The 61,164-nt window shown below is 31.8% G+C and overlaps 4 protein-coding genes across 5 annotated transcripts; 3 read left to right on the top strand and 1 right to left on the bottom strand.

The window, feature by feature from the left end:
* Positions 1-1,685: 1,685 nt before the first annotated feature.
* On the bottom strand, positions 1,686-2,901 carry LOC125839550 (probable membrane-associated kinase regulator 1). Its single transcript, XM_049518538.1, has one exon. The coding sequence runs from the start codon at positions 2,763-2,765 to the stop codon at positions 1,743-1,745; it is 1,023 nt and encodes a 340-aa protein (XP_049374495.1). The 5' UTR covers positions 2,766-2,901; the 3' UTR covers positions 1,686-1,742.
* Positions 2,902-13,551: 10,650 nt separating this feature from the next.
* LOC125839493 (cyclin-T1-3-like) lies at positions 13,552-20,611 on the top strand. 2 transcript variants are annotated; one of them, XM_049518466.1, is made up of 7 exons: positions 13,552-13,759; positions 14,609-15,245; positions 15,434-15,515; positions 15,626-15,760; positions 15,876-16,051; positions 19,341-19,486; positions 20,462-20,611. In XM_049518466.1, exons 2-7 carry the CDS (start codon positions 14,614-14,616, stop codon positions 20,491-20,493), a joined length of 1,203 nt encoding a protein of 400 aa, XP_049374423.1. In that variant the 5' UTR covers positions 13,552-13,759; positions 14,609-14,613; the 3' UTR covers positions 20,494-20,611. The 2 variants fall into 2 exon arrangements, with proteins under 2 accessions (XP_049374423.1, XP_049374424.1); XM_049518467.1 differs by lacking the exons at positions 19,341-19,486; positions 20,462-20,611 and adding an exon at positions 16,357-16,536.
* A 3,607-nt stretch (positions 20,612-24,218) lies between these two features.
* Positions 24,219-31,997, top strand: LOC125839499 (long chain acyl-CoA synthetase 6, peroxisomal-like). The gene is made up of 23 exons (XM_049518474.1): positions 24,219-24,344; positions 25,608-25,668; positions 25,740-25,817; positions 25,934-26,005; positions 26,087-26,168; positions 26,312-26,417; positions 26,501-26,577; positions 27,024-27,068; positions 27,157-27,243; positions 27,508-27,597; positions 27,685-27,764; positions 27,907-28,000; positions 28,443-28,531; positions 28,621-28,709; positions 29,612-29,741; positions 29,853-29,971; positions 30,051-30,174; positions 30,274-30,360; positions 30,575-30,678; positions 30,779-30,864; positions 31,400-31,486; positions 31,553-31,639; positions 31,720-31,997. Exons 1-23 carry the CDS (start codon positions 24,221-24,223, stop codon positions 31,816-31,818), a joined length of 2,097 nt encoding a protein of 698 aa, XP_049374431.1. The 5' UTR covers positions 24,219-24,220; the 3' UTR covers positions 31,819-31,997.
* A 4,933-nt stretch (positions 31,998-36,930) lies between these two features.
* LOC125839500 (long chain acyl-CoA synthetase 6, peroxisomal-like) lies at positions 36,931-47,681 on the top strand. The gene is made up of 23 exons (XM_049518475.1): positions 36,931-37,138; positions 38,506-38,566; positions 38,636-38,713; positions 38,828-38,899; positions 38,981-39,062; positions 39,212-39,317; positions 39,402-39,478; positions 39,907-39,951; positions 40,052-40,138; positions 40,419-40,508; positions 40,595-40,674; positions 40,823-40,916; positions 42,253-42,341; positions 42,420-42,508; positions 44,347-44,476; positions 44,594-44,712; positions 44,792-44,915; positions 45,015-45,101; positions 45,337-45,440; positions 45,533-45,618; positions 47,229-47,315; positions 47,391-47,477; positions 47,563-47,681. The coding sequence occupies exons 1-23, from the start codon at positions 37,009-37,011 to the stop codon at positions 47,659-47,661; spliced, it is 2,103 nt and encodes a 700-aa protein (XP_049374432.1). The 5' UTR covers positions 36,931-37,008; the 3' UTR covers positions 47,662-47,681.
* Positions 47,682-61,164: the final 13,483 nt, after the last annotated feature.

The following is a 61,164-nucleotide window of genomic DNA, read 5'->3' as shown; positions in this document are numbered from 1 at the left end:
GGTTGGTGTGGAAATACACAATTAGTTCCAAATTTTACAAAAATATAGGATTATGTCAAGAAAATTCATGTGTGACATGTTTTCAAAAAATCAAATTTTTATTTAGAAGTAAAGACTTTATAGTAAACATATTGAATCCACCAATTGGACTTGATAAGTAAGTTCATGCGTAAAATTCCGTACTAAATATATATTTGAAGAAATTCCATATACAACCGAAATTTAATATTGTCATGACTCGATCGTGTGATCCCTAAAGTCAAAATTATGATGACAAAAAAGAGAGCATTTATTTAAAGGTGACAATGCTAGTTTTGTCGGTGTTGACTATGAAATTAATTGGATATTTGAGAAAATTGTAAGATCAAATTCAAGAAGATCATCATAGGAACATAAATTGAGTTACATAGTTATTAATCGAACGAGTAAATTTTGAATACTAAATTATTATTTGGAAAATAATTTTTACTAATATCAATCATTGGGAGTATAATTTTTTATGTTATCAAGTTATTTTTATATGTTATAACCATAATCTATCAAGATTACAAATTTACTTTTTTAAGGAGAGTTATTGTTACTTATTTTTTTAACGATGCAATATTATAAAATTGTATGTATATCATCAGCTTATTTTTTAAAATTTCTTTTTTTGTGTGCAAATTTGGGTGCAAAGATGAGGGAAATGAGAATAGAAAAATACTACATAGAGAATCAAACTCTAACCAATAAGATAAAAACTTAGATAATCAACCAACTAAACTATTAAAATTTTCTATATTATCAACGTATATAGTAAATTATCAAGAAGAGAAAAACCATTCTATTTTTATAGAAGATGGAAAACATGAGTAATTTAATTCTAAGGTTCCGTAGTTTGAATGAATTTGAAATTCAAACTAAAGAAATTTCATAAGTTGTTTCCTATAATAAATGTCACACCGGCCTTATGTCCAACTAGAGAATTTTAAAACTATACTCAATCTTTCCATGGGGCACATGGAATTAGAATCTCACATATATTTATACAAAACTCATTAATGCCTGTACGACCCTCTTATAATTAATTTCAACTCAAAACTTACTAGTTACTACGTACCGCCTTTCATTTTACTTGGTCTTGATTTGAAACTGTTCTCGATTAATTATTTTATTTATCTCAAAATAAGTATGTTATTGCAAAATATAGTATTTGTTCCTTACTATATCGAATTTGAGCCTCATTTAGGGAGAAATATTTGATACGAACTATCAAAACTTTTAAATAAAAAAAAAAAGTAATTTTATCCACTGCACGATATTCTTTGACGAAGTACTACTCAGATTACACATACAATATAGAGTCGTAGAAGACAAATTACGGAGTACAAATTCCAAGAAGCTCCAAATTTCGATGGAACAAAACAGAAGGGAAAAATCCAAATGAATGATCCATTAATAACATCACATGCAACTCATTAAAACTACTTAGATCAAGACACAACGGCTAGGTTAAAATTATATAATAAAAAAAAATAAGGAAAAAAAACCAACAAAAGGTTAAATTCCTCATCTTCCATCAGTCAAATAACCCACTAAATAAAAACAAAAAACCCTTTAGATCCCCAATAGCTAATTAATTAAACTAGAAATTAAACACAAATACTCTTTATCTTTTTTTTTTCCTTCCTTATTTACCCTTGCAAAAAAACAACAACATTAATTAAACATTCGTTAAATTTCAGTACTAACCCAAATTATTATTAAGTAACGTTGTGATTTTGAAGCATGGAATTTTTGCAATGTGCAATTGCACCTTGAATTGCATTTTGTAGCTCCTCCATAGTAGAAGAATCTGATGAATTTCCACCTGTCATCGTCTTATTGGTCGGCGGCGGCGTGTTGTACCCGCTTCTACTAAGGATCCCTGAATGGCTAGGCGATGATCTCATCGACGAAGGACAGCTTGACACGTAGCTTCTTCTCCTTGGATACCTCAAATTCCCAGAAAAAGAATGTGAAATTGTTGCATTTTGAGTACTTTCTTTGATCATAGAACAAATATTCTCCCTATTTTTGCACAACGTTACGGTACGTGACGAAGCAATAATTTTCTCCGAAGGCTTTTGTGATAATTTCTCGTATAATGGTTTGACTTTCTTCAAGTACTTACGTATGACTTCTCTAGCCGACGTACTCATCCGTCTCACAGACGATGTCTGAGCAGACAGAGTTCCTGAGATCCCATCAGAATCATTGATAACATTACGGTTACTCTTATTAGATTCCTTGCGGAACACGGAAGAGAATCTCGCTAGCGAAAAATTCAAGTACTTATTAGTACTACTACTACCCGCCTTCTTGACCGACCCCGTATTAAGGCGCTTGAACTCGTCCTCCTCCATGACAGAGCTAGGACGTGATGAATCACATCCGTCAGGGAGGAGGACGAGGTCACCAGTACTCGAGTACGAGTACTGGGAGTCGTTGGAGCTACCACTGCTTCCCGTGGAGTCACGGGAAGCAGTGGTTGTGGTATCAGAGGAGGAAGAGGTCGAGGATGAGGCTAGAAGGAGAGTACGAACCATAGACAAACGAGGGGATTGATGGAGTGGAAGGAGTTGTCCTTTGTAGAAAAGTTCGTCAGCGGGGCATATGTTAGGGGAGATTTTTCGACTACGTGGAGAAAGGGGAATGGTGAATTCGAAATCAGAAGATGAAGATGAATGAGTTGGAGAAGAAGGAAGAGTGTAAGATTTAGGTTTTCTATCTGTTCTTCTTCCCATTTTTTTTTTATGTAAAGAAACTACATTATGGATATTACAAAGGCTATGGAGGTGAAAGCAAAGAGAAGGGCAGGCAGGGAGAGAAGTGGAAGAAAAATGGCTTCTTATATGGAGCACATGTTGAGACTTTAATTTGTGGAGGAAAGTGTAATTAAAAAGGGTCTAAGCTTTTTTTCTAAGAAATGGAGTGTTGGTACTTTCTAAATAAAATAATTGATGGAACAATAATTATTGTAGATCTAATTAAAGATTGAACTTTGGGTTAATGTTTTAGCAACTTATGTCCTCCCATCTACATTAATAATGAATTTTTTGGGGGTGTGACTTACCCTTTTAAAAATCACTTCCAGCGTTTATTTTTACTTATCATATCTAAACTTGTACTCATATAATTATTTTATCACATTATTCCAATTAATTGATGCTTATTTAGGAGTATTAGGTTTTGAAAATTAATTTTAAATAATAAATAAAATATGAGGAAAAATAATTATTTCCTTTGTTTCAATTTATGTGGCATTTTTTATTTTTCGAGAGTCAAATTATTTAAGTTTGACCGATGATTTACGTATTGAATCTTCAAATTTTTTGAAATGAAATTTATATATTTATAAACTACTTAAACAGTACTATAAGTCACAATAATTGACAACTAAAGCTATTTAAAAGATGTTTGAAAAATTTACGATTAAAAATAGTTTTGTTTGAATCTTAAAATCCAAAAAATATTGCATAAATTAGAATGAAAGGAGTATTTATTTTTGATACGTTTAAAAAAAAATCTACTTTGAAATAACGGAAGTAAAAGTATACAGAGGGCAGAGTAGTTAATGACATTAATTAATGATGGTCAATATTTATTTTATTTTCTTCCAAACTTTTCTTAAAATTAGAGATAGTTGAAAAAGTTATTGAAGAGATCAATGCATTTTAAATTCGATAAAAAGTTAGACCAGATACTCCTTCTGTTCAATAATAGTTGTCTAATAATATTTGTCCAATTTATAAAATTAATAGATAATTTCAAACTTAGTTTCTAATTCAATTTTATCATTAATTATAGTTATTCTTATTCTCCTATTTCATTTTTCAAGACAGTGTGTTTATTACTCCATCTGCTAACAATAGTTGTTCACTATTGACTTGACACACCTCTTAAGAAACAATAACAAATAGGGGTAATATTACTATATTATCCTGTGATTTTATTAAATTTTTAATGCTATGAAAAATATGTTAGATGATAAATAATATTTGATAACAAGTGTTAAATAGACACAAAAGGTAAATTATCTTTTGATTTTCTAAATTGGACAAGTATTGTTGGACAATTATTATTAGTATAGTAGACAATTATTGTTGTAGGAATTATATTCAAAGAGTGATATAATAAAATTATCCTTCTATTTATAAGTGTGCAAAATCAATAGTGAACAAGTATTAGTGGACAGAATGAGTATTATAGTGTACTAATTTCTCATTAAAAAATATTGTTGACTATCCAAGTGAAGGGAATACTTTTGTTAAATTACTAATTTTAATAATAATAATATTTCAAGAAATAAAGTTGTTTAAATTTTCAATTATCGAAATTGGGTAATATTTTATAAATAACAAAGTTATTTTTTATTAAATTTTATTTTTGAGTACAATACTTGATAAATACTTATTTCTATCAGATATTTATATCTATCTAAATAATTAACCTCAAATATCAACAAATCAACGAGAAAATACAAATCAATTAATCAATGATTAATTATTAAAAAGTGTATACGCAATCTTATATTCATATTCTGAATGTAGTTTCAAAATGTTGCAAGTAATTTAGGTATATATAATTATCATCAGTGTTCTCTTTTTCTTTTTCTTTGAAAAAATGAAAGGAACTGAACACATTTAATTCCAAAAAGAGATTAGAATTAACATTTGATTTGACTCGATGCAAACCGAACCGACAAATCGGACTTATTAACCATTAAAAAAAATGTCATAATACAACTGTTAAGTTGGCATTAACTTAATCACAATTAAGAAGATAATAGCCATACACCTGTATACACAACTGTTAATTTGGCTTTTAACTTAATTACCATTTAGAACACGACAAAATCCAACTAATTATCTCATCCTATATAGGGACAATCTAACTTTTCTTTATAACCATTTATTATTTGGAGTCCACTATCTAACTAATTCAGATTTATCTAATGTGCGGTGCTCTCAATCAAAAGTTTCTTCATTTTTAAAGTTCAAATTCAAAAATTTTAATTACAAAATAGAAAATCACATTCATTCTTCATGTTTTTTTTGGTGGTGAGCGAGACGACAATTAAAGTTTTTTTTTTTTGTATAACTATATGGTATGTTTGGAACGTGCTTTAATTTTTCGATTAATTCAGATATTTTCTATATATATAGAACTTACACAAAAAAAGTTAATCGTTATGTTTCCTATAAGAAATTTCTTCATTCCTAGCTAGGATTTGAACCTGATATGTATTATTAAAAGTAAAAAAGTTTCGTTTATTTCATTGCACCCCTTGATAGTGATCAGACAATAATACTTATTCTAGATAGATATTTCTCCAAAAGGTGATAGTTAAATTAAATCCAGAAAACAGGAGATAGGGTTGGAGGATTCATAAATGTGGTGAGAATTAGAGTATACATAAATGAAAGAGGGGATGGTGGGGAATTGATTTGAATTTTTCTGAAGAAAAATCACATGGGAGATGTACATATAATATATTGAGAAGTCCTTCTCACTTCTCAGCTATAGTATATAAGTGCATCTGTCTTATAGTCCATGCATGTGCAGGGGCGGATTCCAGGGACGATGGTGTTCACTCAAATTTATTTAGTAAGAATTATATTTTTGCATATATAAAGATATAATGTATATATTGAGGGAGATTTTGAATATTTGAAATTAAGACTTGATATTGACTAGTGAATTTTGAGATTCGAAATTATCTTGAGGTTTCAAGTTCAAAATTCAAGGCTCCACACACCTTTTTACGAGGGCTCTTGTTGCATTTACTCAAAGGTGTCACGTGACTTGGACGTTAAAAGTGGAGGGCCTAAATAAATTACTGTTGGATTTATGTCTTAGCACTAGTGAGTACATGAGGGGACCATTCTAAGGATTAATTTATCTTCAAATTTTTAGACTATGATAGATCAATATATTTTAACATGTCATAATTAAAAAATTCATTATTACAATTTACGTGACATAGTTTTAATTTTAATCGATTTCAAAAGAATGTCAGCTTTTTATAACTAAAGACAATTTACTCATAAGAAAATAAACTTATAACCACACAAATCTTTAAATTTTTCATCATTTAATTTTCATATTTTGAATCTAGTCAATTGTTATCATATAAATTGAGACGGTGAAAGTGCTACATTGCCTTAATTCACTTGTTATAGACAGATATACTTGTAATATAGCCTCTAACTTTATTTTTAATGTGAGCCAGATACATACATATAATATTAATTACTATACATGTACATAATTGAACTACTTACTTTATAGGTGTAAAGAGAAAATAACAACCATAATTATATGTGTTTTGTAGTGCATGCTACATATAATTTATATTGCATGACGACAATCTGGTAGGCAAGATATATATGTGACAATTATTTCCTCATTAATTTAATTTCACGTGACTACAAAAGAATTTAGATAAAATGATTTTATCAATCTATAACAAATATCTTTAAGATTATCCTAGCTAGCTATATACTATATACAATAAAATTTTCTACAATAATTTGTATACTTTTCTAATTACCATACAATAACACATCTTCTTCTCCTCCTCTCTCTTTTTTTAAGGAGAAATATTGGAGGGGATTATAAAGTGAGAACTGAACTCTCATTGACGAAGTAAAAGTTGAAATAGTCAATTAACTAAGCTACATACTAAGATTTACCCGCTCATGTGCTAACTTCGATTGTCATACATATAGCTCAATGAGTTGATTCAGATGTTCACTCAATTAACAATTATTATCTCATGATAAAATCACTTTTTTTTTTAATTTTAATTTTCTTCGATAAAGAAAGTGATTATTGATTAGCACCTTATTATGAAACTAATTACTAAAAAAAAAACCATTACTATATTTAGTAATTAATTAATTAGTGACAGTAGGATTATGATGGGATCAAGTTAAGTAATATATGCATGCATAATAAAGGCAAAGCTTGTAGGCTGTGGCAATCAAGTGTAACACTTTGTGACATAATTTTATATAATTAAGTATTTGCATTGTATCAAATCTAATTAATGATTATTATCAATCTTCAATGGGATTTGGACCTGCTTAACACAGCTAACTTTAGCTTAAAATCAATTACAATTTGATGGTAAAAAAATCCATAAACCAACTATGTTTTAGCTGTTTATAGTTCAGCTGCATCATAGCTGCCACTGAGCTTTGGTTAATATCACATGCATGAAAGTTTAAATATAGAATTGAAGAATTAATATTTAGCATGCTAAAAAAGTACTACAACAACATTATTTTAATTAGATGGGAATTTTAAACTTCTGTTCCCCTATGAATATCAAGTTTAACTTAATTTATTAGATGTCACAATTGATAGTTGGCAATGAACATATCTATATTTTGTACTCCCTCGATATTAATTTGTTTGTCTTATTCTAATTCGACATTATTAGAAAATAAAATTTACTTTTTATCTTGTAGTCTTAATACGTGCGGAAGGATACTATTTAATTTTCACTTGTATGTCATCTGTTGTGTAAGGATATTTCAAAGAGTGTAAACAAATTATTGTATTCTTTGCTTTGAAAAAAATTGATTGGATGATCAAATTTTTTCACAAAAGCTACTTGCAACCCATTATGAAAATGTTCATATGTTCCATATATAACATTAATAACTAAGATACACAGTAGCGTATGTAGAATTTTTTTAAAATGATATCGATATTTATAGAAGGAAAAATATATCATCGTACATATAAATAGGTTATATCCTTGACTCATTGATTTAAACTAGTTTTAAGTTAGAAGAGATCTACTTCAAACAACAAAATCAGCCACTGAACCAACACGTCAATATATAGCTTTTGTCAAATAATGACATTTCGTTTAATATATATATCTTTATGCATAGTATTAAAATATATACTTAGTAAAATTTTCGAGGAAGGAGGGTTGCTTGACACCCCTAAAAAAAATATTTTTTTAAAAAAATTTATGTTATGGGTTGTTCTCTAGTTGTTTTTCAGTTTATTTTCTTTTTTCTGATCAATTGCTGATTTAGATTTAGATTATTGGTATCCGATGAAGACCAGTTCCGAATTAAGCATATAAAGACGAAAACAAGTTCTGAAAACTAATTAATTTAATCTCATTAATTAATCCTTAATTTTGTGATTAAGAAAGTAGTACTATAAATCTAGTCTTGATTGAAGGGGAAAACTCAACAGTGTCACATGCTTAATGAAGCAATCTCATTAATAAAATGATTAATTGCAACTTCCAAAACACTGTTAATTATATGCATTGATACATATTTTTCCCTCCGTTCCATTTGATTCTTACGTTAAAATAGATTTTTCATTTTACCTTTAACATTAAATAATTATATAAAATAATGATAGTCAAACTTCAATCGAGCATAAATAATAAAAATAATTTAGTAAAACAAACCTAAAAATCTTGCTACATACTCCACTACAACTTTTGAGCATATATACCCCCTTCGTCCATCTTTACTTAGCCATATTTGATTTAACATCATCCTTGAGAAATAATGATAATTTTACTATGTCACCATTATTGAATATAGTTCATTTAAATGTGGGCGAGTGAATAGTACTCCATTCGTTCCTTTTTATATGTCATATTTTTACTTTGCACTTGCATTAAGGAGTGATGTAACTTTACCTTTCTACTCTTATTTTATTTATTGGAACTCAAGTTTTCAATCAATGAATATAAATAAATTTATCTTGATTAATTAATTAATTTAACCAATGAACATGAATCATTTACTTAGTTTTTCTAAGTTGGTCAAATTTATATTTTCAAGGCTAATAACTCACAAGGGTAAAAAATGAACAATATGGTAATTTATGCATTAATTTTATGAAATGAGAGTATTATGGACCAACTATTTATAGAAAGGGATGACATATAAAAAAGAACGAAGAGAGTAGTATTTAATAACAAAAATAAAATAGACACAAAATGATAAAATAAAATAACTATTTTTAATATACGTAACAAATAAAGATGGATGGTGGAAATATCTCTTTTGTTCCATATTTGAAAACTTAGAAGTCAAAGCATATACTCTAATAGCAAACATTAATTATTGAGACATGCATTTTCTGCCTATCACTATGAGTAGTCATTCGTAATCACGAAGAGTTGTTATAAACTTGAAGCACTAATTAGAGGGAGAAATGCTAATTAATCGGTGATTAATCTCAATTAATTACCTTAAATACATCGAAATTAATAAAAAATAATTAATGAGTATTGGTTTCGTGGTACGGAAAAGCCAAGAAGGTTTAATTAGATCTGAGAGTAGTGTACAAGTTTTTGAAAATTAAAGTTTATTGGCTCCAAATTTCATGCTCTTAATTATGCTTATTTGGGACCACAAAGAGTAAATACTCCATCCGTTTACTCTGGCCATATATCACTTCTCTTTTATTATATATATATATATATATATATATATTACCCTTTGAATATATAATACTTCATCCATTTCATATTAACTGAATTTTCAAGGTATTTCACATCCTTTAAGATAAGTAGATTAAGATATAAATTAAATATAATTTTCCATTTTTACCCTTATTAATTATTGTCAAATTTATTGAAGTCATCACATTGAAAATTCAAATGAAGGGTAAAATTGGAATAACACTCTAAGGGTGTGTTTGGTATGAAGGAAAACATTTTCCGGAAAATGTTTTCCAATTTTCTCATGTTTGGTTGGGCTAAATATTTTGGAAAATGTTTTCCAAATCAACTCATTTTCCTCAAATTTAAGGAAAATGACTTCCCTTCTAAACTTAAGGAAAACATTTTCCAAAACTCTCTTCCAACTTCAAATTACAATTATTTTTTTGTTGAAAAAATCAATTTATTTTGTCCCTACCCCCAACCAACTCCTCCCCCCCCCCCCCCCCGAAAATAAATAAATTTTAAAGCTTGTTTTTATATTCAATTTTTTTACCCCACCCTCACCCCTACCCCCACCCCCTCCCAAAAAAATATTAAAAATTGTTTTTAAAAGATATTTCTAATTTCAATTTTTTATTTTTTTACCCCCATCCACTACCTTCGCCCCCCCCCCCCTCCCCCATCAACCCCCCTATCAGCCCCCAACCCCCTTCAAAAAGAAAAAAATTAAAGTTTATTTTTAAAAAATATTTTCAACTTCAAATTTTTATTTTTTCATCCCAATCCTCGATCACCCCCCCCCCCCCTCTCAGGTCACCCCCCACCCCCAAAAAAAAATTGAGTTTGTTTTTAAAAAATATTTACAAATTCAGAATTTCATTTTTTCACCCTACCCTCGACCCCCCATCCACCCTACCCTAACCCCCCCCCCCCCAAAAAAAAAAAAATTAGTTTGTTTTTAAAAAATATTCTCAACTTCAACCCCCCCCCCCCCCCCGCACCCACCCCCACCCCACAAAAAATTTAAGTTTGTTTTTAAAAAATATTTTTAATTTCAAAATTTCATTTTTTCATCCCTAGAACCCCCACCCACCCCCTACCAGCCCCTCACCCCCCCTCCCCAAAAAAAATAAAAAATTTCAAGTTTGTTTTTAAGAAATATTTTCAATTTCAAAATTTCATTTTTTCACCCCCATCCACGCCCTACCAGCCCCCCCCCCCAAAAAAAAAAAAAAAATTTTAAGTTTGTTTTTCAAAAATATTTTCAACTTCAAAAATTCAATTTTTCACCCCTACCCTCGACCCCCCCACCCCCCCAAAAAAAATTAAGTTTGTTTTTAAAAACTATTTTCAATTTCAAAAATTATTTTCTACTCTAGTAAAAATAAAAGATATTTCTCAAAAATATTTTTCATTCATAAATCAAACACTAAAAATATTTTCTACTCACCAACCAAACATGAGAAAATAAGTCAAAAATCAACTTGTTTTCCAGGAAAACATTTTCCTTCATACCAAACACACCCTAAAAGTAGTCTTTAGAGCTGAACAATTAAGTTAATTTGAAAAATGAAAAATGCTTCAAAAATTCAATTAATATGAAATGGAGGGAGTAATAAATATAATGTCTTGAAAGATGTAATAGAGATATGACTATAATTAATGATGAGGGTAAATTAGGAATTAAGTGTAAAATTGTCAATTGATTTCACAACGTGAACAAGTATTGTTGGACATCCCAAAATAATATAGTGGACAACTATTGTTGGACGGAGGAGTATCTCCTACTAAATGTTAGAAAATGGTTTGGAAAATAAATTATTTATTGTTGATAGTAAAATATGGAAAAAAATTATTGTTTTTTTTATATGTCAAAAGTGACAAGTAAAAATGAAAATCTATTTTAGGAATAAGTGATAAGTATAAGTGAACGGATGGAATAATAAGCATTCCACACTGATTGCAATATTTACTCCAATTTTCCCTTTTCTGTACTTTTGCCCCCTCTATTTACAACTTATCTATAGTACTGTTCCTTCCTTCAATTCAATTAAATTTCTCAACTAAATCTCTCTTTTTGTCTCTCCAATTTATTCACTTAGCTTCTTCCTTATATTCTTCTCCCTATATCAACTTCACCACAACTTAATTAACCAGCTTTAATGCAGTTCCATCCCCCTCCCCTCCCTCCCCCCCCCCCCCCTCTATGTACAGTTAATCTTAATACACAATCAGCCTCTTAAACTTATCAAAGATATTTCATTTTGACATTCAAACTAACTCATTTTTAATTAAACATCTCAACTCCCAATAAAGTGTTTCAATCAGACACTTTGATAATGTTCCTACTAAGTTAACCATATAAACAATGTCATATCATTCAATTATACGCATCAATCTTAGGTAGTGTATACTCTACTCTACTCCTTTCATGTACATTCTATAATCAAACACAACTTGAGCTCCATTTCGACTTGAGAATTGTTGTGGATACTTCAGCGATATTTGATAAACTAGATGGACGAATAGTATATATTGGCAACTTCCCCTTAGCTTTTGCCTTTCAGCCCATGTTTGTTTGCTCACCCTTGTTATACAAGTACTCAACTAGGCCCAATCAATAATTATCCAAACTAATGGGCCAAACTTATATGAGTGTATCTTATTGGGCTGCTTTCTTTTTTTTGTCCCTTCGACCAAACTTAATTACCATAATAGCTCAAATATACAAAATTTATACATTTGTTGGCTATTTTGTAAACAAGATCACTCAGATATATTGGACTTTAATTATCCCAAAAAAATGTAAATGGAAATTAGATTATAGAACATATATCTATAATGTAAAAGATTCATATCTTTACTAGTTAATTGTAATCTTATTGATATTATTATACACAAACAAGGTAGAAAATCATATTAAAAGACCTGTATTTAATCACTTGTCATTTTCAATGTAAAAAAAAGGTTGAGTGAAGACCAATTAGATTAGGTATATCTTTAAAGATTAGGAGAGAATCAGAGTGGGATCGGAGGATTAGAAAAAAAAATAATAATTAAATTTTTTATTTGTTCATAGTCTTATCATTTTCAGTAAAGAAAAAAAAATGTTGACTGAAGGCCAATTAGATTAGGTATTCTTTTAAATATTAGGAAAGAGTCAAACTATGAGTGCTAGAGAGAATTTATCAAAAAAATAATAATTAAATTTTTTAACAGAAATCTATAATATGAATTAAAGATTCATATGTTTGCTAATAACAAATAGGAATAATTTTGTTGATATTATCATAATTATTTGTATCCGAATAAGATAGTGTTTAAATCTTATAATTTGTATTTGTTTCTTTTAATTTATTCATAATTTTATCATTCAAATGAAGAATAAAGAAAAGACAAGTCTTCTCATTAGGTTAGGTATACCTTTACTTAAAGATTAAAGCATAATTAAACTATCAAAGTAGGGGTGCTAGAGAAGATTTTACCTAACTATATTATAAATTTTTTTCCTAAATAGAAATATAGAATGACAAATTTGTATAGAATTAAAAAAAAAAAAAATTTAAATAAAAAGATACTTGTAGTTCGTTCATTTCAATTTTGTAGGCTAATAATAGCTAAACTCACCTAATATAATTAACAGTTACCAAGATGAATTGTGGTGAGATGATTCAGATTCTTCACTTTTAATTAGATATATTTTTATTATTAAATTTATGAAAATGAATAAAAATCTTATTAAAAGCATTATTTTCAGAAAATAGGTATTACAATACACAAATTTATGTCGAATCTCGAGTGAGAGATAAATAAACAAAGTTAACAAGGAAATATTTCAAAGGTCATCAAGATATATACATTGACTATCAAAAGATATCATGCGGAACTGCGGGAATATGATTGTTTCATCCTTAATTTAAGATTTTAAATTTTAGTGTTGAATATTAAAATATCTTTGATAGAAAATAATTCTTGCTAATAACCCGTATGATTTATGTAATACGAATTTGAATTAATCGGATAGACGTATGGATCGAAAAAATGATTAAAGAAAAACCGAGTAGTTCGAGTCTTCGAGATAGCACAATAACCGCTTTCCTTCCCAAATTCCAAATAAATTACCCAATTATTCTCTCTTCTCTCTCATTCTCTTTGTTTTCCATCTTCACCAATTCTCCAAACCCTAATCTCAAGCAATCACCGGTAACTTTTTTCCATCATCTCATAATTACTTTGTGAAATTCGCCGATTCTTCCGATCCAAAACGGAGTTTTTCGATCTCTTTTTTCTTGCGATATTCAGGTATTACCCTTTTTTCCACTTAGATCTTTATCTACTTTAGTTTATCGTTTGATTGATAATCATACCTTTAAATTTTGTGATTCTTGAGGATCTATGTGATACGTAGCTTTGACGAGGCTTTTTTTTTTCTTGCAAGATTGGTACTTCCTTTGATAGTTTTGGTATTTCTAATATATGTAAATGAGCTAATCCGACTTTTCTTTTGGATGATGATAATATCCTTAAGTTTATGAATTTGAGTAATTTTTGCGGCTTGGTGAGTTATTTTGGGAAAATTGGAACTTGAAGTTTTTTGGGATTTTTTTCGGAGTATTCAGGGGTACTTGTTTGGATAGATTGGTGGGGTTTTTTTTTTTTCTTGTGAATTATAAACTAAATTTGATGTGGAATGAGGTGTTTTTTTTCATGCAAATAAATTAAGATGATTGATTGTTGTCTCATGAGATTATAGATAAAAAACCATTGGTGTCAGTTTCATGGTATTTATGAAAATTAATTTGAGTTTACCTCGTATTGTAGTTCTATGTGAGTCTAGTTTTAGTTAGGATACGAAGATTCAGCGATCATGTCTGCGGGCTGATGAACTTGGCTTTGTGTCAGTTAATGGATTGTAGATGGAATTGGCTTTGCAGTAAGGACTTAATTTGTTTTGCTCTACTATATTTTGGTTTTGTTTGAAAAAAACTGTAATTTTAGTATGGAAGTTTCAGTCTTTCTTGTATCTTTTATGCTTTAAGAGAGTAGGACTTCATGTTAGGGCACTGAGAATACCAGATTGAAGTCTGTTTCTTTGTTTGGAGAAATTGATGCAATTTAGTTTGTACTGATATTTATTTTTGAACTGAACAGGAATCATGGCTCTCGCCCAGACTTACTATTCACAAGGTGGCCCTTTTCGTGGAGACTCCAGGTCTTTTTATGGCAGAAACCAGAGTAGAGGAATGGTCCATTCCTCTGCTTACAACAATTATAACACTGTTGATACCCATCTTTTCAACTCTAATAGTTCCCATGACGTGGGTAGAAATTTTAGCGAGTATAGCTACAGTTATGATAATCTCATAAAGCCTGAGGCTGAACCTTCTTCGAAGAGGAGGAAGTGCTCAACTTCTGGTTGGGAAAGCACTGGCAGGTACTCTCAAGCACCCAATGCATGTAAAGATGTTCCTTCAAAGCAACAACGCACATGCTATAATGTTCCTTTAAGGAATTCCAGAGCGTATGATGACGCCTATCCAACCCGTAACAATAATTCTGCCACTACTACCACTACTTCTAGACCTCGTTCTGATGCAAGCGCACCCACTTGTTCTAAGCGCGACCGCTCATGGCTTGAAGATACCGAAACTGATAATATCTTTATGTCCAAAGAGGAAATTGAGAAATGCTCTCCATCCAGGAAAGATGGTATTGATGCAATGCATGAAGCACATTTGCGATACTCATATTGTGCTTTCCTTCAGAACCTTGGAATTCGCTTGGACCTGTAAGTTTCCGTTTGGGGCTTAAATCCATTGTATCTTACACAAGTTCTAAAACTTTACTTCAAACAGGCTCTTAAGCTTTTGGGACTTGTCTTTTCCTAGTTTTCTCTGGAGGATTGCTAGCATAAGTTACTTGTTCCTATGAATTTATTATCCGATGGAACTAATGTTTGTTTGTACCTGCTTGCAGGCCACAAACCACTATAGGAACTGCCATGGTTCTGTGTCACCGCTTCTTTGTGAGGCGATCACATGCATGTCATGACAGATTTGTAAGTGGATTGTTTTATGCGCTAAAATCTGCTATATTTTTGGTCCTCTAACTTTCTGCTTCATTATGTTCAATGCTTGGCTAATTGTTAGTATTTTTTTATGTATGCAGTTGATTGCTACTGCTGCTCTCTTTCTTGCGGCGAAGTCAGAAGAGACTGCAAGGCCTCTCAACAATATTCTGAAGGTCTCATGTGAAATTTTCCACAAGCAGGATCTTGCAGTTCTATCATATTTTCTACCCGTGGTTAGGATTTATCCTTTGTCTTTGTGCATTATTGATCATCCAAATATTCTTTATTTGGCAAGATTGTGAAGCTCTGAGCATACTTCTAATCCATTTAAATGGTGTTTTTCTGCAGGACTGGTTTGAGCAGTACCGTGAACGCATTACTGAGGCTGAACAGATGTTATTGACCACTCTAAATTTTGAACTGACTGTGCAACATCCATATGAATCTCTTACATCCACCCTTGAAAAATTAGGGCTCTCTGAAACAGTGTTGGTGAATCTGGCACTACATCTTGTCAGTGAAGGGTAAGTTAGTTAACCTCTATATGTCTGATAATGTGCCTCGGGAATCAAAGTTGATTTCTGTTGGAGCCTTGCATTTTATTTTGGTATTATAGCTTCTTTTCCAGAGGTCGTAGATTCGCAACCAAAATGATCTAAAGGGATTCAATATTTCGTGGTATCTGGATGACAAGTTCTCATCCAAATTACTACTCATTTTAGGTCTACAACTGCTTGTAACTCGTGTAAATATGGTTTTTTCTCTCCCTTGACTGCTCTAGCTACTCTGGCCTGTGATATTGATCTTTTGGATTGCCATATAATTGCAGGGTCTATAGAAGGATTAGCTTGCTCTCCTGTATGATATTTGCTGGCGGTTGATATGCTGTACATCAAATGTTTTGTTTTACAGTCTGAAGTTAAAACTAGCCATTTCTTGTGGATGCTTTTCCATGCTGACATCTTAGTAATATGGCCATTGACCTAGAAGAATGTCAAAGATGCTCCAGAAGTTTGCTATATGATACTTTATGTTTTTCATGTTCAAATGATGTGGAGTCCTCATGCACTTTTTCTCTTCATGTAGCCTATTCCACAGGTTGTCCGCGTAGGATGCTAGTGATTTGGACCGGGAACTCTTTAAGGGTTGGTGGTGTTTTCTCGACACCTCAATGGTGGGGTATGGGTAGTCCAGGTTTTGGAACTGGTCAATACAGGCTTTAGAAGTACTCTTCTTGTTGGAGCAAAGAAACTATTCCTTAAGCATGGTATAATAAAGAGTAACATCCTGAAGGTATAGTAACCTTTGTTGCTGAGCAGGTCTGAGTAGACTATTGTTTTCTGGGTTGATAATTTGGAAAGATTATCGTGCTTCTGTAATTAGTAGTTCTGGTACCATTTCTTCTTTCCCTACCTCTATTAATGAAGTGTGCCATGGTCTGGGGCTTGCTGTTTTGGTTCCCAGACTCCATTCGGTGCTCCCAATCTCTCCTTTTTGAAAAAGAAGAAGAAGAAATTACCAGAACTTTTTCCTACTTCTCTTCTTGATCATCTTGATCTTCTCTCCTTCAGCTACTAGTCACATGCTGAATCCAGCTTATCGAGTTTGTCTGGTAGGATAATTCATCGTCCAACTGACAGATGTATTAACATTTACACCTGCATCTGAGTAGGCGCTGCTCTATTCCCTTACAATAAGCGTCAATTGAATAATGAGGCTTGATTTCTGTCCTTCCCCTGGTTCTGTTCTTCTTGATCTCTGAAAAGACATTAGCCTATTCATTATTTTCCATTTGGACATGTTAAAGAATGACAAAAGTCCCACATCGGTGGTTAATGAGATGGGTGGACTCCTTATAAGGCTTGGGCAATCCTCCTCCCTTTGAGCTAGCTTTTGGGGTGTGAGTTAGGCCTAAGACCTAATTTAACATGGTATCAGAGCAGACCTAATTTAACAGGACACGTGACCAACTCCAATGGACAAGCTTGGTTCGTTTCGACGGAGCACATATTGGAGGACCTAATCTCCCTCCTCTTTCATTGCCTTGCTGCTGTATGGCTAGCACCCGATCTTGGTAGTTTGTCTCTGTGCTAGGATACTGCACTTAAGTGGCAATGATTCGTACCAGGGAGTCGATTAGTGGTGTTAAATGCTAGTGTTTTATCTCTTCTGGTTGCTTGATGGAACTCTAAATTGGAAGTCCTACTATAATCAAGTATACTTGCACTCGCTCGAATCCCTTCTACAGCATTTTAATTCTCAAAAAAAAAAAAGTACACTTGCACTGGCATAGATGGGATGACAGAGTTGCTGAGGTCAAAGTAGTTTTTGGGGTAATGAAAGGAAGTGTCACTGCACTTTTTACTCAACTACTTGGTAACTTAAAATCAATGTCCCAAGTCTTATTTTATTATATATACCCACACACACAACAAAGAAGTCATTATATTACTTAATAGATTGATATTTATATATATATTATATTACTTTTTTTTCTTGGTTTCAAGTTTGTTGTTCAGAGCAGAGGCATTCTCTTAAGGTTCTTATGGCAAGGCCTTGTAATGCATAGAGAAAATTGCTATGGTGAGGTGGAGCTCTAATGTGTAAAATTTACTCATTAAATATTTTGCACCTCTTTACTATCTATATATGTACCTATCTATTATTTTTTGAAGTGTGAGCACCATAGTGGCTTGAAAACATTTTTTATGCTTATCAATCTTTGTGGGTGAAAGTTTGTTCACTCAATTAAGTCAAAGAAATTCAATATATTTATTCTTATAAAGCTCTTCTGAAACTAGTAGTTTCAGAGACCATATACAAATCTATATATGCCCCCCTCCCTATATATATATAAACATGCGCGCGCACATACTTCATTAAAAAACTATATGGATAAGGTGCACACAGACATATGTTATAGTGTTACTCCCGATGAGAAGCCTTCACTCCTTGCACTGTCTTCTCCTTTTGGCTTGGTTGGTGGATTGGGTAGCATATTTTCCAAAGATTGTAGAATGCCACGTAGCCAGAGAAGTTTACTTGGGAAAAATGTCTTATTGGTAAATATTGCAGTTGTACTGGGCACTAGTTTTCTACATGTTAGTGTCTTCCTAACATCGAGCTGTGGTTAGCCTTAATTGTCGGTGTTCTGTTTAGGTTTTTAGGACCAACTTTTGGTCAAGGAATGGTGGAGTCTCTTTTCTGGGCAATTTTGTTAGTTCATTCATGGTAGATATGGTAGGAAATTATTTATATGTACTACAGTACGAGTGAAACTAGAAGTGAGGGCCAAAGCTGGCAAGTCCACAAGTTCCTTTGTCGTTTATCTGTGGATCATAGTGAAAAAGGATTGCAACAGTTGTTGCTTCTTCTGTCTATCTATTTTGGTAAATGAGGTGCATATATTTTGGGGTTATGCTGCTGCAGCGGAGCTGGGAGTAGGAGTTGGTGCTCTCTAGATGGGTACAACATGTTTGTTATATATTTCATTCTCTCTCAACACTGTGCAGAAGAACTCGGTTGCTGCTTTCGTAGTTGGTAAGAGAAAGTTGCCTCGGCTTGCTCTTTTGGCTTTTCCACATGACTCAAAACAATTGTTAATGGATCCGTAAATGTATTAGACTTGTATTCTTGTTACTGTTTATTGGCCAATGTACCTTTTTGAAAAGTTTTGGATCCGATGCTGTTCTTGAAATATGGCTAACAAGTGATATGGTGTTGCTGCAGATGTTGCCTATCCATTTAGTCTTCAGGGAAGTAAATTTTGTGTAGCATTAGTATCTCCTATTCTTAGTCGATTTCCTTTTGCAGGCTCCGAAGTTCACTCTGGCTGCAGTTCAAGCCTTACCAGATTGCTGCTGGGGCTGCATATCTTGCATCAAAATTTCTGAACATGGATTTTGCTTCACATCATTCTGTCTGGAAAGAGTTTCAAACACCGCCAAATGTACTTAGAGGTATACATTTATACATCACAGAACATAAAGTAATTGCTAGGTATTGGCTGCATGTATTTATTTTTATTTTTATTTATTTTTTTATGACAAGGGAAACCCGCGGCCGCTACCCTTTGGGTGCGCACAGAGTAAAACCCCCGCTCCTATGCAATAGCTCACAAACCACATAGGAGAGGTAACCTGCACTAGGCAAGCCCGGTGCAACGAGCTCGACTCAGATGGCAAGCCCCTTGCTTTCGCTGGCAAGGGGTTTCTAACTTGAGACTTCCAACATGGAAGTCCCAAGCCCAAACCACTTGAGACCTCCAGTTTCCTTTTCTGAATCATAGTAGGACAAATCCTTTTGGATTGTAGTCTCTCCGGTTTTGACTTCAATTAGGCGATGTTTAATATTCATTGGGAGATAGATTCAAGCTAAGATTAAGATCATGATGATGATTGGTTTGGGAGTACACCAGACTCTGATCCATTTAGGTTATGAACTAATGCTTAATATAAAGATAAGTGTCTTGAAATTGTTAACATTTTTGACTCAATGCTTAAAGTCAATTTTTTTGGCATGTTAAATTGCACATTCTACCACTGTTTTCTACATATATTTGTGTTCCCCTTCTGAGGTTTTAACCCCACTATGAAGGAGCACCATGTTTTGTCCACTTTCGCTATATAGTTAGGTACGAAATCCCAGATTTTACCTTCTATTGAAACTGGCAATCATGCCCAACACAGGATGGAACTGGACCAGTTCTAGTTTTCATCTAGTTTTTGTGGCTCTTCAAATGGAGAGCTAGACTTGACTTGAGATAAAACAGAAACTGATTCTGAATGTCATCATGAATCTTTTGATTGGCAACAATGTCGGCCCCAAGATTTCTTCTGTTAATATATAAGGAATTTGCATTGTATGTGCTGAATCTCCCTTCAGAATGCTTCACTAGCTTGTCCGATTCACCCTATATATGTTTTTTATTGCAGATGTTGCACAACAGTTGATGGAGCTCTTTTAGGAGATTATGAGAGAGCAGTAACATGAGCATCTCAAAAAAGACGATATCAACATTTTTTCAGTCTTGGCTTGGTAGATGTATTTGTAGATTCTACCATCATGCATAGTATTAATTTGGGGATCAATTCAGTATATAGGTTCATTTTGGAAATTTTTAGTTTGAAATTATCTGTGGAGGAATGCCTCTGTCTCTGCCTGTTCATCTAATTGATCAAATAGTTAAAGAAATTCATGCTCTGTAAATTGTTTCTTTTTTCACTGTTAAAGTGTTCATTAATTATTGGAACCTCAGCCTTTAATGGTATTCTTGTTTTAGAATGAAGATCACAATCTCATGTAATTACTGTTAGTTTGAGTTTTTGGTCAACTTGAAGCCCGTTGGTATTCCAGCCTTCCTTCTCCTTTCAGGGCCTGTATGAAAGAGAATTCAGTACTTCTTGTTAGTGAGTATCCGAATTTGCTGTTCATACTGTTTTGATTTAAGATTTCAATTCTTCTGTGTTTCAGCAGTAAAACATTCTTTCATGGAGCTAAGGTGGGAAAAACAAGCGTTTCCACGGCTCTACGGCCCAGCCAATTCTATTCTCACTTTGATCCAATAGTGTTTTATTAGACAGGAATAAGTTTATATTTTATAATTATTTATATATTATTCATAAGTAAAATATAAATATTTTGTTAAATTTTAATGGACTTAAGTCTTCAACTTTAGGTCATTTTTTAAGGCCAACAATTAAATTTTAGCCCAACTATTAAAATTCTAAGAGCAAGTCCATCAAAATCCATTACTTTAGTTTTTACCTACCATGCCTCACATTATATAATCACACTTTCTCTAAGTTGAAACTCTTTGTTCGTGTGGTAATAACTCTAGTATTGTTTAATTGAATTCACAGTAGCTTTTCGATGAATTTTTCATGTATTAGGTGTCTATGTCTATCGAGATGCATATGCCCTCAACAAATTTATTACTTTCAAACCGAAATAATTAAAAAAATCAAACTAAACCGATGGTTATTTTTTTCATTTGGTTTGGTTTTTTAGAAATTTAATAACCGACTAACTTGGTTTGGTTTTGATTTTAATCGATAACGAATCCAAATCAAACTATCAACACCCTTAGTTGTACTGTACTATATTCCGTTATTTGTGGATATGACATTTGAGTAGATTGTAAATGTGAATTAATAACATATTTATTTTTGGTTTTGTCTGTATCTATTGTACAATATCAAATAAATTTATTAAAATATCTTTTAATAATTTTAAATATTGAATTTATGTATCAACAAAGACGGGAAGGGGTGTGCATTCGGTTTTATGTATTATCAGTTTGGTTTATCATTTTTTTATTTTTAAATACGCTTAACTAATAACAAACTAATAAAATCTTCTTTATCGATTTTTGGTCATTAACAGTTCGGTTTACCGAGTAAGAAAATGCTCATAAATAAATATATGATTTCTCACTTCTCAAACAATTTGACGCTATACAGTGAGACAAACAAATCAGCTGTAAATGCTTTGATATAGTGAAACAAAAAATATAATGAGAAATTGCATCAATAAGAGTAGATGTACGAATGTTACAATTACAAGTTACAACCAAAACATAATATGGAATTTCTAATGTAAAGTTAAAGTATTGTGACGTGTGAAGTGTGTAGACCGTAGTGTAGAGTACTGATTTAATATTAGTTATGTTAAATTATTAATATTTAATATTTATGTAGGGTATAGTAATAAATTGTTATCGTCTTGATGGGTTATCGATTTACCAATAACCCAATACTAAAATCGATAACCCAATAATTTTTTTTATAAAACAATTAAAAACCTTGTTAACCCAATAACATTTTTTTCGGTTCAATTTATTGGTCGATTCGATTTTTGCACCGTTCTAAAGAAGGTGACACCTCTTTGCCCTTTGGTGAGCTTGACAACAATAATCAGTCAATTCGTTTCTACTTTCAATTTTTATATTTTTTCTAACTTTAGTCTCATTTGATGCTCTACATAGTTTTATAAAGATTTGAGATAGGTTTCATCTTATATGTGTATTTTAATGTTCCCCTTTTTTGATCATCTTTAGAAATTTCATAAAATTAAACATTTTTAATTCGAATCTTGATGTTGTTATTAATATTTAGTTTTATATTTTCTTGCGCAAGGAAAATCAAACTATTAGGGGGCGTATAATTATGTTTAGATAAGTTATATTGAAATTAACTATGATTTATGAACCTCCTACCTCCACGCTATCCAATCTTCACATTTATTTTCCAACCAAATTGGCGTAGCTTTCAGCAAACCTTATTGTCATTGATTGTTGGTAAACCAAATTGAATATATACACTTTTACGTGGCTATATTATTAAATGTTCACTATTACTTTCACTTTATTTATTTGGTTTTATGCCAAACCTATGAAAATATCTATCTACTTTTCCTTTTTTCTCAGATTATTGATTATAGTAGATAGAGACATGTTTTTTTTTTTCTTCACGCGGTGTCCGATACTCAATTAGAGTGCGACTAAATTCAGATTTATGTCGAAAAGTCCCACGGGGGTAAATCATTCGCTAACAAAGGCAACTCCGTACCCAAGAGGACTCGAACGCGAAACCTCTTGGTTAAAGATGAAGGAGTACTTACCACTCTACCACAACCCTTGTTAAGTAGATAAAGACATGTTATCGTCAAAGGTTATGGTGGAGATTAATTAGAATTAGTTTTGGTTTAGAGTTCCGGTATGAAATTGTCTTAGTGAAGGCTTCATCCTAAAATGAAATTTTTCAATGAATTGAAATAACTTGAATTTCAAAATAAATATCGAACATCGATTACGAAAAAAAAGAAAGAAACGAACGTAATTAGAAATATATCACACTTTGTTGCCATGATGTATATAGTTTCAAATATTATAATATCATCTTTTCTACTAAGAAAATATTACAACTATGACAACCCTATCCTATTTCAATAGTATTTTACTAGATTACGCATAAATATTTTTGGGATAATAAATTTTACTTATTTATCAATAGTAGCGAAGGCAGTACTTTCACTAAAAAAGTTCAAGATATAAGAAGTTTAAAATTAAAGAGGTTCAACATCTATTATAATTTATATACACATAGAAAATATTTTTAACCATGGATAAATAGTATAATTTTCTGTTGAAGGGGATTCGAATGGACCCCTTGAACCGTTACTAACCCCGCCCCTACTTACGAAACAGTAGAAAATTTTTAGGAAGACATTTTATGTTTCAAACCAAACACACCCTATACAACAAAAAACATTGAAATTGAACACGAGTTAAAAAGACCCATGAAGTATAGTTTTCCCACAGAAATTTCATGAGCACAATATCAACGCAAACAAGCATGAAATCATGAAGAGTTTGGAAGTTATTCCATCCAACTTATTTTTATGTTTACTTATTTTATTCCGCATATCAAATAACCCCTTTAAGACTAAAATGAGCGAAAAAATATATAAGATAACAACACAATCACATCAAATTAATCGTTACACAAAATAAAAATTTAACTATATGATACAATAAAATTAAAATACCATTATATTTAAACTAGCAACGCAAACCTACAATTGTCAACTTATGTAACACTAACATAACATGCATTTGTAGTTGCATTCTTAACCAAAAAACCACCAGCAAATTTTTGGTGGGAAAACAATACAATCACAAGAAGCTTCAACTGATGGATTCCCAAGCTGAACGTCGTTTTCGAACTATTCACAACCAACTCACTTCCACCGCCGCCGGTGATCAGGATCAACCGTCACTTCTCCGCCGTAGAAATGCCGCCGGCAAATTCTTCTCCGGTATTCTTTCCCACCCACTTTTTAAAAATGAGAATGCAGCTATATATTCATTTGTTTTATACTCTGTTTTGTTATTGTTGCTCTATGTAAAAATAGGATTTTTTTTCCCAGTGTTTAGGGAAAGGTTATGATATATCCTCGTTGTAAAAGTAGCTAACATATATTTCTTCTATCGTTACACAAATGATGCATATATACCTTTTGTCTAACAAAAGCAAAAAATAATTTTAAAATTTATATTTTGATTCTTCTAGCAAAGTTGAGGGGTATATTTGATTCCTTTCATGGGTGACTTTTTCTGACTTCTTGATTCAACGGCTAATTTGGATGATCAATTTTTCTCACTCATTTTTGTAATTTGATCATAAATACTACATTTTTTGTTATGAAGATATGAAAAAATAAATAACGATATAACCACACAAACACTAGAGTTGAAGTTTTCTTACTTTTTTCCATTCATATTTCTTTTTTTTATTTCTTAATATTTTCACACACTAAAGAATGAAAATAGATTTATAAGCGAGATATGTAAAACTCAAATTAACCGTTGAATAAAAAAGTAAAAAAAAAATTCACCTGAACAAATAAGCAAACATATCCCTGAATTTTTCTAGAAAGATCAAATATATTTCTACATGGATATGAATTTTTCTAAAGAAAAAATCAATTTCAAAATATTTTTTCTACTTCTGTTAAACAGAAATGGATATCTGATCTATTTATGTAACCATAAGGTATACGTGAGTCGCATTTGTAACGAGGTATATGGATATATCAGATCTTAAAAGAATAAGGGTGATTATCGGTTTTTTATAGACATTCTTGGAAAATTCAATTTTTTTTAGTAGCATTCAACTGAAAAGAGAAGAAAAAGAACCAAGTCTCATAGTTCTTCAGGTGCACCTATTTTCTCTTGTGTGACTAAACTGACTATATATGTGGCAAAAATAAAACAAGCTAAATCTCCATATATGCTGTAATATCAAATTAATCATCAAAAAGATTTGGATACAACAAAAACAATGCAATCTTTAGTTGAGATTGACATACACATACTCTTACACTCCATGTTTAGCATGTGTTGTATCCGCGTTTAAAACTGAGATCAAACATAAACAGACATCTTTGATTCATCGACATTGACAATATCTTGGTCTGATCTCCATTTTACTTATTGGCAACATGTTAGTTTCAGCTTATTACTTGGTGATCAAACTAACTTGTTTTCGGTTTGTTTGCTAATTATTGAACTCTCACTAGAGCAAGGATTTAGTAATGCGCTCCCTGAGGAACTGAAGACAGGAAAATGGAATGTGTACAGGTTAAAACAGTTAGTTCAAACTCTTCTATGTATTCTAAGGCACAACTGAGCTTTAATTCTTTTAAATGCAGATCTTCTCGCTCTCCGTTGAAGCTTGTTAGTAGATTTGCAGATCATCCTGATATTGGTACCTTACATGACAATTTTGTGTGAGCAACCAAACTTGCCTGATCGACTCCCCATTTTCTAATAACTTTCAAAGAAAAATCACCACAATTTGAATTGTTCTTTTAATCTTTTTTTTTTGATTTGTTTGTCTGGTTAGGCGCTCGGTTAAGGCGTCTCCAGACTGCAAATACTTAGGATCACGAGTTCGAGAAGATGGAACAGTAGGAGAGTATGTTAACCACCTTAAGCCTGTAATTGCGCTTATGATTTATCTTGAAGACATACTCATCCAATGTAACATACTCTACAGGTACAAATGGATGACATACGGGGAGGCAGGTACTGCACGGTCAGCAATTGGTTCGGCACTAGTTTGTCATAAGATAACAAAGGTAACTTACTTTATCAGCTTTTTAAATCCTTTTGGAAGGCTTTCAGTTCTCTTTCTTAATTTCCTTGTTCAGTTTTAGGAAAAATTCAAGTAGATATTTTCTGTTTATATACTGATTATTTTGTTTCTTTCGCTTCTTGACAGGGATCTTGTGTTGGTTTGTATTTCATCAACCGACCAGAATGGCTGATAGTCGACCATGCCTGCTCTGCATATTCATATATTTCTGTTCCTTTATATGATTCTCTTGGTTGGTTTTCAGACATTATCGGGATAAAAGTCATTTAAGATCTAACCAACATTGCTAAAACTCCCAAGCCATAAAATTTGTAGGTCCAGAAGCTGTAAAATATATTGCAAGCCATGCAGCAATTGAAGCTATATTTTGTGTGCCAGAAACAATAAATCATGTGAGTTTACTTTCAAGTTCTGTTGAGATGACATGGGAGTGGAAGAAGAAAAGCAGTTTCAATTATAGGCTTTAGAGAATTTTTGAGGTTTATTGTTCTTTTGCAGACAGATTATTGGAACACAATTTTTTACTGCTACAATTGTGGCATTTGGATTGAGAACCTGATGTTTCGAATCTACTTTCTACTGGCCATATTTTGTATATGTTCTTCCTGACCATTTAAAAGAGCCTAATACTGACTATTTAAAAGAGCCTAACTTCCCAACTTCATAGGTATATATTTTTAAAGAACTTTTAAAATCATCAACATTCTGGAATTTGGCTAGCATTACGCGGGGAAATAGAAAGAGATGTACTCGATAGATCACCTTTCTCTTCTCTACATTGCGTTCCTTGAAGTCACTGTTGAGGTTTTTATTTATGGCATTACTCTTCAAATTGCAGTTGCTTAGCTTCTTATCGGAGATTCCTTCACTGCATTTAATTGTGGTATGCAACACCGTCCCTTTATGGTGCATAACTATGATGTTGCCGATCTGCAGTTCATTTGACCTCATCTGGCTTGGGTATGGTGTAGGTAGTTGGAGCAGTAGATGGGAGAATTCCATCAGTTCCACCGTCATCTGGAGTGGAGATCATATCATATTCAAAACTACTTAGTCAGGTACATATACTCAAAGTTGTATTTTCATGGTATGAGCAGTTTTAGATTTTGTGCCGAGTAGGAATGAGAAGATGCACAGATGTGAACTTAGTATGCATGGTAGCTATGTGCTGCATATGATCTTTCACATATCTCATTTAATGACATGGGTGGAGTTGCAAGATAATTATCCATAAGTGTAATTTCACTAGCAGCACTACTGTATTTGTACTTCACTACTTGATTGTTGAGGTTTCATGGTATTAGTGAATATTTTTCTTTCAGGGTCTCAGCAATCTTCAGCCCTTTTGCCCACCAAAACCTGAGGCTGTTGCTACGATATGCTATACGAGTGGTACTACTGGGACCCCAAAGGTACAGAAGATTATTATCTACTCTATTCTAAATGCTATTGCTTTTCAGAACTGAAGCAAATTGCATTTCTTTTACCAAAACTGATAGGGTGCTGTTTTGACCCATGCAAACCTGATTGCAAATGTTGCTGGTATGAGTATCGGCATCACACTGTACTCTTCAGATATGTGAGTACTAAATATTATAATACCAACCAAAAATCAGCATGAATCACCTTTTTATTAAAAAAAGTTCAGGAGTTAAACATCTCTTACATTCAGCTGAAACTTTCTATAGATTTTTCTGAAACTTTTATCTGAATATTAATAGTTACATCTCATATCTTCCGCTGGCACATATTTATGAGAGGGCTACCCAAGTATTGCTGGTCTATTTTGGAGGAGCTTCTGGATTCTATCAGGGAGTATGCGACTTAAACTAGAATGCTTTCTGGATTTTCTTGTAGCAGTCATTTCATGAACCGTATTTGTCAAGTCTATGGATTATTCTAGCTCGGATGCATCCAAAACTGTATATTATTCTTGTTGCTTAATATTTTCGACATGAATTTGTTCAAAAAATGGCTTGCTTGAAATCATGAAATACAACTAATACAACCATGGGAAGATATCACTGTGCAAGAGATTAACTTGTAAATCAACTTTTAAGGGCAATGCCACAAAATTTAGTTGATGGAGGGAAAATGTTCACCTTCTAAGGTCAGGAGTTTGTTGCCAAATGACGATTAGGAGATATTATTTGGGTAAAATATTGGAAGTTTTCAGAACTAATTGTCTACAATATTCTAAGCAATCTCTCCACATTTCTCTAAGGAAATACTGTGTTTAACTTTACTCTCCATTCAGGATAATCTGAAACTAGTGGATGATATAGCTGTATTAAGGCCCACTGTCTTTTGCAGCGTCCCTCGGTTATACAATAGATTATATGCCGGGTAATTGACTGGTGTTGATGCTGATTTGCTATTTGTGCTAATTTTAATTTTATGTGATCCTCAATTAACTTAGATGCTTCTTTTTGCAGCATTATGAATGCTGTGAAGACATCTGGCTCACTGAGAGAGAGGATATTTAATTCTGCTTATAATGCTAAGAAGCAAGCAATTTTTAATGGTGAGGTATTTTTACCTCTATCGAGAAATAGAGGTATTTTTACCACTTGTAGTTTGACATAGCCACAACGTTCTAGAAATGAAATAGTATGATCTAGGCAGCTTGTACTGAATGCTTCAGTCCTCAATTATACCAGTGAGATAATTCGTTTTTAATTAAAATGCTGCTTGTTAGGTTTTGTTTTGGTGCTGATGTGTTATTCTATACAAACTAGTTTGTGAGCAAATGTATCAAGTTCTTTGATATGGACGCTTGGCGTCTCCTCAACTGTAAATTCATTTCTCTCTGCTCGGTAAGATGGGAAAGGGGAACAAACAACAACAACTACACCTCAGTCCCAAACAAGTTGAGGTCGGCAATATGAATCCCCACTTTCATTTAAACTCATTTCACATCATCACCATACTAAATAAAACAAAAATGAAAAACAACGGAACAAAAGGAAAGGACCATAACAGAAAAGTGAGAAAGAATCAAATTCCTGAGGCTTTTTATGGACAGGGAAGCCACTCAAGGGGATCAAATGGTGGCCTCTCGTTGGAAAACTTTGCTGTAAACTGAAGACTCACTTGTGAATATTTTAAGAAAAGGGAAACTTAGAAAGTAAAGTACTTCAATGGACAGGAAAGCTGTTTTCTGTTCCTGTAATACTGCTCATTTGATGGTATTCAGGTCTTTGTTTATGAAGTTGGGAATGGCGCATGGCTTATATTTTCCTTAACTAGCTCGCAAAATAACAATTTGTGCTTTCATGTTAGGGTGCTTTTTAGTTGGATTGCGGCTTTGGTGCATTTCTAATAGTATTGACCTTCCAAACAGCTCTGTAGGATTGACCTATGAAGAGAACGGAGACACATCTGTTTTTGCTGTGATAAATTGTACATTCATATTTACTTTTCCAGGAAAGAATCCATCCCCAATCTGGGATAGATTGGTATTCAACAAAATAAAAGCAAGGCTAGGAGGAAGAGTTCGCTTGATGGTCTCAGGAGCTTCACCATTATCTCCGGATGTTATGGACTTTTTGCGGATGTGAGTTGAACAAACTTCATTAAGTTTCACCAATTATGATCAATTTATGAACATAACTGAGATCAGATACTTTGATTTGTGTGAAATGAGTTAAGTAGTTTTATTGTTCAGATGCTTTGGTTGTCAAGTTATAGAAGGATATGGAATGACCGAAACTTCTTGTCTTATAAGTAACATGGATCAGAGTGATATCTTATCTGGTCATGTGGGCTCTCCTAGTCCTGCATGTGGTTAGTACGACTCCAAGCAAGTACTTTTTTCCATTTGTCTTGTGACTGGACAAGGACTAATTATGTTTTCATGTTTTAGAAATAAAGCTTGTTGATGTCCCTGAAATGAACTATACATCTGAAGATCAGCCATATCCCCGTGGTGAGATTTGTGTAAGAGGCCCCATAGTGTTCCAGGGATACTACAAGGATGAAGTACAGACGTAAGGGCATTTCTTTAACTTACTCACCCTTTTGTAGTTTGCATATAAGCAGGGAACCGTCCAAGTTAAATTTTGAAATTATCCAATGACATTGTTCAGGCAAGAAGTGATTGACAAAGATGGATGGTTTCACACCGGAGATATTGGAGCGTGGCTGCCTGGGGTCCGCTTAAAGATAATTGATAGGTAAGAGGATAGCTAATAGTACTTGCCTTTCATAGAGGGATTATGAAGTAGTAGTAGTTTTTCTTCCTCTTTGTTGCAATCTTGTTTATGTTCCTTGAATATGGAACATTAAATAAGATTGCTTGTAACTATAATCCATTTTACTGAAGTTGCACAGTATACGGAGATCATTGGCTACTTGTAGAAAGTTTTATCTTTTGCTATTTGTTTGCAGGAAGAAGAATATTTTCAAGTTGGCACAGGGAGAATATGTAGCTCCAGAAAAAATTGAGAATGTTTATGCAAATAGCAAGTATGTTGCACAGTGCTTTATACATGGTAAGATATGGTGTCGCAGAAAATCGTTCTCCCCACACCCACCCCTCCCTCATATACGACGCCTTTAAAAGACCTACTGTACTGTTGTCTTCTTTGTCAGGTGACAGCCTGAATTCCTCTCTGGTAGCCATAGTCTGCGTGGACCCAGACATGTTGAAAACATGGGCTATAAATGAAGGCATCAAGGTGACACCCTGAATTCTTCTTAAGTCTTCAACCTGTTCTCATGAAAAAATGCAAGGATTTTACGCTATTTGGTTATGTTGTACAGTTGTCATAAAGGGAAAGAGATGATGAGTATCAGAACAATATTCATCATAACATAAGGTGGCTGAAAAATATAAGGGAACCAAAAAGATCATTTTCCTTATGATCATAATTGCATCCCTTTTATTTTGGCTCTAGTTTCTTTTCTTTCCGCAATCGTACATGACATTTGAAATGTAACAAATATGCTTTCACTTGTGTAGCATAGGTAGTCAGGACATAATCTGGAATCTGAAAATTCAATGTATTATCTGGCTGATACTTTCCTTATGAAATGTTCCTATGGTTATATAGAGTACCAAACTTCATTAATGAAAATTGTGAAGTTCTCATTAGACTTGTATGAAGCATTATAGAGTAAGAAGTAGAGAGATAGCTTTTCTTTCAAAATGTGAAGAGAATTATAAGTATTTGTTAGTATTGTACGTGATTATATTTATCTTGGCGAGAGCAGAATAAAGACGTGAAACAGCTCTGCACTGATCCAAGAGCGAAAGCTGCAATATTGATAGACATGGATACTGTTGGAAAGGAAGCACAGGTAATTTGAATTCCCCTGCAATGACCTTCTGTTTTCAACATGTTTCTCATGGCAAACACTTTGCAGTTGAGAGGTTTCGAATTTGCAAAAGCTATCACTTTGGTGCTTGAGCCTTTTACAATGGAGAATGATCTGCTTACTCCGACTTACAAGGTAAGTGTTGTTCCGCGATTATTAGACAACTAGAGAAAGTACTCTCCATTGCTCAAATCCTTTTCTTGTCCTTGTTTCAGATAAAAAGGCCACAAGCAAGAATATACTTTGCTAAAGAAATAGCAAACATGTATGCAGAACTCTCAAAATCCAATTCCACTCCAAATAAAATCTTGTGAAAGGCAAAAATAGTATATTGTGGTCTTATGCTGTCGAAACATTGTCCATCCATCTCACAATGAACTTATATATTTAAGTAGTTAATATTGACAACAAGTGTAAAACATATTCTTCTGTAGAACCAAAAATACATTTTGAAAAGCTTTCAATTATATATATATTTTGTTCGAGCTGAAAACAATAGATTTTATCGTTCGTACCAATTTGTATACACCCCACCTTCAGCATGCCATCCATTCTGTTGTTCTCCCTTTACTATCCTTCACTGTTTTTAATAATTTGCAGAAGATCTTCCTATATACAACACCCTGTCTGTATAGTTGTTATCCAATATTTCATAACATATCGTGTTATACTGTATTATGCTCTGCTATTTGTGAATATAATGTTTGAATAGATTATATTATTTAATGTGAATTAATAACATATTTAATTTTGGTTATATTTGTAGAATAAATTTACTAAAATCCTTTAACTGTTCTAAATATTGAATTTTATCAACAGCTAGAAGCAATAAGCAAATTCATTTATCATAATCTCTTAACAAAATTTTATGTATTTTTACTGATCTGTTATATTTTCAAGTCTCTTATTTCCCATGTAAAATTTTAGAAAGAAAAATGAAAGCAATTTTTTTTACCATGTGATACGCTAAATTCTGTTATAACATAAAGATACAAAAAATATACACAAAAGATTCCTTTTTTAAGCCCATTGATTCTTCTTTACAAGACCGTCTTAATCCCTAGGCCACTAAAGCAATCGCTTGGGGTCCCATATTTTTGGGGGGCCCCATTTTAAAAAAAATTATATGTACTATGAGTGTTGTGATTTCTACTTAGGAAATTGCATATGAAGTGAATATAGAACTTGAATTTCGTAAAAAATAATTTGATGAAAATATTGATAACGAAATCACAAAATCCCTTGAAACTAGAGTTGATTACTTAAGATATATATATAGTAGATCAAACTATTTTTTTCACTTCAAAATAGATTTGAACCAATTGAAGCATATGAAAATATTTTATGTTTCTTATTTAGTGGTAAATTGAGATCACTAGATGATGAGAATTTAAAAAACATTGTCTTAACCTTGAACTTTAACACATAATAGTTATTTTGCTATTGATGGTTTAAATTTATTTTTTGAATTGAAAGTGCTAAGAGAAATAATACATATAGAAGATAATGATCTAATGAAAATGCGCAATCAAATCAAAGACTTAATTCTTTTCCAAATACACATATTGCTTATAGAATTATGTTAACAGTTTCTCTAACCGTTGCTTCAGCCAAAAGAAGTTTTTCGAAACTAAAATCGATTACATTTTATTTAAGATCAACAATGTCTCAAGAGAGATTGAATGGATTAAGCTATATTATCAAATGAAAAGGAAATATTAAAACAAATCGATTATAAAACAATAACTAATGATTTTGCATCTAAAAAAACTAGAAAAGTAGATTTTAAATAAAAGTATATATGATGAAAAAATAAAATATTAGGACCCCTCCCTTAAATTTCGCTTTAGGCCCCCAATTTTGTTGAGTCGGCCCTTCTTCTTTATATACACAAAGAAAAAAAAAATTCCTTATGTTTTTCAGATAATGCAGAAGAAAGACTATGTTATAGAGGTGTGAGGAAGACGTCATGGGAAAAGTGCACGGCAGAGATCAGAGATCCCAATCGGAGGATAAGCCGTTAGCTTGGAACTTTCAAACACCAGAGAAAGCTGCAAGGGCTTATGATGCAGCGACAAGGTTGTTTCTAGGCTAGAAGGCGTCACTAATTTTCCTGAGGATAACCCTCCAAAACACCAAAGATTATCTCAAGTTTGGGAGGATAGGATTGGAATAGTTATTATTATCCAATCCTTTTTAAGTGGTGTTTTGGAGGTTATCCTCTGGAAATTAGCGACGGTCAAACAACCTCGCCGCCACATCGTAAGCCTTAACAGCTTTATCCGGCATATTGAAAGTCCCAAGCCAGGGATTTCTCCTCCGGCTAGAATCTCTGATCTCAACCGCGTACTTTTCCCATAACGTCTTCCTCACACCCCTATAATGTACCTCATCTCGAGTTTCTTTTGCATCTTGTGAAAAGGAAATAATTTTTTTTAATATATATTTTTTTATATAGAAGAATAAGTGAGTAAAAACAGAAGGAGGAGAGTGGTTTATATAGCTGCCTCTCAAGGGAAATTTATGTGGTCCACTTAATTACAATATAGTAGATTCTTTTAAATTCGAAAAATGACTTACATTCCAATGTCAATATTTATTAGATTAGTTATACGTATTAAAGAAAGATTTTTTATTTATGTTAAAAAATCTGAATAATAATGTAAAATAGATAATATAAGATTTATTTATTATTAATGTTACAGAATCTGGATAATAATGTATTATAGATATTTTTATTTATGTAACATAATCTGAACAATAATGTTTATATATAATATAGCTCACTAGTAAATTCAGGGGATAAAAAGTTAAAACATGATGTTTGAGGTGCGGGGGGGGAGGGTGTTGAACTTCACCGGAAGATAACAATGTAATATTAATCCAAAATGTTATAACAAAAGAAGAGACTGAAATTCATTTTTAAATATGGAATCAATAGATTAATCTAAATACCAAAAACATCTCCTCTATCTTACTACCAGAAAGATAATGCAAAGAAATTGGTCTTTAACAAAAAATCGACATGGATATCTATCGAGAAAATTACATTATTTAACATTATCAAATAGAATAGTGTATAAAGTCTAATTCATTTTAATGAAACACGTCTTTTGAACTATAAATATTATACTAATTAGAAAAAAGAAACATCTTGTACTAATGAAAGTTTAGACGAATTCCACTAATGAAAATTGAGAAAGACAATATTGGAAGAGAATCTGATAATTATTACATTGAATTTTGTTGAACAAAAGTTATAAGAACCCATGAAGTGTACTTTTCTCACAGAAATTTCATGAGCAAACACTGCATGAAATCATGAACAAGAATTAATTATCCCATCCTACTTATTTTGTTATTGGTTATCTCATTTCATATATCAAACGAACCCCTTAACACATTTCAATACAGACGCACATATATTATACCCATGACTTAACTTAATTAACACAAACTGAAAATGTTAATTATTTTTTTTACACAACTAAGTAGTGCTACTCCATATTTGAATTTGTTATGTTATATAGCATGTTATACATCTTATTTTCGTGTTATTTACTTAACTATATATAAGAAAAATTAATTCCCTCCCCCCCCCCAATTTTATTCTTGGTAATAATTGTTTCGAAAACTACAAGCACTTTAATTATGATATGATGTAATTGTGATTTTTCAAATACCAAGTAAGGATAAAATAATTAAAACCCCTCATAATTAATATTCCCTCTGTCCCATTTTATATGTCACCTTTTTACTTTGCACTTACATGAAGAAATGATGTAACTTTACCCTTCTACCTTATTTTATTTTTTTGGAACTCAAGTTTTCAATCAATGAATATGAATTAATCTATTTTGATTAATTAATTTAACCAATGAACATGAATCATTTACTTAACTTTTCTAAGTTGGTCAAATGTATGTTAACTCACAAAGGTAAAAAAGGAACAATATGCTAATTTATGCATTGGTTTTATGAAATGACAAGTATTATGGACCAACTATTTATAGAAAGGGATGACATATAAAATGGAACGGAGCGAGTATTTCTTAACACTTTGTTCGGATGGTAGGACATATTGCTTCATAATATATCATTTTATGTTTTTTTTTTATGACAAGGGAAACCCGCAGCTGCTACCCTTTAGGTGTGCACAGGGTAAAACATCTACCCCTATGCAGTAGCTCGCAAACCACATAGGAGAGGTAACCCGCACTAGGCAAGCCTAGTGCGATGAGCTCGACCCAGTAGGCAAACCATTTTATGTTGTTTTTGTTGTATTTAATGAATATAGTGTTTGGAAGATTATATCATTTTCGATTGTTACATGATGTCATACATAAGCAATTTGTAGAATAAATCTAAAAGAAAAGTTAGGTATGAGATAGAGATACTATAAAATAAAATTTAAAAAGGTAAAAAGATAAAATAAAATTACTAGATAATAAGTAAAGACAAAATGAGAAAAAAATAGTAGGTGATTTGTTCTATGACCTAGCCTTGGTGGATAGAGTTAGGTGATACATGTCTGTTGTTAGTTGGAGATGATAAGTATCACATGGAATTAGTCAAGATGTATGAAAATTGGACACCATGATCATCAATAATAATAAAAAAACATAATCACACCAAATATCGTCACATAAAATGAAACTTTTTCGTAGCAACCTAACATAGTTTTAACAATACAATTGTTTGCAACAAATATTAAGCATATGGAAAATAAATTAACTATAAATAAAATTTGAAGAAACAAGCAATCAGATTGGACACATCTTGTAGAGTTTCACAAATTTTCAATGTCTACAAATGTCCCCGACTTCAAAGTATGTCGGAGTGTAGACTTGATGAAACTCAAAGACGAGACTTGAAATACTGATTATTCTTCCACCTATGCGGCTTTGTGGCTTCAGATTCAAAGATTTGATTTGTATCGAGAGACGAGATGAAGGACAAATTTGGTCTCATTGGGCATGTCAGACATCGTAAACAATAAAAATTGCATCGGCTCTTGTAGAGAAATCTGTGACTTTTGATCCACAAGCTTTCTCTGGCTTCTTGACAAAATTTTGGTGTGATTTTTGAATTATGGAACCCCTATTTATAGTTATCAAAAGATTTATGATGGGAACATGCCTCTTTTCGGTCAATCAGATTTAAGTGATGACATAGCGAAAGAGTAGTGATACGAACAAGATTTCTTTTGGTCAATCGATGATATGACAATATTTAATTGGTCGAAACACACCATGAAACAATTTTATTTGCCTTAGATAGGAATGTCATATTATTTTGACACATGACCTTTGATCAAATAAATTTTAAAAGATTACAACAATAAACTTTAAATTACAATTAAAATAACTAGTATTATATTTACACTTGTGTAGTGTATTGAAGTTGCACATTGATGTCATTCCTTAGGTAACAGTAACATGCATTTGTAGTTGAATTTAGGTGGCAAAACAGTACATACAATCACAGTGACGTCGTTTCAACTGATGGATTCCGAAGCTGAACGTCGTTTTCGAACTATTCGCAACCACCTCACTTCCACCGCCGCCGCCGCCGTTGAACAAGAGCAGGCGTCACTTCTCTGCCGTAGAAATGCCGCCGGCGAGTTCTTCTTCGGTATTCTTGCTCACCCACTTTTCTTAAATGAGAATGCAGCTGTATATACATTCTTTGAAAATTCAGTTTCTTAAGTAGCATTCAACTGAAAAGAGAAGAAAAAGAAGAAGATAGTTCTTCAGGTGCACTTTTTCTCTTGTGTAACTAACTGACTATATATGGGAAAATAAAACAAGCTAAATCTCTGTAAGATCAAATTAATCATTAAAAGATTTTGGATATAACAAAAAAATTGCAATCTTTAGTTGAGATTAACATACACATACTCTTCAACTCCATGTTTAGCATGAGTTGTATCCGCGTTTAAATCTGAGATCAACTTTCACTTCCACCGATTACCGAGGTCTCTTCGAATAGCTCAACAAAATGGGGAAGGAAGGTTGGTTTGTAGTTGTAGAGAGGGCCTAACATCAATAGGCCAATTGTGTATTGTATTGAGTCTCAAATCATCCACAATCATAATCAGGCCATTTACAATGTGCCACATCACTATCCTTTTAGGCTATAGTCGATCAACATAAAGTCCGAATTTAACATATGCAGGTTTGACTTGTTCTACAGCTGTGTAGATTTGGGGGATGAACATTGATGATCAGAAGATTCACATTTCCAACCAATGTACTTGATCATTATCAGGGCTGAATCGAAGTGCTGTTAATAGAGGAGATAATGAGTAGCACTATGAGTCTTGAAGAAAATGATCCTTTGCATGTTAGGTACCTGAATAGAGACCAAAGATTCACCAAAAACTATCTGTATTCTTTGTAGTACCAACTATGAAGAGTAAATCCTTTCTCCTAATAATTGTTGTTTGGTTTGTCATTTAGGACATGAGGCAAGCTGACCTATAGAACCATGCCTGACATCTACCTAGCTTGTATTTGGTTAAATTCTCCTCTTTTTGTCAACTAGGCAGCGTTGAAAAAGGAGATACTGCTATATCTGGATAATTCCAACTGTTATCCCAGATATCTTGGTACCCAGTCTTGCTTCTCCAACTCCCTAGGGAAAGCTAAAGAGCTTCCCCGTCCCCAAGCCAAACAAAACTAAATAGATAGCAAATGGTCCTTCAAAAGTAGTTTACATCTTACTTTGCTTCCTTATATCATACTAGATCCATACCAGGTATAAATTTGGAGAACATCTGCATGCAGCCTGATAATGTAAGTCGAATGTCCAGCTATTTGTTGGATTTACTGATATCGTATTACACTATTCCTCTACATGTTGATCTGACCTCCATTTTACTCATTGCTAGCATGTTTGTTCAGCTTATTACTTGGTGATCAGACTACCCTGTTTTCTGTTTCTCTATCTATCTATCTCCTCTGCATTGGTTTCTTTGCTAATTATTGTACTGTCACCAGAGCAAGGATTTAGTAATGCGCTCCCTGAGGAACTGAAGACAGGAAAATGGAATGTGTACAGGTCAGAACAGTTAGTTCAAACTCTTCATGTATTCGACACACTACTGAGCTCGAATTATTTTAAATCCAGATCTGCTCGCTCTCCGGTGAAGCTTATTAGTAGATTTGCAGATCATCCTGAAATTGGTACCTTACATGACAATTTTGTGTGAGCAACCAAACTTGCCTGATTGACTCCCCATTTTCCTTTTATTTTCATGAAAATTCACCACTATTTGAATTGTTTTTCATCTTTTTTGTTTTGATTTGTTTGTCTGGTTAGGCGATCGGTTGAGGCGTTTCCAGACTGCAATTACTTAGGATCACGAGTTCAAGAAGATGGAACAGTAGGAGAGTATGTTAGCCACTGGAAGCCTGTAATTGAGCTTATGATTTATCTTCATGGCATACTCATCCAATGTAACATACACTACAGGTACAAATGGATGACATACAAGGAGGCAGATACTGCACGGTCAGCAATAGGTTCTGCACTAGTTTGTCATCAGATTCCAAAGGCAACTTACTTTATCAACTTCTTAAACCAATTTGGAAGGCCTTCTGTTCTCTTTCGAAATTTACTTGTTCTCATTTTTAGGAAAAACTAAAGGAAGTGAATATTTTCTGTTTATATACTGATCATTTTGATTCCTTCACTTCTTGACAGGGATCTTGTGTTGGTTTATATTTTATCAACCGACCAGAATGGCTGATAGTCGACCATGCCTGCTCTGCGTATTCATTTATTTCTGTTCCTTTATACGATACTCTTGGTTGGTCTTCAGACATTATCAAAAAAAAAATTCATTTAATATCTTACCAATGTTGCTAAAAGTCCTAAGCCATAAAATTTGTAGGTCCAGAAGCTGTAAAATATATTGCAAACCATGCAGCAATTGAAGCTATATTTTGTGTGCCAGAAACATTAAATCATGTGAGTTTACTTGCAAGTTCTGTTGAGGTGACATGGAAGTGGAAGAATCAAGCAGTTACCAATATAGGCTTTAGACCATTTTTGAGGTTAACTGTTCATTTGCAGACAGAATATTGGAACACTGTTTACTTGCTATAATTGTCGCATTTGGATTGAGAATCTGATGTTTTGGATCTACTTTCTACTGGCCATATTTTGTTTATGTTCTTCCTGACCATTGATTTAATAAAAGAGCCTAACTTTCCACCGTCATAGGTGGATTATATATTTTAAAAAACTTAAAAAACATCAACATCCTGGAATTTGGCAAACTTTAAATGCAGAGAAATAGAAAGAGATGTACGTGATAGACCTTTCTCTTCTCTACACTGCTTTCCTTGAAGTCACTGTTGAGGTTCTTATTTATGGGATTACTCTTCAAATTGCAGTTGCTTAGCTTCGTATCGGAGATTCCTTCGCTGCATTTAATTGTGGTATGCAACGCTGTCCCTTTATGGTGATTGAAGTGGTGCATAACTATGATGTTGCTGATCTGCAATTCATCTGTCCTCATCTGGCTTGGGTATGGTGTAGGTAGTTGGAGCAGTAGATGGGAGAATTCCATCACTTCCACCGTCATCTGGAGTGGAGATCATATCATATTCAACACTACTTAGTCAGGTGATTATATATACTCGAAGTCGTATTTTTATGGTATGAGAGTTTTAGATTTTGTGCCTAGTAGGAGTGAGAAGATGCAGAGATGTGAACATAGTATGTATGGTAGCTTTGTGCTGCATATGATCTTTCACATATCTCAGTTAATGACATGGGTGGAGTTGCAAGAGATATATCGATAAGTGTAATTTCACTAGCAGCACTGAAAATGCCTACTAATGTATTTGTACTTCACTACTTGATTGTTAAGGTTTCATAGTATTAGTTAATGATTTTCTTTCAGGGTCTCAGCAATCTTCAGCCCTTTTGCCCACCAAAACCTGAGACTGTTGCTACGATATGCTATACGAGTGGTACAACTGGGACCCCAAAGGTACAGCAGAATATTATATACTCAATTCTAAATGTTATTGCTTTCCAGAATTGAAGCAACTTGCATTTCTTTTATCTAACTGATAGGGTGCTGTTTTGACCCATGGAAACCTGATTGCAAATGTTGCTGGTATGAGTATTGGCATCAATCTATACTCTTCAGATATGTGAGTACTAGTGATTATAATAGCCCAAATATCTGCATGAATCACTTTTTTTATTGAAAGTTCAGGAGCTAAACATCTCTTACATTCAGTTGAAACTTTCTAATGAAAACTGTAGATTTTTCTGAAACTTTTATCTTAAATTTAATAGTTACATCTCATATCTTCCGCTGGCACATATATTTGAGAGGGCTACCCAAGTATTGCTGGTCTATTTTGGAGGAGCTTCTGGATTCTATCAGGGAGTATGAGACTTAACATAGAGTACTTTCTGGATTTTCTTTTAGCAGTCCTTTCATGAACTGTATCTGTCAAGTCTAAGGATTATTCTAGCTCGGATTCGTCCAAATCTATCTGTAATTTTTGTGACTTAATTTTTTCAAACAATGGCTTGAAAACATGAAATACAACTAATACAACCATTGGAGGATATTGGAAAAGCATAAAGCTGTTCATTGCTGGAATAAATATGTGAATTTGTAGGTTGTAAGTCAATGATATCACTGTGCAAGAGATTTAACTTATATAGATAACGTGAATTGCTTGTTACAGATTCGTTTCAGTTTTACTGATCATAATATTTGCTACTTAGTTTGCCCTTTGTCATCCTTTCTGCTCCTTTTTGTTTCTAATTTCTGAATTCCTTCTTAAGGAATACTGCATACTTGTGAAATCAAAGAAATAGGACTATAAAAGTAAAGGAAAATAAAGCACCTTAAACCTTAATGAAGTCGGGAGTTACCAGCTTTAATTAAACTTTATAGCATTTTCCTCCTCAAACTTTTTAAAGTTTTTGGACTATCCATTTGGGCATGCTGTTGCAAGTATCCCTCGGGAAAAATGGAAAATTCTATGTATCTTAATTTTTTTCTTTTATTCTGAACTTGTTTAGTTTATTTTTCCCCTTTTCGTCTCTGTTGTTTTGTTCTTCTTTCCTTCTACTACCATTGCACCAGAAAGTGAATTCCCCTATCCTTCTCCTCCTTGTCCCAAACTCCCCTTTCCTGTTGCAATAACTCTATGTCTTACTCTTCTCCCTGCCTGATCATATCCTCTTAAGGCCTTCCCTTCATCTTCCTCTTGCTTCTTCGCCAACAACAACTTTCCATTAACTTCCCTGCTGGTTACTGCTACTTTTGTTTCTTCTTCACCTGAATATCCACATCCCTCCTTGTCCTTATTCTTTTCCACCCTGTTGTCTAATTTTTTCTCTTTATATTTCTCCCTTTGTCTTGTTCACCGTGCCCAGTGAAGTAGCTTGGTAGTATGAAAGTGGTGAAAAAGGAGAAAAACAAAAAGGGAAATGTAAAAGAAATGAAGTAAGGGCTGTATTTGTGTTTCTACTTTCAAGGGGGGAGATTTTTCACAAAATTATTAAGGACAAGTTATAAACTTAAGTTGATGGAGGGAAAATGTGCACCTCCTTAAGGTAAGAGGTTTTATTTTTTGCATAATGACATTTAGGAGATATTATTTGGATAAAAAATAGTAAGTCTTGAGAATCAATTGTCTACAATATTCTAAGCAATGTCTTCACACTTCTCTAAGGAAATACTTTGTTTAACTTTACTATACATTCAGGATAATCTGAAACTAGTGGATGATATGGCTGTATTAAGGCCCACCGTCTTTTGCAGCGTTCCTCGGTTATACAATAAATTATATGCCAGGTAATTGACTGTTGATGCTGATTTGCTATTTGTTGTAATTTTAATTTTATGTGATCCTCAATTAACTTCCTTTTGCAGCATTATGAATGTTGTGAAGACATCTGGTTCTCTGAGAGAGAAAATATTTAATGCTGCTTATAATGCTAAGAAGCAAGCAATTTTTAATGGTGAGGTAACTTTACCTCTATCGAGTAATAGATGGATGCACCTGTGCACCTTGGACCTCTATTTATCATGGTTGCATCATATAATGTTTCTTTAGGATTTAAGATTGTTCCCATAGAGGTCTATTAGCATGGAGATCGGTGCATACAGAAGTTAAGATACGCTTTGTTTCTATTATGTTCCAACATATGTTTAATGTCCTGTTGAATTGCTAATTGTCTCACAATTGACAAGAATTATTTTTTCATTATGTGAAGTGACAAGAACCTTTTTCAGTTAGCTTTTGACAGTGCAGCAGCATTACACAGATAATACTGATTAAAGCTGACAAAAATGTGTTTCGGTTGTGTGAAATTTCTCGAAACATTATTACTGCATGTTCTAACTTAGGACTGGTAATTTTTTCATTTCTCATGGGTTTGGACTATTAAATTTGGTAAGAGTTTCAACAGTATGCTACATGTGCTTGCATGGGTTTGGCCCTGTGTCAGCTGAAGATGAGGCTTCAACAACTATTTGTGTTAAGTTTTACATTAGTGGGATATGGTGAATTTGGACTCCTTGTATGGACTTGGTAATAGAGTCAGACTCTTCCCAATTTATGATTTACCATGTTGGGCTCCAATATTAAATTGTCTACGCTCCAGATGTTCAGTCCTGGGTCTGAAGCGGGGTGTTAAGTCTCACATCGGGTGGGATGTGGTGAATTTTGACTCCTTATATGGACTTGGGCAGTCCTCCCCTCACAATCTAGATTTGGGATTGAGTTAGGTCCAAGACCCATTTCTTTACAATTTGTAGCTTGATCTGCAGTCAGTCCCTTTACCAAGTCCACCGTCCACATCTAGTATCTCTCGAAATCAATTTAGCAGCTGTTACCAAAGTGATAGGTCAGTGGATTCATGTTAAACCACTTGTAGTATGACATAGCCACAACTTTCTAGAAATGAAACACTATGATCTAGGCAGATTGTACTGAATGCTTCAGCCCTCAATTAAACAGTGAGGTAGTTCTTTTTTAATCATAATGCTTCTTGATAAGTTTTGTTTTGATGCTGATGTGTTATTCTATATGAATTAGCCCTTTACTACTTCATTGATTTTGTGAGTAAATGTATGAAGTTCAAATACCTTGGAAGCAGCTCTTTAATATGGACTCTTGACATCTCCTTATCTGTAAATTCATTTCCCTCTTCTCGGTAAGATGGGAAAAGGGAACAAACAACCATACCTTAGTCCCAAACAAGTTGGGGTCGTTCATATGAATCCCACTGTCATTTAAACTCATTTCATGTCATCATACTCAATAAAATAAAATGAAAAACAAGGGAACAGAGGAAAGGAAAATAACAGAAAAGTGGGGAAGAATCAAACTCATGTGCCTTTTTGTTTGGGCAGGGAAGCTACTTAAGGGGATAAAAAAAGGTGGGAACTCCTTGGAAAACTTTGCTGTGAACTGAAGACTCACTTGTTGACTATTTTAAGAAAAGGGAAAATGAGAAAGTAAAGTACTTTAGCGGACAGGAAAGCTGCTTTCTGTTCCTGTAATACTGCTCATTTGGTGGTATTAAGGTCTTTGTTTATGAGGTTGGGAATGGGGGGTGGCTTATATTTTCTCTAACTAGCTTGCAAGATAACAATTTGTGCTTTCATGGCTTTCAGTTTTGATGCTTTTTAGTTGGATTGCGCCTTTGGTGCATTTTTAATTAATAGTCTTGACCTTCCAAACAGCTCTGTAGGTTTAACCTCTCTTGCATTTCTAGTAGGATTAACTTATGAAGAGAAGGAAGACACATCTCTCTTTGCTGTGATATATATAGATTCACATTTACTTTTCCAGGAAAGAATCCATCCCCATTTTGGGATAGATTGGTATTCAACAAAATAAAATCAAGGCTAGGAGGAAGAATTCGCTATATGGTCTCAGGAGCTTCACCATTATCTCCTGATGTAATGGACTTTTTGCGGGTGTGAGTTGAACATGCTTAACTTCATCAAATTTCTCCAATTATGATCAACTTATGAAACATAAACTGAGACCAGGTACTTTTATTGTGTGAAATGAGCTAAGCAGTTTTATTGTTCAGATGCTTTGGTTGCCAAGTTATAGAAGGGTATGGAATGACCGAAACTTCCTGTACTATAAGTAACATGGATCAGAGTGATATCTTATCTGGTCATGTGGGCTCTCCTAATCCTGCATGTGGTTAGTACGACTCCAAGCAAGTACTATTTTCCATTTGTCTTATGACTGGACAAGGACTAATTATGTTTTCATGTTTTAGAAATAAAGCTTGTTGATGTCCCTGAAATGAACTATACATATGAAGATCAGCCTTATCCCCATGGTGAGATTTGTGTAAGAGGCCCTATAGTGTTCCAGGGATACTACAAGGATGAAGTACAGACGTAAGGGCATTTCTTTAACTTATTCACCCTTTTGTAGTTTGCATATAAGCAGGGACACGTCCAAGTTAAATTTTGAAATTATCCAATCACATTGTTCAGGCAAGAAATGATTGACAAAGATGGATGGCTTCACACCGGAGATATTGGAGTGTGGCTACCTGGGGGGCGCTTAAAGATAATTGATAGGTGAGAGGATAGCTAATAGTACTTGCCTTGGAATTATTAGAATGATCCTTAGGATTTATAGAGGTATTGTGAAGTAATTTTTCTTCCTTTGTTGCAATCTAATTTATGTTCCTTGAACATGGAGAATAAATAAGGTTGCTTCTTTGTAACTATAATCCACTTTACTGAATTGCATGGTATATGGAGGTCAGTGGCTGCTTGTAGAAAGTCTTTATCTTTTGCTATTTGTTGGCAGGAAGAAAAATATTTTCAAGTTGGCACAGGGAGAATATGTAGCTCCGGAAAAAATCGAGAATGTTTATGCAAAGAGCAAGTATGTTGCACATTGCTTTATACATGGTAAGATATGGCGTCGCAGAGAATCCCCCCCCCCCCCCCCCATATGTATGGCACCTTTAGAAGATCTACTGTACTCTTGTCTGCTTTGTCAGGTGACAGCCTAAGTTCCTCTCTGGTAGCCATAGTCTGCGTGGACCCAGACATGTTTAAAGCATGGGCTATAAATGAAGGCATCAAGGTGACACCCTGAATTCCTCTTACATCTTCAACCTGCTCATATGAAAAACTGCACAGATTATACACTATATGTTATACAAGGAAAGAGATGAGAAAGATCAGAACAATATTCATCATAACATAAGCTGACCAGAAAATATAAGGGAACCTGAAAGACCATTTACTTTCGGCAATTAACTGTGTAAAACAGGAGGGGTGACCGAGTTCTTTATGTCTCCCACATAAGATGAATTTGTGAATGAAAGGATGAAAATATGCATTACTGATTCCTCTCCTTGGAATATACACGTCCTGAGAGTAGATGGGAGAAAATCTTTAAAAAGAACAAACCAAGTCCGTTATCTTTTCACCTCCTTACAGAACTAAAGGAAAGATCCCTCTTTGATTATTTGTCTTGTCTCAGTATTTCACTTCTCTGCTCTTTACTCTTCCCTCTAATCTAGCATATTTCCTTAAGAAATAACTCCATACTTTATTGACGACAAAACTTTCTTTCTTAACATCTTGTAAAATCATAATATCATACTTTTTATTTTAGCTTTAGTTAGTTTCTTTTCTTTCCGCAATCGTACATGACATTTGGAATGTAAGAAGTATGCTTTCACTTGTGTAGCATAGTCATTCAAGACATAATCTGGAATCTGAATATTCAATTTATCTGGCTGATACTTTTGTTTACCGGGAAAACGGTACAATTGAATTTGTAATGAGGTCCAGGATACACATCTCGATTTAACTCTTTAGGTCCAGTTATTAGCAGTTAAATGTGCTTGTTCAAGAAATAAACGGAAGTAATAAAGTTGTATGGAGCAATAGAGCTCAGGTGATGCGTGTTTGCACCGGATCCAGTAATGTTAGAATGATGTTGATCTCAGTTCCTGGATCGTAAATGCTATGAGATAAAACTTAGTGAACATATGAAAACTTGGAGCACAAGAATATAAGTGTATTCCTTTTGTATTGTTCAGAATCCAATCCTTTCAATTGTGATCAAACTCCTATATATTGGTTTACAAAGATAATACATCAACCAATTGAAAAGCTCCACTCGAGCCCTTAAGTACTATGGCCAATGGCTGCCATCCACGTGGAAATATTGTTAGTTGTGCCAACTATTATTCCTCTGTTGTGGACGAGGTATCGAACGATCATATCTGGTGTATCTGTGCTATTGTCCTTTTTGCCACGTCATCAGGAACGATTTTCTCTATCCTCAGGCTAGGACTTCCCGCCTTTTTCTCAAAGATGCTCATTTTGTGACCCCGGAAACTAATCGAATCCGATCTTCGCCAAACATATCCTCGTACCTGACCATTCCACTGAACCAATTTTCTCGAGCGTCTTTTGTTGGTGCCACGTGTCCACCCTTTATTCTTCCACGTACACAAGTTGTTTTTGCCCCATTCAACTTTCCTTACGAAATGTTCATATGGTCATGAAAAGTACCAAACTTCATTAATGAAAATTGTGAAGTTCTCATTAGATTTTTATGAAAGCATTGCAGAGTAAGAAGTAGAGAGATAGCTTTTCTTTTGAAATATGAAGAGAATTATAAGTATTTGTTGGTATTGTATGTGAATAATGTGATTATATTTATCTTGGCGAGAGCAGAATAAAGACGTGAAACAGCTCTGCACTGATCCAAGAGCAAAGGCTGCAATATTGAAAGACATGGATACCGTTGGAAAGGAAGCACAGGTAATTTGAATTCCCCTGCAATGAAATGTAGTTCCTTGTCTTTTCAACATGTTTTTCATGGCAAACAATTTGCAGTTGCGAGGTTTTGAATTTGCAAAAGCTATTACTTTGGTGCTTGAGCCTTTTACTTTGGAGAATAATCTGCTTACTCCAACGTACAAGGTAAGTGTTGTTTCGCGATTATTAGACAACTAGATAAAGTCTCCATTGCTCAAATCCTTTTCTGTATTTCTTGTCCTTTTTTCAGATAAAAAGGCCACAAGCAAGAACATACTTTGCTAAAGAAATAGCTGACATGTATGCACAACTCTCAACATCCAATTCTTCTCCAGATAAAATCTTGTGAAAAGGCAAAAATAATACTGTGATCTTATGCTGTTGAATTATTGTCCATCTCACAATGGAACTATATATTTAAGTAGTTAATATTGACAAGGAGTGTAAAACATATTCTGATGTAGAACCTATTATTGCACATGCAACTCTTTTGTGATAATGGTATGGCATAGTATAAATATATATTTTAAAATGCTTTTACACCAACCCAAGTGTAGTCGGGTTTTTTTTTAGTTAAAACCAAACCAATCTAAATATAGTTGATTTTCTTATTCCAATACCAAACCTTAGTCGGGGTTTTTTCTCTTGTTTGACTTGGTTTGCGGTTTGATTTGGTACACCCATGTAGACAACCAAACCAACTCTTCTCAAATCCTTCTCATGAATTAGGGGTGTACAAAATTGAACCGAAAATCGAATCAAACCGCAAATCGAGTCAAATCGGAAAAAAAAAAACCCGACTAACGGTTTAGTTTGACTTGGTTTTGGTATTGAAAAAAAAACCCCGCCTATACTTGGGTTGGTTTTGTTTTAACTAAAAATAGTCAACCTGAGACCAAACTAATCCGACATTATATATATAATTTTTAAAATTTATTTTATACATAAAAGTATTTACTTTGATGTAATTTCTAAATATTACTTGTACGTTTTCATAATTTTTATCTTTTAACATATTTTTTTAAGTTTTTTGAGACTTAGAATTTTAAATGGTCCAAAAATGATTATAGTTCATAGATATTAGTAACTCTAATAAAGCTCAATTTGAAATCAAATCAATACTATGCTAACAAAATAAATTAATTCAACACTAAGAATGACAATAATGTTGAATTTGTGTTCTTTAGTTTTACACTAGTGAACATATCCCCGCTTTGCGCGGTCATAAAAATTATTTATAAATTCAAAAGTCACTCACTTATGTGTAGTTATTTTAGAAAGTCACTCAATCATGAATAATTATCTTGAAAAATCACTTTACCAGTCTAAATAATTTTTTCATTAAATTTTGTTGACATGAGATTTTTATTTTATACTAAATTTTTTTAAAAATAAAAAAAGTGTCAATTTTAATCATTTTATTGATGCCCCCACTAAAATTATATAGAAATATATATTTATCAAGATCACTTCATTTTATATGCATTTAAAATAATATTTAAAGCAATCACTCAAATATGACATAATTTGCTACTCTAATTTTTCTCATATAATTAGAAACATTGGAATCTTTGTTATTGTCTAACTATTGTTCAAACGTTGACATATATAATTAATTGATTACTCAATTATAAGCTAAATTTTTTTATATAAAATGCGTAATTGAGTTGTGTGTTTTTGTATTTATAATTTATATTGGTACTTTAGATATAAGTTTGTTTTACTAACTATAGTTATAAATTTTGTTATATTACATATTACTTAATTTTAGTGGGACACGTCAATAAAAAAAATTATAATGAAGATCTTTTTATTTCTTAAAAATTTAGCTTAAAATAAAAATTTCAAGTCAACAAAAATTAATGAAAAAATTCTTTAAATTGGTTGGGTGACGTTTTATGTAGAATACTAATAGTTGAGTGACTTTCTAAGATAACTATTCATAGTTGAGTGACTTTCTAAGATAACTACACATAATTGAGTGACTTTTGTGTTATAAAACAAAGTTGAGTGACTTTCTGAGAAAACAACTATGATACTCATAGTTGAGTGAATTTTTGAGAAAGTTATTCATAGTTGAGTGACCATTTGAGATATTATTTTCCTAATCCTACTTCCTCTTTTTGTTTAGTTACTTCCTTCCATCTTTCCTATGTTGAATTATTTATTTTATTGAATTATTTTCTTGTTTCTCTAGTTCTCGTTGCTAGTTAAATATTGTGCTCTATTTTTTAAATAATCAAAAAGAAAATTTGCTTCTTTCTACTTTAATATTTTCATTACTTATTCGAAACTAACGTTTTTTATCTTTCCTTGTCTTCTATAATAACTGTCTTCTCCTAATTAATTGACAAATTATTTAGGCAAAGTTAGACTTTTAAATTAAAATGATAGGCACTAACAAATTAAAGAGACTTAAGTACAATAAGTGGTACTTAACAATGAGTAATTGAAAAAAAATGAGTAACGCATATTGAGGAGAAATATTTTAATTAGTGACCTTTGATTATTATTTTTTTATTTTAATAACAAAAACAGATTAAGAAAATAGGAGAATGGTAAAAAAAAAAAATTAAAAATATGGTTGTTGATTATAGAGTTGTAACATCACCTTGTTTATGTCCAACTTTATATAAATATATATAGCTATAGCTTTTAAATTACAAGCTCCCATATATTTTGATAAATTAAAAAATTGTGATGATAATTCAACTAAAGTTTTTTGATTTGTTAAACTATTTATAATAAATTACATTCAAATTACTCATGTAAAATACAAATTCAACACATACTAAAATGAGATCATTCTAATTTGAAAAACACAATTCACTCTTTTTTAAGTTGGAACTAAATTTGAAACTTTAAATATGTCAAAATTAAGTTTGATTTCATTTCTCAACCAATAAAGTTTATCCAGAAGAAAATATAATTTTATTGGCATTATTTTTTAAAACTAAGATTAAGCCTGCCTTCTAATAGTTAAATGGCTAGAAATAATATCAATGAAAGCAATAATCAACTAAAGTGTATACGGCGAGAAAATTTCCTTTCAGCATTCTTAATTTCTTATTCATGAACAATTTATCATTTTCGTAACCAACTACGAAAACACACAAAGAAAAAATAATATTTTACATAAAATAATGAACAAAAAAAAAACATCAATAATTTTTTTTAAAAAAAAAACGAAACACATACACGATGTTTATTAAGTAAAATTGAACCTTCTAGATATTTAAATAATAATATTTACAAGCATAATCAAAAACATATATTTGAGATACTCATAATAAATAGTTTGATAAGTCCATTTGCTCCTCTTAAAATATACCAAATCTCATTCATGCAGCGACAAACCTTGGTTTAATATCTCTTTTATACTTTGTGTTGCGCCGTAATCTTTCTATATGTAGAAAAATCACTATTTGAAATGTTCTATGTATAAAACAATTTGAGAAATACTTAGAAAAGAGTCGCCACTTAATTTTTTAAAGAAATTAAGAAAACTTATAATTTTCAAAGATTTAAACAGAAAAAATCATTTGAAAATACCAAAGAGGGTTCGGGGTTCAATTTACACTTCGAGAAGGGTTTAAGCATTCGAAGTGTCCGCTAACATGCGGTTGACCTGCGACTTGACTTAAAATATATTTGACTATTTGTTAGAAAAATAATAATGTAACATAAAAAATAATAACTTATAATATATTTGATTAACTTTTAAGAAATAATTAAATAAATGACACATTTTATATTATTTTACTTTTTTTTTTTTTTTTTTGAAAATGGGACCTTAATTGAACCATTTGAATTAAGGTGCAAGTGATTAGAAAATCAATAAAAACTGGACTAATTAGAATTTATTTAGTTCATTTTAAAATAAATTAAACCAATTTAACACATTAAAGCATAAAAAATCGTTTTAAATTAATTGAAGGATAAAAGTTTTGACTAACTTTTGGAGCAAATGACTAAGTATTATTTTATAATAATAATTAACATTATTAGATTAACTTTGAGAAAATAGTTAAACAAAGAGCAATTTTTTTTATTTTTTAAGAAAATGGGACCCTATTTAAAATATTTGAATTAGAGACAAGTAATAAGAATTTTAACAAAACTAAATTAGTCGGTTTTTGGTTTATGTAAAAAAAAAAAAAAAAAACTATTTTAAACTAAACAAAAAAAAAAAAAAAAAAAAAAAAATTGACTAAAGATATAAATGAAAATACAAGAGTTGATAAAAATAAGATTTTTGTTAGAAACAAAACAACACAGAGAGATAGTTCGTCTTTTGGGGAATTCGACTAAGTTGATTTACGATTATAAAGTTAGAATTAAACAATAAACAATAAATAATCACAATTATATAATTAAAGAGTAAGGAAGAAAATGAATTTGGGCCTCCTTTTGGGCCAAATTCGTTGGAATTTTTGGGGATTTATTCAATCCCGTTTTTGGTATACAGCTGATGTATATCAGTGTATATCGGCATGTATATCAGCCCTTTTCATGTATTTCTTGCTTCCGAATACATGTATTTTGCATCAGCCCTGTGTCCCTGCGTTTTTGACCTGTATATTGTATTTTCCGTCTGTGTACGGTGTATACAGTATGTATAACAGTTTGTTTTCGACCCTTTTCAGAGCTTGGAAGTTTAAATTCCAGCCTTGTGTGGCTCTCCCGACATTCAAATAAAATGGAGGCTGACTCGAGTAAGAAGAGAAAATTTGAGCTTTGAAGGCCCAAATCGAAATGCTAGGGGAATAGTGAAGTCCTTGGGGACTCAAGGCAGATTTACATGCATCACAAAAGAAGAAAAGCAAAGGAGTTAATATACGAACTACTCAAAAAAAAATAAAAAAATAAAAAAAATAAAATAAAAAAAATGGAAGAGTATGCCAAAATAGTAGAAATATACCCACTGCTTTAAGAAAAGATAATATGGGAATTCGGCAAGAATACTTTGTATCTAATCACACCATTAAAATAGCTAAATAACCAAAGATGTAGAAAATGATAGATGCGTATCATTTATTTTTTAAAGGCAGTAACTAAGTTGACAATTTTCCTAATGAAAAGAATGATATTTTTCAAAAAAAATAATAATAAATAAATAAAAACAATAAAAAAAAAAAAAAAAAAAAAAAATAACGAGAATGGATAAATAAAATAAAATAAGCTACTACCATAGAGAAAAAGCCTCGACAGACAATTTGCATGCTATCCATATGCCATGAGATTACCGCATGATAAGATTAAAATGAACGAACCAATGTAATTATTTAGGGAAGCCCATTTACTCAAGTTCGAACTATTTGAAACTAACGCATAAACAACTATTAATAAATCTATTCCGACATACTTCAAAGATGAGAGCACAAAGGTATACAAATAGACTTATTGGAATCGATGTTGTTAGGTTTAAAGTACAACATAAACCATTATACGACAACGAGAGGAACAAAGTTCCAGGATCAAAGGATAGGGCAGAAATTTAATCTAAACTAAAGTAAACAACCACCTTCAAAGCAAACTTCTTCCTAGCACATGGTGATCCATAGACAATGGCAAAAATAGGATCAATATTTCATACTAAGAAAGGGCAGTAATAGACATGCATGTTAATAAAACAAACTTTATTCATTTTTGAACAGAGGCAAAGCAATAGACAGAATTAGTACAACATGCTACTATTTTTGATGAAAATTTAGGCATGAATGAGAGAGGGAATTTTAGCATTTTTCACAACTTCAAATAAAGAAAGGAGGCAAGCATAGGCAATAGGACATACCACAAAGTTTAGCACGATTTTTTACACAATGAGGCGTGCATTTAAGGATAAACTACAATAAATTGAAACTCTTAACTTTAGGACTATAATTTTCTGAAATAAGAATCAATCTATAACAGCCCTCACAAGAGAAGAAAAGAACATAACTCATGCTTGAAAGCACATACAAGAACAAGACACCAATATACCTTGGAAGAATTTTTTAACTCGAACCCGAATATGAAACTTGGCTAATTTGTCACATACATGCTATATTGCAGACAGACAGAGCAGGGGAAGGAGTTAACATGGTCGCAACTATTAATTACAGATTCAAGACGACGAATGTAAAATACTAAGAACTTAAAATATTGATGTCTTGTTTCATTCCTTTAACTTGAGGTGAAAGAATGAAGGGTGAGACATCAAACACTTACACATTATGGCAGATTTACGACGACAAAAATAAAACTAAGACGAGAAAAATAGCCACAGCCACCAAACAACCCACCAACAACATTATATACATATTCCAATCGATATCAAAAGATGAAACAGGGGATAAAGTAAACGAAGAACCTAACTCTTATCGATATTTCGAAGCAGACTAAACCAACTACACTGATTTACAATCAACAGTAAGTCAATATTATCCCCAAACATCAACATATAAACAACTCACATAGTCAAGAATCTAATAGCAACACATTAAGAGTAAAAAGAAATTTCGAACCGAAAAATGAGTATTACCTGTCGAGATGCAGCGAAATGGGATAGCTAACGAGCTAGATTTTGACTTTTCCACCACACGAGGAACTCTAGTGAACTTCTGCAGATTCCAGCAGCCAACAAACAAGATAAAGGAAGAGAAATGGATTTTTAAGCGTATCTCGGAGGGACCTTTATAGCTTAAGAATTTCTTTTCTTTGTAAAATTTTCTAACTTTTCTTCCTCTCTCTTTCTTGAAGTGTATTTTGTAAGTAATAGTTATTTTTTGTGCCTTTTCCAAATTCCTCTCCTAAACTGAAAACAAAGATGGATTTTATATAGGAGAAAAATGAATTCCATTAGAGGGGAAACGGATTAAAAATTTCAATTTCAAATCCCTCTTTTTCCGGAAACAGTAGAAAGGATGGGGTGAGTATGGGCGTTGCAGGGTAGTTGGACGAGACTTCCGGATTTGTTGGGATTTGAACGTTGCTTGCCGGTGCTCGCGTGAAGAAGAAGAGTAACAGGGGCTGGGTACTGTTTTGGAGTGGGTTGAGGCGGCTGGAAGGTCTTTTTGTATTGTTATGTATGTATTTGGCTGTTTGGGAGTGTATTATTGTATTGTGGCATGTATGGGTGGGCTGGGAATATTGTGGAGAAATGGGTTTGAGGAATAAAAAGGGAAATGGGCTGATTTTGGAATGGAAATAAGAAGGAATTGGGTCGTGGGAATGGGCCCATTTTTTGGTCTTTTAAATGGTTAAGAATAGGATAAGCAATTGACTAAAATTTGCAACAAGACAAATTTTCATAAATTAATTAACGAGCTTCTTAATCTTAATGACATAAAATAATTAATTTGATTACAAAATAATTAATTTAATTACAAATTAATTAACTCGAAATTATAACTATAACTTAGACTAAAGTAAATTAATAAGATATTTAACTAGACATAAAATCTTTTGCGATGATTTTCAAATATTTATAAAATATACTAATTATACACATACATACATACATATATATATATTGACAAAATTTACATAAAGAAACTCAAAAAAATATTTTGAATTTATAACAAAAACTAATTAACTCAAAATTAGCCATCATTTTAAAATACACCAAAGAATATAAAATGTTTTTTTTTTTTTTCTTTTTCTTTTTTGAGATGATTTTCGGATATTTATAGGATACACTTATTTCATACATAATTACATAAAACATATATATTATTTTAAAAAGTGACAAAACTATTTAAACTAGCTTGCAAACTATATTTATTTTATTACTTTTATAAAACTGATTATTTTAAAACTATGGCCATAACTAAAATAACGTAACTTAAATAAAATGTGCTTTTCAAATCAACAAAATTAAATAAGACAAAATAATATAAAATAAGAATAATTAAACTAATAAAATAAATAACTTATACTTTAAACCAAATTAATTTAATTGAATATAAAACAAACTCTTTTTGAGACGGTTTTTGAATATTCATAAAATATAATAATTATATACATAATTATGTAAAACATATATATCATCTAAGATTTATAAAAAGTGACAAACTATTTAAAAATCTTGCAAACTATATTATTATTATTATTTATTTATTTTCATTACTATTCTATTTTTTTTTTTAGAAATTTTATAAAACTAATAATTTTAAATCGTTTGAAATTGGAGAAGCTCGAAATGATTAATTTATATTGTGGAGGGTCAAAATTGGGTGTCAACACTTTGAATAGTTGTTGTAGTCAGTTGACACATTTTTCTTTTCACTTTCTATAATTGATTGAACAAACCTGCGTATAGCAAAAATGATTCTAAATAATTAAAGAAAAGATATATAATTATTATGAGAAAATGATATAAAACAAAGATAAAAAATTAGAAATTGTCAGTGCAACAATAGAAATCATAATAATAAACATGCATAAGATCACCTAAAACTATGTATAACCAAGAATAAGTAAATCATGTTTCTTCGATTCATATAAGAAAATTTGTCAATACAATTATCCAATAAAAATACTAATTAATATTACCTAATGAAATATAGCATCATGAGTTTTTCATCTAGCATAGTGGGGAAGCTTTGGAGCTTTGTTCCTAAATTTATATCATTTTATTGAGTGTCAGAATTGAAAAGGTGCCATATTTAATACCTATAATAAATATTATTTATTGGATAGGAGAAGGAGATTATTGCAATGAATTTTCTGGGCAAAAAAGGTGCAACACTAATGCTTTCTATGTTAACCTATTAATAATATGTTAATTATGGGGAAGGAGAAGAGATCAATTTTTCTGCAAAAAAACGTGCAACACCAATGCATAGTGATACTAATACGGCACTAATGCAATATTACAGCTTTTATGTTTGTGTTTTAAAAATGAGAGAATTAAATACTATGCTTTAATTAATATTCAATATAAACTTAAAGCAAAAAAAAAGAAAATCAAAAAGAAGGAGAAAATAGATAATTGCAAATGCTGGCCATTGGAGGGTGCCACATCAGCGGTTTTAGATTCAGATTTATATATATATATATATATAGATTGGTTTAGACATTTAAAATACATAACTTAATTTTAATTTTCTTTAATGTTTAATCATGTAACTAATACTTATTAGTAGGGATGTACATGACTGGGTTGGTTCGGGTTTTTCAAATATCAAACCAAACTATTTATGTAAAATTTTTAAAGGGTAAATCACATAAATATGCAATATTATAAAAATATTTACCATCTATAGCAATATAATTTTTCTAACTAAATATAACATTTTTTTAGAATTAAAAAATAGTACTGTTTATCTTCCTTCGCCTCTTTCTCTGCCCTTTTTCTCTTCCTCTTTTTTTTTTTTTTTCTTCTTCTTTGTCATCTCTTTCTGTGTCATTCTTTCTCTTCCTCCTATTTTTTTTAATTCTTTTTTTTAAAATTTTCATTCAAATAACTGTTTTTAAATCAGTTTTTGCCCATATTTCACTATTTTTATCCAAAAACACGACGAGAAGAGGAATATAAAAATAAAAAAATTGTACAATATCATGTTCTCAAATAGAAATTTCAAATCTTTAAAATTACAAAAACAAGAGTTCACCATTGATGGTCATTATAAAGATTCATTTTGAATTCATTATTTGATTTTTACGAATTTGTGTTTAGTTTTTTTTTTTTTGAAGACAAGGGAAACCTCCAACCGCTATCCTTTGGGTAAAACTCCCGCTCCTATGCAATAGCTCGCAAACTACATAGGAGAGGTAACTCACAGTAGGCAAACCTGGTTTGATGAGCTCGACCCAGAAGGCAAACCCCTTGCTTTCGCTGGCAAGGGGTTTTGAACTTGAGACCTTAGCTTGGATAGGTTGTTCCTACAAATAGTTGAAAATGTCGTTTGGAGTTTCTATCCCAATTTTAAGAGGGTTTGGTTAAGTTTATAATTGATTTTAGGAGAAATATTAGATTAAAACTCGAAAAAGGTAAAGTTTATGGAACGGTATTGCGATTGTATTAAAGTTGTATTAGATATATTTCATAATTGTATTAAAATTGTATTAAAATCACGAACAATACATTTATAATACATATTACAAACTTCACTCCTTTTTGGTGATATCAACCAAAATAATTTAAATAACACATTTGTAATACATTTATAACATATGCACAATACATTTGTAATACATATTGCAAACATCACTCATGTTCTTAGTGATAGAAACTAAAATAATTTATAACACACATATAATACATGTTTTATTCATGAATAATACATGTTTTATTCATGAATAATACATGTTTTATTCAGTCTATAGATTATTGTCTTGTCTTTCGTTAGTTACGTTTTTCCATTTATTGTTAATTTTCTCTTCTAATTCAACTTTAATATTGTATAATTCATTTTTAATGCAAATTTAATTCATTTTGTTGTTTATTACTTGTTACTGTTAGATTACTTGTTTAATTCATTATTGATATAAATTTAATTCACTTTATAAATCATTGTCTGGTGTTTCATTAGTTACATTTTTTATCCATACTTAATTCAACTTTAATATTTGTGTATGCACTTTTAATACAAGTTAATTCATTTTGCAGTTTATTGGTTGATTTGTTATGATTGAATTACTTCTTTAATTCATTATTGAAGCAAGTTTTATTCAGTTTACAAATTACATAATGCTCTTTCGTTTGCTACATTTTGCATTCATGTTTAATTCGCTTCTAATTCAACTTTAATATATGTGTAATACATTTTTTATTCAAGTTTAATTCATTTGACAGTTTATTATGTTTCTTCATTTGTTACAATTAGATTACATGTCTAATTAATTATTGATACAAGTTTTATTCAGTCTACGAATCGTTGACTTCTCTTTCGTTTACAAATAGTTGAAAATATCGTTTGGAGTTTATATCTCCATTTTAAGAGGGTTTGGTTAAGTTTAGAATTGACTTTAGGAAAAATATTGGATTGAAGCTCGAAAATGATGAAATCTATGGAACTATATCGCATTTGTATTAAAGTTGTATTAGATATATATGTTTCGTAATTGTATTGAAATCATGAACAATACATCCTACATTTATTATACATATTGCAAACTTCACTCTCTTTTTAATGATATCAGCTAAAATAATTTAGGTAACACACTTATAATATATTTATAATACATGCACAATACATTTTTAATACATATTGCAAACATCACTCACATTCTTAGTGATACAAACCAAAAGTAATTTATAAGACACATATAATACATGTTTTATTCATGAATAATACATTTATAATACGTATTGTACACTTTACTCATTTTTTACGGATACCAACAAGAATAATTTAGGTAACACACTAATAATACATTTATAAGATATGCACAATACATTTTTAATACATATTGCAACCATCGCTCATTTTCTTAGTGATAAAAGCAAAGATAATTTATAAGATACATATGATATAAGTTTTATTCATGAATAATATGAGTTTAATCCAGTTTATAGATCGTTGTCTTGTCTTTTGTTAGTTGCGTTTTTCATTCATTCTTAATTCTATCTTTTAATTCAACTTTAATATTGTGTAATACAATTTTAAAGCAATTTAATTTATTTTGTAATTTTTTTATTTATCTGTTACTATTGGATTACTTGTTTAATTCATTATTAATACAAGTTTAATTTACTTTATAGATCATTGTGTGTAATATATTTTTAATCCAACTTTAATATGTGTGTAATACATTTTTAATTCAAATTTAATTCATTTTGCAATTTGTTATGTCACTTCATTTGTTACGATTAAAATATTTATTTAATTAATTAATTATTGATACAAATTTTATTCATTCTATGAATCATTCACTACTCTATGAAGAAAGTAGAGAGAGAAACAAAATGAAAAAAAAAAAAGCAACAGTAAGAGAGAGAAAGAGCAGCAAAAAGAAAAAAACAACAAAAAGAAAGTAAGAGAGAAAGAGCAACTAAAAGAAAGGAGCGAGCAAGAGAGAAAAATTAAAAAACTGATAGAGAAAAAAAGAGAAAGAGGCGAGAGAGAGAAAAATATAATAAAATATATAGTATTATTTTATATTGCTATAAATGGTAATAATTAAAGAGTATATCTAAAATAAGTAATTATTTTTTAAAAAGGATCCACTCAAGTAATTAATTCATTTTTAAATTTATAAACCAAACCAAACTAATAAAATTCGGGTTTTTCAACCTCGGGTTGGTTCGGGTTTTTCAAATACCAAACCAAACCATTGTGTCGAATTTTTAAATTTATAAATCAAACCAAACTAATAAACCTCGGATTTTTTTCAGATTTTTGGATTTTTTTCGGTAAAGTTTGCATATAATTAACTTGTGCTCCAAATATTTCTTTAGTCAAACCAAAATACAATTATCTAAGGTGTTTCTTAAAAAAATAACACAAAATATGAGATTAGTACTGATGACACAAAAATATTCAATAAAAAATAATAATGAAATCATCATATAAAATAAAAATTGCAAAGTCATAATAAAAATGATCATAATTTAAAAGTACTAAATCATACTAAAATAAGTTTAATAAGTATTAGTTACATTACAAATATTTAAGGAAAATTAAAATTAAATTATGTATTTTAATTGTCTAAACCAATGTAAAACTAAAGAACAAATATTCAATATTATTGTCATTCTTAGTGTTGAATTGATTTTCTTTTTGCATTAGTATTAATTTGATTTTGATTTAAGTTTTATTATAATTATCAACATCTATGAACTATAATCTTTATTGGACCATTTCGAATTCTAAGTTTTAAACTTAAAATAATATATTAAAAGATAAAAACTATGAAATAGTATTAGAAATATTTTAAAATTTTATCAAAGTAAATATTTTTATGTATGAAATAAAATTTTAAAATTACATATATAATGTCGGGTTAGTTTGGTCTCGGGTTGGTTTTTTTTAGTTAACCAAACCAACACAAATATAGTCAAGTTTTTTTTCCAATACCAAACCAAGTCAAACCAAATCACTAGTCGGGTTTTTTTTTGGGTTGACTCGATTTGCGGTTTGGTTCGGTTTTGTACACCCCTACTTATTAGACTGATTTTAGCATGATTTTGTACTTTCAAATTATGATCATTTTCATTATGACTTTGCAAGATTTATTTTATATAATGATTTCATTATTATTTTTTATTGAATATTTTAGTGTCATCACTCATCTCATATTTTGTGTTATTTTATTAAGAAACACCTTAGATAGTCGTATTTTGGTTGGACTAAAAAAATATTTGGAGTACAAGTTAATTATATGTTTGTATGCACTTTACCGGAAAAATCCAAAAACCTGAAAAAAAAAATTTTTTTTTTTGATGACAAGGGAAACCCGCAGTCGCTACCCTTTGAGTGCGCACATCAATAGCTCGCAAACCACATAGGAGAGGTAACCCGCACTAGGCAAGCTCAGTGGGATGAGCTCGACCCAGAAGGCAAACCCCTTGCTTTCGCTGGCAAGGGGTTTCGAACTTGAGACCTCCAACATGGAAGTCCCAAGCCCAAACCACTGGGCCATCCCGAAGGATAAAAAATTTAGGTTTATTAGTTTGGTTTGATTTAAAAATTCGGCCCAATGATTTGGTTTGGTATTTGAAAAATCCGAACCAACCCGAGTTTTATTAGTTTGATTTGGTTTGATATTTAAAAAACCCGAACCAACCCGGTCATGTACACCCCTATGACATGAATTAGCTTGTTCGAGGGGCAGATACACCTTATGTCAAGTGGTGTCATTCAATTCGCTATAAATAATGTAATATATGAATTGGTATAAATAATTACGGGTAACACCACTTGAT

This window comes from Solanum verrucosum, unplaced genomic scaffold (genome assembly GCF_900185275.1).
Source record: "Solanum verrucosum unplaced genomic scaffold, falcon-dt-bn FXZP01000306.1, whole genome shotgun sequence".
Lineage (NCBI taxonomy): Eukaryota > Viridiplantae > Streptophyta > Magnoliopsida > Solanales > Solanaceae > Solanum > Solanum verrucosum.
The sequence above is the reverse complement of the archived record's forward strand: the minus strand, read 5'-3'. Positions and strand labels throughout refer to the sequence as shown.

Excerpts from the sequence above, each read along its gene's own strand:
- LOC125839500 (XM_049518475.1), top strand. The coding sequence starts at position 37,009 with ATGGATTCCGAAGCTGAACGTCGTTTTCGAACTATTCGCAACCACCTC. Across the intron at positions 44,916-45,014 it reads TACAAGGATGAAGTACAGAC|GCAAGAAATGATTGACAAAG; the intron begins GTAAGGGCATTT and ends CACATTGTTCAG. Across the intron at positions 47,478-47,562 it reads TGCTTACTCCAACGTACAAG|ATAAAAAGGCCACAAGCAAG; the intron begins GTAAGTGTTGTT and ends TCCTTTTTTCAG.
- LOC125839550 (XM_049518538.1), bottom strand. The coding sequence starts at position 2,765 with ATGGGAAGAAGAACAGATAGAAAACCTAAATCTTACACTCTTCCTTCT.
- LOC125839499 (XM_049518474.1), top strand. The coding sequence starts at position 24,221 with ATGGATTCCCAAGCTGAACGTCGTTTTCGAACTATTCACAACCAACTC. Across the intron at positions 26,578-27,023 it reads TGCCAGAAACAATAAATCAT|TTGCTTAGCTTCTTATCGGA; the intron begins GTGAGTTTACTT and ends TTCAAATTGCAG. Across the intron at positions 30,865-31,399 it reads CTATAAATGAAGGCATCAAG|AATAAAGACGTGAAACAGCT; the intron begins GTGACACCCTGA and ends TGGCGAGAGCAG.
- LOC125839493 (XM_049518466.1), top strand. The coding sequence starts at position 14,614 with ATGGCTCTCGCCCAGACTTACTATTCACAAGGTGGCCCTTTTCGTGGA. Across the intron at positions 15,516-15,625 it reads ATGCATGTCATGACAGATTT|TTGATTGCTACTGCTGCTCT; the intron begins GTAAGTGGATTG and ends TTATGTATGCAG. Across the intron at positions 19,487-20,461 it reads ACCGCCAAATGTACTTAGAG|ATGTTGCACAACAGTTGATG; the intron begins GTATACATTTAT and ends TTTTTATTGCAG.